This window comes from Geotrypetes seraphini, chromosome 11 (genome assembly GCF_902459505.1).
Source record: "Geotrypetes seraphini chromosome 11, aGeoSer1.1, whole genome shotgun sequence".
In the NCBI taxonomy this organism is placed as follows: domain Eukaryota; kingdom Metazoa; phylum Chordata; class Amphibia; order Gymnophiona; family Dermophiidae; genus Geotrypetes; species Geotrypetes seraphini.
The window spans coordinates 108242817-108298734 of NC_047094.1; the positions used below are offsets into that span (position 1 = coordinate 108242817).

At 44.8% G+C, this 55918-nt stretch overlaps 1 protein-coding gene across 1 annotated transcript; it reads left to right on the forward strand.

Annotated features, from left to right (window-relative positions):
- The first annotated feature begins 8429 nt into the window (after window positions 1-8429).
- Window positions 8430-38914, forward strand: DPM1 (dolichyl-phosphate mannosyltransferase subunit 1, catalytic). Its single transcript, XM_033914992.1, has 9 exons — window positions 8430-8650; window positions 11961-12060; window positions 18573-18606; window positions 22266-22342; window positions 22427-22452; window positions 23870-23965; window positions 27033-27101; window positions 33309-33423; window positions 38440-38914. The coding sequence occupies exons 1-9, from the start codon at window positions 8514-8516 to the stop codon at window positions 38542-38544; spliced, it is 759 nt and encodes a 252-aa protein (XP_033770883.1). The 5' UTR covers window positions 8430-8513; the 3' UTR covers window positions 38545-38914.
- Window positions 38915-55918: the final 17004 nt, after the last annotated feature.

Here is a 55918-nt window from a genome sequence, read left to right on the forward strand (position 1 = left end):
TTATCATCACCATAAACAATTAATTTGCATTCACAAATCGGCTGTGCGCACCAATTTGCACACGCAACCTATGGCACTATATACAGAATTGGGGGGTCAGTGCACAGGAAACTCCTGCATTAGAATGCTCTAAGACCATCTACTAGGGCAGCTTAGTAAAAGGGCCCCTATAATAGCCAAGTTCATGCTGTGAAGCCCTTGATAAAGACGCTACTATTTGCAAGTGTCAAACTTGCGCTAATTTAATTATTTTTCTGTGCACCACTCAGTTCCCAGGGCAAGATACACTAAAGAGGATCGGAAAGACCGTGTGGGTCTCTCCGGTCCGATTTTTTGGCTGTTTAAAAAAGAGTTATTGCTGCACTAAAACGTTTGCATGCAAATGATTCACACAAATGTTCATTGTAATCCCTGACTCAGCCTCCGACTGAGCGCTATGAGAGCGACTCTCACACATGCACAGAGCCAATAAGGAAAGCCCAAACAGCTGAGAGGCAGGGGAAGCACCAAGAGCAGCCTCTTTCCACTCAGCTGTTTGGGGCAGGAAACTTTTTTTTTAACACTTGCACATCTGCCCCATTAAAAAAGCACCCCCTCCCCACCAATGATGGCCCTCCCCACAAATCGGCACCATGAACCAACCCCCCTACCCCACCCCACCCCCCTCCGTGGCAGGGAAAACGTCAGGAGGAATGCCCACTTCCTTCTACCGTGCTGACCCCACCCCCGCAAAAGAAAATTGGCAGGAGCCTTAGGCAGGTGGAGGGGCCTTAGGCATCTGAGCCAATAAGGCTGCCCCCCCCCCCCCGCCAATGAAAACAGCAGGAGGAATGCCCACTTCCTCCTGCCATGTCGAATTCCTCCCCACTACCACCACCATGAAAGAAAATTGGCAGGAGGGCTGTCCATTCCCTCCTGCCAATGCGACTCTCCCCCACCCAACCTCTCCGCGGCAGCAATACGGGAAGGCCCACTCCCATGCCAAGAGCTCCCCCTCCAAACATCCCCTACCCTTCCACTTTCCACCTGAAAAAAGGCAGGAGGAATGCCCACTCCCTCCCGCCACCAGATGCTCCCCTTCCTCCCGGTACCTTTTAGCATTGGAAGGAGGAGGGAAGCACGGTGTCTCCTCCTTCAAGCTCCGCCAATCCTAAATGATGGATCTTCCCTCTTCAGTGGGAGGGGGCCTTAAGCATCTGATCCAATTAGGGCCTTGGGCTCATCCCTGTGCTAATTACCAGTTTGTTACTTAGTTAATGGCATGCACAAATTGGGCATGTGCCCAGATTTGTATGTGCAGTTTTGAGCACCATATATAAAATGTGAGAAATATTATTTATTTTGATTGCAATTTATCACCCTTCATTTAGCACAAGGTAATTTACAATTGGTATGGGAGAATACATTTTAGTTTGGACTACTTCATTTCTGTTAAAATTAAGACAAGAGATTAGGTTCTCTGCCAGTAAGAATCTAATATGAGGAGTTCCCAAAGGCTCACCTCTTCTTTTTAATATTTTCCTGCCACCCTTGGGAGAGATAATTTGATTATTCAGACAACATTCAGATTGTTACTTCCTTGGGTCATTGAGGATTCAGTGGTAAAGTCTGTTTAAACTTGGTTGTCATCTATATGAGTCCTAGTCATCTGATTTTAAAAACTTTAAAAATGAAAATTATGGTCTGGGGGAGTATGATTCATGTTCACTTCCAACTACTTCATAACTGATGATGATGTGACTCTCTCATCCCCACCCCCTACCAAGGACTCAGTAAAAGACCTTGGGGTTATTTTTGACTCTATGATGTCATTTTAATCGCAGATTGCTGTGACCTTCTGCAGTGTTTATTACAAGTTATAGCTGGGTAGACAATTATGCTTGTTCATGAACAGATCCATGCTGTGCTACATAAGAACATAAGAATTACCGCTGCTGGGTCAGACTAGTGATCCATTGTGCCTGGCAGCCCTTAGGTCAAAGACCAGTGCCCTAACTGAGACTAGCATTACCTGCGTACGTTCTGGTTCAGCAGGAACTTGTCTAACTTTGTCTTGAATCCCTGGAGGGTGTTTTTCCCTATGACAGACTCCGGAAGAGCGTTCCAGTTTTCTACCACTCTCTGGGTGAAGAAGAACTTCCTTACGTTTGTACGGAATCTATCCCCTTTTAACTTTAGAGAGTGCCTTCTTGTTCTCTCTACCTTGGAGAGGGTGAACAACCTGTCTTTTTCTACTAAGTCTATTCCTTTCATTATCTTGAATGTCTCGATCATGTCCCCTCTCTGTTATTCAAGCCTTTCTTGTAAGTGTATTTGACTATTGTAATCTCCTTTAAGTCAGTTTTCCAGCCAAGCTGTTGATGAGAGGACAAGTGGCTCAAAATGCTGAAACTCCTGTCATTATAGGCTGTGACAGAAAGGAGAGGGTTCAGCCAGCTTTGGCACAGTTCCATTGACTTGCTGTTCAGAAAGGGGTTTCATTTAAATTGCTGGTGCTGATTATTATGGTGTTGACTCGTTATCCTCGATACTAGATAGAGACTAAGAGTTTCCTAATCGAAATGGAAATACGTCTAAAAACCCACCTAAGTGGCACAAGTTGTCCAAGTGCCAATAATCCTAACGGCTTTAGACGTATCTAAAGCAGCTTAGGCCTTTTCACTACCGCTGTGCGCCCAGAGTGAAAAAGGGCATTTTTGAAGAAGTGGTTAGGGCGGGAGGTAGGAGGGATGTGGGCTGACCTAGACTTAGGGGTCCTTTTATCAAGCCGCGCTAGCGGGGTTAGCGCGTCGGACATTTCATCACACGCTAACCCCTGCGGCCGGCTAAAAAACTAATGCCTGCTCAATGCAGGCATTAGCGGCTGGCGCAGCAGGCGGTTTAACGCACGGTATTATGCGCGTTAAACCCCTACCGCAGCTTGATAAAAGGACCCCTTAGTCATCCTGCAGCAATAATTGAAAGTTTAATGAGACTGCCCAGATGGAACTTTTACGTTGTGACTTAGGCAATCTAAAAACAGGTCTAAGTGCCCAGAAGGTATCCAAAATCTACTGCAGGGACAAAGTACAGACCCCCAAACACTCCCCTAGTGATCACTGACCCTCCCCCACCATAAAAATTGATACATACCTGCCTCCAGAACATTGGTATCTGGCATAGGAAAGCCTAGTAGAGCTGCACAGAGGTGACTTAAGTAGTCTGGGGGGTGGGCTAGTGAACCATAGATAGGAAGACCCAGGCCCATAAGCCACTCTAACCACTGCATTCATGGTGAAAAATGTGCACCCAACAAAACCCCCCAAAAGCCTACTGTACTGCCATAAAAGTGCCATCTGCAGCCAAAAGGGTTATTGGGGTGTTAGACTGGTAGGTATAGTAGGTTTGGGGGGCTCACCATGACCTATAAGGGAGTTATGAGATGTTTATGTGGCACCCTTTTTGTGAAGTTTTCAGCAGTGCCCTGTAAATTGCTCCACTACTCTGTTGTCATGTCTGGGTGTCCAGTCCATCACTTTGCTGACCCTGCCTGCGTCTAATAGGTCTTGTTCTAGGCGTTTTTGACTTGGACAAATTTTTGGACGAGAATGGGGTATAAAGATAGATGACTTAGCGGTATGGACGATCAAACGACTGGATGTAGAAGTAGATAATTCTCAAAAAAAAATATTTTGGACATATTTTTCGAAAATGGACTTTGGACGTTGCCAACTTTGGACGACTAGCACCTTAGGCCCACAACGGACTTAGACATGTTTTTTTATTATGCCGCTCCACGCTGATATCAAATGTTAACACATTTAAGAACAAGCCAAAGCAGTCTTCTTGTGCTCATGTGCACTTATAGGGCTGGAGATCGAGGGCATTCTCAGCAATTACCCCAGTAATGAACCTACTCCTGCTGGATTTAAGGTGTGAACTTAGGGCTCCTTTTACAATGCCACGGTAGCGGTTTAACACACATAATAGCACGCGCTAAACCGCCGGACGCGCTAGCCACTACCGCCTTCTCTTGAGCAGGCGGTAGTTTTTCGGCTAGCGCGGGGGTTAGCGCATGATTAAAAGTCGCGCACGTTAAAGCCGCTACCGCGGCTTCATAAAAGGAGCCCTTAATTTGATGACTTTCCATAAGAAATTGAAAGTCTTCTTGTTTCCCGTATAGTCTGAATTATATTTTACATTGAGAGTTACAGAAATGGCAGTCCATGTAGAGTAGTAGATTCTCTGTTAACTGGAACTCAAGCAACTAGAACTCTCAAGCAACCAGAAAAAAAATAAAAAAAATACTGTAATAGTTTAAATAAAAATGAAAATAAAATCAATTTCTGGAGGCAATTTAAATGTAAACTTGGCATGCCACACCTGAGTACGCCCATGCTTTGCCTACCACATGTCCAGCAGTTTATCTGGAACAGTTCATAGTATGGCATAGTATGGGGTATAGTTAGTTAGGCCTATTTTTAACAGTAACTCTCAAGCAACCAGAAACCACATTTATCCAGCATCTATCAATCCTCATGGGTGCCGTTTAACTGAGTCTACTGTAGTCTTAATATTTTTATGCTTTTAGTCCATACGGTCTCTTTGGGGGGGGGGAATATAGTTCGGATGCTATTTTATTTGTAATTTGTGTTTCGTCAAATTGATAGTGGAGAACTGGTGGATATTGTATACTTGGACTTTCAGAAAGCGTTCGACAAGGTTCCACATGTAAGACTTCTCAGGAAATTACAAGGCCATGGAATAGAGGGAGATATACTAAGATGGATAGGCAAATGGCTAGAGAACAGAAAACATAGAGTGGGCATAAATGGGAAGTTCTCAGAATGGGAAAAAGTGACTAGCGGTGTACCCCAGGGCTCTTCTTATTTAATGTTTTCATAAATGACCTGGAAGAAGGAACATCCAGTGAAATCATCAAGTTTGCAGATGACACAAAGCTATGCCAGGCAATCAGATCGCAGAAGGACAGCGAGGAACTCCAGAGTGACTTGAATCAACTGGAGAAGTGGGCAGATAAATGGCAGATGAATTTTAATGTGAAAAAATGCAAAGTGATGCATTTAGGCAGTAAAAATAAAGATCACAAGTATAGTATGTCAGGTGTAACTCTGGGAAAGACCGAACAGGAAAAGGACCTGGATGTACTGATAGATAGGACCCTGAAACCATCGGCACAATGTGCGGTGGTGGCGAAGAAAGCAAATAGAATGCTAGGCATGATAAAGAAGGGAATTACGAGTAGATCAGAGAAAGTTACAATACCGCTCTACAGAGCCATGGGCAGACGGCACCTGGAATACTGCGTCCAGCATTGGTCTCCATACCTAAAGAAGGATATAAAACTGCTAGAGAGGGTGCAGAGACGAGCAACGAAGCTAGTGAAAGGTATGGAGAACCTGGACTACGAGGAACGACTTAGGAGACTGGGGTTGTTCTCCCTTGAGAAGAGGAGACTGTGAGGGGATCTGATTGAGACTTTCAAAATACTGATTCGACAAAATGGAGCAGGAAAAGCAGTTATTTACAATGTCCAATGTGACACGGACATGAGGACATAGACTGAAGCTGAGGGGGACAGGTCCAGGACGAATATCAGAAAGTTCTATTTCACGCAAGTGGTGGACACCTGGTATGCTCTCCCAGAGGAAGTAATTGCAGAATCCACCGTTCTAGGATTTAAGGGTAAACTAGATGCACATCTCCTTAAGAGTGGCATAGAGTGATACGGGTAAGGGTAAATTAGATGCACATCTCCCTTGAGAAGCATACAGTGATATGGGGGACTAAAACTATGCCAGGGTACACCTGGCGGGGCCTCCGCGTGTGCGGATCACTGGAGTTGATGGACCCAGGGTCTGATCCGGAGATGACAATTCTTATGTTCTTATGTCATATGTATGCATAATGTTTACATATGTGTTTTTATAGTGAATTACTGTACATTGAATGTTACTCAGATACTGTGATATAGAAAAATGTGTAAATATGTAGACAAATCCTAAATGTCAAACACTCAGGGCTGAATGTAAAAGCTGCTATGTGAAACCCATTATCTTTATAGCCTCAGCAAACAGTAACATCTGTGTATGTATGGTAACAAACAGTGGCACTATGCTTTAGATTATATACAAGTCTAATCTAATCTAATCTTCAGTTTATATACCAGATCATCTCCCGATGGAGCTCGACCGTGAAGACCGGGACCGTGAACCGCGAATTCGCAGGGGAGCACTGTACAGTAAAACCTTGGATTGCAAGTAACTTGGTTTGCAAGTGTTTTGCAAGACAAGCAAAACATTTTATTAAATTTTAACTTGATATACAAGCAAGGTCTTGCAACACAAGTACATACAGCAGGGGTGCCCAAATGGTCGATTGCAACTTCCCTCCTTATAGCTTTCAATGTTTTTAATTCTGTAGGTCAGTGTTTTTCAACCGCTGTTCCGCGGCACACTAGTGTGCCGCGAGATGTTGCCTGGTGTGCCGTACGGTGCAGACACTGATTAGGCCTCAGGCCGGGTCCCGCACGCGCTCCCATGAGACTCCCCCGGTCCCCGCTGCTGTTCAGTTTCGATCTTCTGCTCTGACGCAACCGGAAACAGGAAGTTGCAGCAGAGCAGAAGATTGAACACTGAGCAGCCGCGCGTGCGCGGCTCTTTGGGAAAGCGTGCATGTCGCCGAAAAACAAAACCTACAAACTAAGGTGAGGCGAAGGGAGAGAGCTGGCTAAACAGTAGGATCGATTGGGCAGGCGAGTGGTGGCTGCGGGGACCGTGCGATCGCTCGTGTTCCCGGCTCAAATTGGAAGGAGGGAGTGAAAGGGAAAAGGATTCTGGGCCAAGGGGATGAAGACGGAAAGAAAAACCCACAGCAGGAAAGAAAGGGAAGGACAGGCAGGTGAGCCAGATGCTAGAAGCAGGGGGGGGAAGAAAGAGGGAAAAAAGCTAGATGGGGTTGAAAAGAAGAGACACACTGGTATGGAAGAGGAAGATAGGGGAAATCTGGACACAGGAAGGTAACAGAAAGAGGGGAAATTATGTGCAAGGGGCATAGGGACAGAGACATAAAGGGGACATGCCATGGGGATGGTATATGGACACAGGGGGGGGGCAATGACAGATACATAGGGAGATATTAGAAATGGAGAAAATAGGAGCACAGAAGCGAGATGGTTTGTGGGGATGGGACAGGGACCGAGCTCGCAGGCTCCAGTGGCTTGCACAAATTACATTGTAACGTGCCATGAAAATAAGAGGGAGGAAGGTAGATAGATAAGCCACGTGAGAGGAGCTGAAGGGTAGTAGAAAGGAACAGATGGTAAAGGAGGGAGGGAAGGGTGGTGGTGGAAAGGAATAGGACAGACATTGAAGGAGGGTGGAGAGGAACAGACCCCGAAGGGAAATGTGGAAGACAGAGTGGGAAGAAGACAGATGCCAGACTATGGGGGAGCGGAGGGAAGAAGATGGGTGCTAGACCAATTGGGGGGGGGGTGAAGGGAGAGGCACAGTAACAGCAAATGGAAGATGTAGAGAGAAGACACACAGTAGATGGAAGGAATTGAATGAGAAGATGTGGAAAGCAGAAACCAGACAACAAAGGTAGAAAAAAAAATTATATTTATTTATTTATTTTTTTGCTTTAGGATAAAATAGTATATTAGTTGTGTTGATAAAAATTTATAAACAAAGCCCTGCCAGCTGAACATCTCTTTCTCTAGTTCAGCAGCAGGAACTTTGATTTATAAGAAAAGAATAAGCTAAATATTACAGTACTAAGGCTTATATGGATGCAGCGGGGACGGTGACGGGGCGGTGAATGGGATGGCAGTGGCGGTGACGGGGCGGTGAAAGGGATGGCGGTGACGGTGACGGGGCGGTGAAGGGAACGGCTGTTGACGAAGAGCTACGTGTGTGCCTTTCTTCGATTCCAGCCAGAATATCAGCTTTGTGTTCAGCCAAACAGGCCCAGGTTTCGCACTGAATAAAGTATTTTATAATTTTTCACTATTCTGTTTACTTAATATTTCATAATAAAGTAATTATAAAATACTTTCTTTGTGTTTATTTGATTCCTATTCAAGAGAATTACTTTATATATAGTCAATATAGGCACAGAGTTAAATTTTTTAACATTTTCTAATGGTGGTGTGCCTCGTGATTTTTTTCATGAAACAAGTGTGCCTTTGTCCAAAAAAGGTTGAAAAACACTGCTGTAGGTTACTGAAAGCCAATGAGACTCTACCATCCGAACAGAAAAGCGTCCACCAATCCCCGGACACTTCGAAGGTCTCTTGGCAGCCCCGCCTACTTCCTACAGAGTTCCCATCCAAAAATACCGCCTATCGCCGTTGCTATGGGGATGACTCATACCCCGCCTCCTTGCTGCCGACTATTAGAGCCAATCAGGATGCGGGCGCGGGGCTGTGCGTGCATTGTTTCCGGTTCCTGCCGACGCCGCTCGCGTCTTGCGGCCACGCTGGAGCTGTTTCCGGTTTAGTCATCCGCTGAGGGATGGCGAGCCGCCGCGGAGCCGGTCTGGGCCAGGCTGGGGACAGCCTGGAGAAGTATTCGGTGCTGCTGCCCACGTACAACGAGCGCGAGAACCTGCCGATCATCGTGTGGCTCCTCATCAAGTACCTGGGCGAGAGGTAGAGTCCGGTGACCCCCCCCCCCCCCCGATCTAGCAACATCACGTGTTTTAGAAGATCGTGATCACGTTTTAAAAATAAATCTTCACGTTTCCCTTTATTTTCTCAAAAGTGATGAAAGCCTGCATGACGAACTGTAAATCTAATAAGTGTAGAGCATTTTGGATACTTGAAGGGCCAACAGAAAAAGGGGGGGGGTAGAGGTCACGCATTTTCTGGGTTTCTCGTAGATCCCTTCTTCAGACGTCATGATACATGCGAGACAGTGTTTAAAATCATTGAGGATTCCTAATAATTATAACTGATTTAGGAGCGTAAGAGTTGACATTCTGGGACAGACCAAAGGTTCATCAAGTATCCTGTTTCCAACAGTGACCAATACAGGTCACAGGTACCTGGCAAGATCTTGGAGTTTTCGCAGAGCCCACCACCTTTTACAAAACCATAGTGCGGTGTTTAGTGCCAGTCACGGCGGTGACAGCTCCGACGCTCATAGGAATTCTATGAGGGTCTGAGCTGTTATTGCTGCAGCCAGCACTACAAACCACGCTACAGTTTATTAAAAGAAGGGGTGGGGACTAAATACTATGTGATGGTGGGTGGGTGTTTTTGTTATATTGGTTTTACATGCTTAGATTTGTACTGATAGTAAACAGTTTCTGTAAATGCTGCCTTGGTGGGTGATATAGAGATTCATTCCACCCTTAATGCACAGAGAAACACCTTTTCCAAGATGCTTTAATGGAAATTGCTCTGGGATGTTACCCGTAAGGTTCTGTTCTTGGGCCTGTTCTTTTTAACATTTTTATAAGCAATATTGCTTAAGGACTGACTTCATTTATATTAATCGATGCCAGAGGGGCCTTATATAACAACTGAAGCCAGTATAAAAAATTTCCAGCTATCCCCACCTTTTCTAAAACTTGAAACAGATAGGGCCAGTAAACCCTATCAAATGCCTTCTCGGCATCGATACCCAGAATAACAGTCGAATCATGCCCACCAGCAGCTTGCCATATTAAATGACGAATGTTATCAAAAGTCTGGCGGCCTCGTACAAACCCAGATTGATCAACTGTTAAATGTGGCATATACATTTGTAGACGTTTAGCTAAAATCTTAGTAAACAATTTGTAATCCACATCCAACACTGAAATAGGTCTATAAGAGGAGCAGGATGTCGGATCTTTGCCTGGTTTTAATATCAAAGTTATACCAGCTAAACGCCAAGAATAGGGCAATTCCTGTCTATCTACCAATGTATTAAGAAAACGTAATAAAGGGAATCAAGATCATTTGAAATGTCTTTTAAAATTTGGCAGTAAAACCATCTAATCCTGTGGATTTTCCCACCGGCATGTCTTTAATAGCCCATGTTAATTCTTCCACTGTAATGGGTAGGGAAAGTTCCGTAGCTTCCCCAGGTGTAAGACATTACATTACCTTACATTACATTAGAGATTTCTATTCCGCCATTACCTTGCGGTTCAAGGCAGATTACAAAAGATAATGGTGGGTTACAATGTAAGATCATTGTTGATTTCTAGGGAGGTTAAGGAGTAGAACAGGTAGTATCTGTGAGGCAGGAAGAAGGTGGAAGGAAGGAAGGTATTTGTGATGTGAAGACTGTTTCAGGGATTTCTTGAAGAGTATAGTTTTTATTTCTTTTCTGAACTTCTTGTAGTCTTGGGTGGTTATCAGTAGATTGGAGATTTGGTTATCTAGTTTTGCTGCTTGAGTGGCTAGGAGGCCATCTTAGTTTTTTCCATTTGACTTCTTTGATTGGAGGGTGTGTGAATGGTGTGTGTGTGTTTTTCTATGTCTGATTGAGGTAGTTTGGTTGAGACGGTTGTTCAGGCAGATTGGGCCATTTCCATTTAAGGATTTAAATAGCATGCAGTATAATTTAAATAATATTCTTTCATGAATTGGTAGCCAGTGTGAGTTGATGTATGCTTCAGTAATATGGTCGTGTTTCCAGAAGCATACATCAACTCACACTGGCTACCAATTCATGAAAGAATACTATTTAAATTCTACTGCATACTATTTAAATCCTTAAACGGAAATGGCCCAATCTACCTCAACAACCGTTTCAACCAAACTACCTCAACCAGACATAGAAAAACACACACACCCTCCAATAAAAGAAGTCAAACGGAAAAAAAACTGTACGATGGCCTCCTAGCCACTCAAGCAGCAAAACTAGGTTCTAGGTAGGAACGGATATCTGCTTCCTTCAATATATGCTCAGGTTGATATAATTGACAATAATAATTAATAAAAGCCTGCTGAATATGGTCTGATGTAGTACAATTCCCAGTCGGGCCTTGTACTGACATAATAACATTGCGAAGTTGTCTTTTTCTTAACTTATGGGCCAGTATTCTACCCGCTGTATTATTTGTTTCAAAATATTCCTGGCGTAACCATTGGAGTTTGGCACTAATTATCTCCAAATCTAATGCCTGGAGATCTAATTTAAGTTGTTGTAATTTTGCTTCATTCCCAGGGTGTAAACTCCCACCCTTACGTTCCCATTCTAATGCATACATCTGATCTCGCAATTCCCCAGTCTTAAGCATACGTACCCTCCGAACATGGGACCCCAAACCAATAATTTTACCACGCATAACTGATTTTAGACATTCCCAAAGGGTCTCTGGAGAAATATCTCCAGTATCATTAAATTGCAAATATTCCCCCAGGTCTTTACCCAGTTGTTGCACATGTATAGGGTCTAATAAAAGACTATCATCTAGTCGCCAATATTTCCTGCCCAATAGGGCACATTGCATCACCAGGTTAAGCAAATTGGAGCATGATCAGACCATATCCTAGTTTCTATAGTAGAGGAACTAACTACCTCCATCAGATCTTTCCCCACCAGCCAGAGATCGATTCTAGAATAAGAGGAATGAACATCAGAATAAAAAGTATAGTCAATCTCTGTCAGGTGTTGATATCTCCATAAATTAATGAGAAACCGTGTCTGAATTCAAGAAAGCATGGGATAGGCACGTGGGATCTCTTAGAGAGAGGAAGAGATAATGGTTACTGCCGATGGGCAGACTGGATGGGCCATTTGACCTTTATCTGCCATCATGTTTCTGTTTCTAATTTCATTGGTCTGGATCTCCTAGTGCCATCTCTTTGAACTTCAACTCCATTCCTAGGATCATCAAAGTAATTGTTTTTTTAGTATATCATCTTGATTAATTTTTAATATGAAGTTTACATTTGTTAGTAAATGATGTTATACATCATGGCCAAGGTGCACTTTACATTGGTGTTATTTTTCTCTTCTCAGTGAATACAATTATGAAATTATTATTATAGATGATGGAAGTCCAGATGGAACACTGGAAGTTGCTAAACAGTTGCAAAACATTTATGGAAAAGATACAATTGTAAGTTGCATTTCTTTTGTTTTTTTATTTTTGCTTAAGTTTTATAAATGCATCAAGTTTGATTTTTTTTAAACATGGATTTGTCGTGCCAATAATAGACAAAAATCTGCTGTTTGATATTGTGCGTTCACTGTACGCTGTGGGTTAGGGTCCTAGAAAACCCCACGAATACTGAAAATATGAATAGAGAACCATTGATCCTAAGGGGGTGGGGTTAGGTTCTTGTGTGGCCCTGCTTATTGTACTTGTCTGTTACCTAACACCATAAAGTTATTTTGTGTACCCTCCTTGTAAAGAACATGTTACTTACTATATTCTGCATTTTATAAATGTATTTTATACACACTTTGGCCCTGATTCTCCAAAAGTGCGTCCCGATTTTAGGCAACTGTAGGCGTCCTACAGCTGTCTAATCAGCCAATCGGGATGCACGTTTTTTAAACAAATGCTCCCCAGGCAGGCCGCCTATATTGAACCAGGGTGGATTTGGTTTAAATCAAATTGATTTAAATAACTAGTCAGAAAGACTTGATTTAAATCAGTTTTCTAAAGAAAGACTTTTTTTTTTTCTTTGAAGAAGCAGTATGTTATATCTGCAGACACAATTTCACAGTTTTTAAGAAATGCAAAACCAAGCATCTGTGATAATATCTTCTAGATAGAAAAATTGCCTATGACATTATGAATAGATTAATAGAATTCATTTCCCAAAAAATTTACTCCCCTCCTTTTTTTTTTTTTTTTTTTAACAAAAACGTGATAGTGGTTTTTAGCGCAGTTCAGCGCATTGAACACTCTGCGCTGCTCCCAACGCTCATGGAGTTCCTATAAGTGGGAGCAGCAAAGAGCATTCAACGCGCTGGCCTGCGCTAAAAACCACGATCATGGTTTTGAAAAAGGGGGGAGTTTTAAACATTGCATGAATATACAGCCCCATGTTACATAATTAAAAACTACCGTATTTTCACGCATATAACGCGCGCGTTATACGCATTTTTACCTACCGCGCATACCCCTCGCGCGTTATATGCGTGAGCGCGGTATACGAAAGTTTTCAAACATAGTTCCCACCCCGCCCGACGCCCGATTCACCCCCCCAGCAGGACCACTCGCACCCCCACCCCGAACGACCACTCGCACGCGCTCCCACCCGCACCCGCATCCACGATCGGAGCAAGAGGGAGCCCAAGCCCTCTTGCCCGGCCGACTCCCCGACGTCCGATACATCCCCCCCCCCCGGCAGGACCACTCGCACCCCCACCCCGAAGGACCGCCGACTTCCCGACAATATCGGGCCAGAAGGGAGCCCAAACCCTCCTGGCCACGGCGACCCCCTAACCCCACCCCGCACTACATTACGGGCAGGAGGGATCCCAGGCCCTCCTGCCCTCGACGCAAACCCCCCTCCCCCCCAACGACCGTCCCCCCCCCAAGAACCTCCGACCGCCCCCCCAGCCGACCCGCGATCCCCCTGGCCGACCCCCACGACCCCCCCACCCCCCTTCCCCGTACCTTTGGAAGTTGGCCGGACAGACGGGAGCCAAACCCGCCTGTCCGGCAGGCAGCCAACGAAGGAATGAGGCCGGATTGGCCCATCCGTCCTAAAGCTCCGCCTACTGGTGGGGCCTAAGGCGCGTGGGCCAATCAGAATAGGCCCTGGAGCCTTAGGTCCCACCTGGGGGCGCGGCCTGAGGCACATGGGCCCAACCCGACCATGTGCCTCAGGCCGCGCCCCCAGGTGGGACCTAAGGCTCCAGGGCCTATTCTGATTGGCCCACGCGCCTTAGGCCCCACCAGTAGGCGGAGCTTTAGGACGGATGGGCCAATCCGGCCTCATTCCTTCGTTGGCTGCCTGCCGGACAGGCGGGTTTGGCTCCCGTCTGTCCGGCCAACTACCAAAGGTACGGGGAAGGGGGGTGGGGGGGTCGTGGGGGTCGCCAGGGGGGTCGCGGGTCGGCTGGGGGAGCGGTCGGAGGTTCTTGGGGGGGGCGGTCGTTGGGGGGGAGGGGGGTTTGCGTCGAGGGCAGGAGGGCCTGGGATCCCTCCTGCCCGTAATGTAGTGCGGGGTGGGGTTAGGGGGTCGCCGTGGCCAGGAGGGTTTGGGCTCCCTTCTGGCCCAACTACCAAAGGTACGGGGAAGGGGGGTGGGGAGGTCGTGGGGGTCGCCAGGGGGGGTCGCGGGTCGGCTGGGGGGGCGGTCGGAGGTTCTTGGGGTGGGCGGTCGTTGGGGGGAGGGGGGTTTGCGTCGAGGGCAGGAGGGCCTGGGATCCCTCCTGCCCGTAATGTAGTGCGGGGTGGGGTTAGGGGGTCGCCGTGGCCAGGAGGATTTGGGCTCCCTCCTGGCCCGATATTGTTGGGGAGTCGGCGGTCCTTCGGGGGGAGGGATGTATCGGACGTCGGGGGGGGGGGCATCAGGCTTTCAGGATGGGGACAGACCTTCAAGGGGGGACAGTGCACGGAAGTCAGGGGGGGGTGAACGGAGAGTCGGGACAGCGCACGGAGAGGCGGGGCAGTGCACGGAAGTCAGGGGGGGGTGAACGGAGAGTCGGGACAGCGCACGGAGAGGCGGGGCAGTGCACGGAAGTCAGGGGGGGTGAACGGAGAGTCGGGACAGCGCACGGAAATTCAGGGCAGTGCACGGAAGTCAGGGGGGGGGTGAACGGAGAGTCGGGACAGCGCACGGAAAGTCGGGGCAGTGCACGGAAGTCAGGGGGGGTGAACGGAGAGTCGGGACAGCGCACGGAGAGGCGGGGCAGTGCACGGAAGTCAGGGGGGTGAACGGAGAGTCGGGCAGCATGCGCGGTATAATCGTGAGCGCGTTATACCAACGTTTTTGTGCTTATCATAGTGATTTCTGCGCGCTATACACGTGTGCGCGTTTTATACGGGTGCGTGTTATTTGCGTGAAAATACGGTAACCTTATTTCATGATGAATAACTTTTGGACTATAATGTATCTTAAATAGAAAACTTATCTTTAGATTGATTCCCCCCCTCAAAAAAGCATTTTATTTAAAACAATCCCATTTAAATTTTTAAAAATCTGATTTTATTTATTTATTTATTTTTAAAAAATTCTTTATTCATTTTTGCATGTTACAACAAGTGTAGCAGTTAAACTCATATGAACTTAAAGATACACACTTGATTAACTCTTATATATGCATTAAGTATAACATTTCATTACAAATTAATATTCTGTAATATTTTAAATATTATATAAGAAATCTAATATATAAATTATTCTTATTGAATAGAATAACCTCCCCTCCCTCCCTACTCAATAATACATAGAAGTATCATTATTTTTTTTTTTCATTAATCATTGAGTTTTATCCACCCTGCGTGGAACCCAGGTACAGTGGTGCCTCACACAACGAACTTAATCCGTTCCAGGAGCAAGTTTGTTATGTGAAACGTTCGTTGTGTGAAACGCGTTTTCCCATAAGAATACATGTAAAACAAAATAATTCGTTCTGCAGCATAAAATATACTAAGATGACATAAAAAAAGATAAATTTTTGGTTATTATTTTTATTTAGATACATCTAAAAACATAATTGTTTTTTAAAACAACACACATTTTTTAAATTTAAAGACAGACTAAGTAGAGTCTAATTTTACAGTGAGAGGGCAGAGTCTCAGCGGCAAAAACTGGGACTTAACTGTTCATTTTTTTTTTTTTTTCTACCGTGTTTCCCCGATGATAAGGCAGGGCCATCAAATAAGACAGCCCCCCCCTTTTTAGAAAAAAATGTAAAATAAGGCACCCCCCCGCAAATAAGCCACCCACCGATACCTGCGCTTACCCGAATCGGGTGGTACGGTGGGTGACTCCGTGTGGTCCCTGGCACCCCCGACACGATCGGGGCAAGAGGGAGCTCAAGCCCTCTGGCCCCCCCGCCTCCCCGACACGATCGGGGCAAGAGGGAGCTCAAGCCCTCTTGCCCCCCCCGACTCCCCGACACGATCGGGGCAAGAGGGAGCTCAAGCCCTCTTGCCCCCCCGACTCCCCGACACGATCGGGGCAAAAGGGAGCTCAAGCCCTCTTGCCCCCCCGACTCCCCGACACGATCGGGGCAAAAGGGAGCCCAAGCCCTCTTGCCCCGCCGATTCCCCAACTCCCCGACAATATCGGGCCAGGAGGGAGCCCAAGTCCTCCTGGCCACGGCGACCCCCTAACCCCACCCTGCACTACATTACGGGCAGGAGGGATCCCAGGCCCTCCTGCCCTCGACGCAAACCCCCCCTCCCCCCAACGACCGCCCCCCCCCAAGAACCTCCGACCGCCCCCCCAGCCGACCCGCGACCCCCCTGGCCGACCCCCACGACACCCCCAACCCCCCTTCCCCGTACCTTTCTGTAGTTGGCCGGACAGACGGGAGCCAAACCCGCCTGTCCGGCAGGCAGCCATCGACGGAATGAGGCCGGATTGGCCCATCCGTCCCAAAGCTCCGCCTACTGGTGGGGCCTAAGGCGCCTGGGCCAATCAGAATAGGCCCGGGAGCCTTAGGTCCCTCCTGGGGGCAGGGCCTGAGGCACATGGTCGGGTTGGGCCCATGTGCCTCAGGCCCCGCCCCCAGGAGGGACCTAAGGCTCCCGGGCCTATTCTGATTGGCCCAGGCGCCTTAGGCCCCACCAGTAGGCGGAGCTATGGGACGGATGGGCCAATCCGGCCTCATTCCGTCGATGGCTGCCTGCCGGACAGGCGGGTTTGGCTCCCGTCTGTCCGGCCAACTACAGAAAGGTAAGGGGAAGGGGGTTGGGTGTGTCGTGGGGGTCGGCCAGGGGGGTCGCGGGTCGGCTGGGGGGGCGGTCGGAGGTTCTTGGGGGGGGGCGGTCGTTGGGGGGAGGGGGGGTTTGCGTCGAGGGCAGGAGGGCCTGGGATCCCTCCTGCCCGTAATGTAGTGCAGGGTGGGGTTAGGGGGTCGCCGTGGCCAGGAGGACTTGGGCTCCCTCCTGGCCCGATATTGTCGGGGAGTTGGGGAATCGGCGGGGCAAGAGGGCTTGGGCTCCCTTTTGCCCCGATCGTGTCGGGGAGTCGGGGGGGCAAGAGGGCTTGAGCTCCCTTTTGCCCCGATCGTGTCGGGGAGTCGGGGGGGCAAGAGGGCTTGAGCTCCCTCTTGCCCCGATCGTGTCGGGGAGTCGGGGGGGCAAGAGGGCTTGAGCTCCCTCTTGCCCCGATCGTGTCGGGGAGTCGGGGGGGGCAAGAGGGCTTGAGCTCCCTCTTGCCCCGATCGTGTCGGGGAGTCGGGGGGGCAAGAGGGAACCAGGCGGAGAGAGGGCAGTTAAGCGCAGTGCCTGCGCGGAAGGATGCAGCTCGGGCGACTTCGTTGTGTGAAACGAAGTTCGTTGTACGGATCAAGACATAAAGTTCGTTGTGCGCAGCGTTCGCTGTGCGAGGCGTCCGTTATGCGAGGCACCACTGTATTGCTGATGTGCTAACGAGATAGTAGGCTACTAAGTCTAATAATAGATTTTTACAGAAAGGGTGGAAGAGGTGATGGAGGCAAAGACTCTGTCTGTATTCAAGAAAGCGTGGGATCTCTTGGGAGAGTAGGAGATAGCGGATGCTGCAGAAGGGCAGATTAGATGGGCCATTTGGCCTTTATCTGCCGTAATGTTTCTGTTTCTAGTACTGCTGCCTCTCCAAATTCTCCCTACTTAACCTGTTGTTAACCTTTGCATGTAGAATTTGTAAACGTAGGTATACTTAAACATATCATGATCGAACAGAGCTGTAAAGAAACTTGCCATTTTGAGGTCAACTTCTCAAACAGCAAGAGTAGTAGTAAAATAATTTCACAGTTAAATGTGTGAACGTGGGCATCTATCGTTCCTGCTGTTTTAAAAATATTCAGTCACCATACTGATTTCTTGGTTTACAAATAATTGTAGACTAATTGTTATGGTTGCTAGGCTTCATAAAGGCAGATGGAAACTCATTCATCTTACTAATTGCACTGTTTCAGATTATCAGCTGTTCAGAACATATAAAAACAGGGAATTCAGCCATTTGGATGCACTGATTTAGAAAATATTTTGGTGCGTCCTGATGGAAGAAATGTTGCCTTTTAAAAGATAATAGTAATGATATTGTTAATCCACTTTAACCTAAATTAGCACTTAGGGCTCCTTTTACTAAGCTGCAATGGCGGTTTTAGCGCGTGCTAGATGCAAACGCCAGTATGGAGCTGGCGTTAATTCTAGCCACGTAGCGAGGGTTTAGCGCGCACTAAAAACGCTATCGCAGCTTAGTAAAAGGAGCCCTTAAATTACAAAATAAACACGATACTGGCACAGTGTTTCTGTAGGATATAACTGTCGAGCAGGGTCAACTCCCACTTTTACATTTATTTTTGCTGTCCTGCTTTTGCAACAATGACATTCAACTTCAGCTAAACTTTTAATGGTTTACTGCTGCAGTTTCTTGGACTGTTAAAATCTTACTGGGGAATGCTAAAGCTGTAATTTTAAACAGAATTGATCAAAAAGTGTTTAATATTTTGCAGCTTTTAAGGCCCAGAGAGAAAAAATTGGGATTAGGTATGTATTGTATTTATTTTATTTTTTCATTTCCTGTAAGCAAATTCTGAATGACTGTACCATTTGTATAACTACCTAACTAGCTCGATACCCGGGAACCGGGAGACTTTAAACTGCATATTGCTTAGGAATCGACTAAATCGGTGTTTACTCATTCTTCCTACTTATTAGCATCTATGATTTTCGGTCATGTAAAGTGATTAATACAAACAACACAGTGGGGTGGTCAACGTCAAGAAAGACGGTCCAGTATCCCACAGCAATGGACCTTGGTACAATACAAATGTTTTCAGCAAAACAATGTGGAACCAGTCCCTGGACTCCCAGAGATTAAAACGATGGATATCTGTTTACAGCAAGTGACTTTATTTATTGAAGCTTTGTTGGCTTTTTATTGTTACACTTCTCCCTCGTTATTCGCGGGGGATAGGGGCAGAGCCGGATCGCGAATGGCGATAAACCGCGAATATCCGGCTCTGACCCACCCCGCCTCCCTTCCGCCTTCCCCTGGCATCCCGGCCTTACCTGGTGGTCTAGCTGGTTTTCGGGGCAGGAGCGATCTTCCTACGCTCCTGCCCCGTGCAGATAGCCATTAAGAAATGGCTGTGGGGAGTTCCCGTAGTCTTTCGAGAGACTATGGGAACTCCCCACAGCCATTTTCTAATGGCTATCTGCACGGGGCAGGAGCGTAGGAAGATCGCTCCTGCCCCGAAAACCAGCTAGACCACCAGGTAAGGCCAGGATGCTGGGGGGGAAGACAAAAATATGGGGGGAGGGGGTTTCCCTCCACCCCCCCAAAAAAAAATTGCGAATAGGGAAACCGCGAATGGGGAGGGGGAAGTATATTGCATTTTATTGTTGTATTAATAAACATCATCGTTTTAATCTCTGGGAGTCCAGGGACTGGTTATTGTTTTGCCGAAGTGATTACACAGAGCCCCCAGGTTTACTAAAAGGTGCACTTTTACGAAGGTGCACTAGCGTTTTTAGCGCACGCACCGGATTAGTGCGCGCTAGCTGAAGATCTACTGCCTGCTCAAAAGGAGGCGGTAGCGGCTAGCACGAGTATTAGCATGCTGTACCCGTTAGCACAGACCTAAGCTAAATAGGCTGTTGCCTACTAAAATCTCGTGCAAGCTTCTTAGCACAGGTAGGGCCGTGATCTGGGAGGCTCGTGAGCAGAGATGGAGTGTGGCTGGGATATTGCATCACATTAGTTGAAACAACTGCCAATTTCAGCTTGCTGCTCCAGTAGCTGTTGGGGATCTGAATGGCATCTATCACCTCTACTACTACTATTAATTATTTCTAGAGCGCTACCAGACGTACGCAGCGCTATACAGAGTCATGAAGAAGACAGTCTCTGCTTGAAAGAGCTTACAATCTAAGCCAGGGGTGCCCAAAATGTCGATCGCGATCTACCAGTCGATCGCAAAGGCAATGCCGGTAGATCGCTGAGCCAGTCTTTAGCATCTTTTAGCCGGGCACTCTGCTAATTTAGGTGAGCGCCCAGCTGTCTTACTCAGATGACATGCTTCCCCCTCAGCGCCCTCCGTTCTTCCCTCTGGACCTATCACAGATGAAAGTTAATTACGGCAGCCTGCAGAGCAAACGTAGCAGGCTGCAGTTGGTCTCTGTAGCACGTTCCCTCTGCCGCGGTCCCGCCCCTGACATTACAGGAGGTGCAGGACCGCGGCAGAGAGAACATGCTACAGAGGCCGACGGCAGCCTGCTACGTTTGCTCTGCAGGCTGCTGTAATTAACTTTCAGCTGTGGTAGTTAGGCCCAGAGGGAAGAATGGAGACGAGGACAGTTTGAAGATAAACTGAGAGAGTAAGTCTGTACCCTCATCCATCCTCTTGTTGAAACATAGCATTTAGGGAAGTACTCCTCCCAGTAAGGCCCCTAGAGTGCCTTCCCGGCTGCCTGTGGCCTCCGTTTGCTGAGCACTTTAAAATGTATTCATTTTATGTTTGCTACTGTTTTGTCTAGTTTCAGAGGCATAAAGGGAAATTAGCTCAAGTTGCAATCAAGAGATAAGCTGTGCCCATAGCGAGGGCCCCAGTGGGATAGGGGTTGCCTTAGAGATGCTGGATCAGGGGGGGGGAGACAATAGGACCTTAAGGAGGGGAGGGGAAAGCAGCTTTGAACCAAAATGGAGGGGGAAGACAGATCCTGGACTAGTAGAGTGGTTAGAGAGGGGAAACACCCCGAACCGAGGAAAGAGAGGTGCCAGGCCCTGGGGAGGGGGAAGACAGAGTGAGAGAGACAAAGACCTTGACCAAAGGTGGGAGGACTCAAAATGTTAGCAGAAGAAAGATAGAGAGAAGGAGAAACCTGAAACAAAGGGGAGGCAGAAGAGAGGGGGGCAGATGTTGGGGTATGAAAGGTGCAGACAGAGGAGGAGAGACCCTGAGGAAGAACAGAGAGATGCATGATCATAACAGAGGAGAGAGAGGGAGACATGTTGGGGCTAGGACTAGAGAGGAATGCGAAGATCTACAAAGGGACCTGAACATACTAGGACAGTGGGCGACGAGATGGCAGATAAAGTTCAATGTAGAGAAATGTAAAGTCTTGCATGTAGGAAACAGAAACCCGAAGTACAACTATACGATGGGAGGGCTGTTATTGGGTGAGAGTACTCAAGAAAGGGACTTGGGGGTAATAGTGGACAAGACAATGAAGCTGTTGGCACAGTGCACAGTGGCCGCTAAGAAGGCAAATAGAATGCTAGGTATTATCAAGAAAGGTATTACAACCAGAATGAAAGAAGTTATCCTGCTGTTGTATTGGGCGATGGTATGCCCGCACCTGGAATACTGCGGAGGAGAGAGGAAGAAAAGTTGGACTCCCGGATGGACAGAGAGAGATGTTGGTTAGGGAATGGAACGAGGTCTGGAGGACAGAAGAGGTGCACACAGTATATATAATACATAAATATGGGGGGTCTTTTATTAAGGTGCGTTAGCCGATTTAGCTCGTGCTAAATGCTAATGCGTCCAAAGAATATAATGGGCGCATTGGCACTTAGCGCTCGCTAAATCGGCTAGCGCACCTTAGTAAAAGAGGGGATTTATGTTTAGTGTTTTTATTGTTGGTAGATCATTTTGACTTGGTCATTTTAAAAGTAGCTCGCAAGCCCAAAAAGTGTGGGCACCCCTGATCTAAGCAGACAAGACAGACAAACAGGATGTCATGGATACAGTTAAGGGGAACGGTTAATCTGCTGGCTGGGTTGATGGGCAGAGGGGAGTACAGGACAATCAAGCCATTGTGACATCACTGATGAGGTTGGCTCTTATTGGTGGAATGAGGCTTTGTGACATCACAAGTTCAGCTCTGCTTCCCAAAGACTGAAACTCTTCACACTTCTACTACTATGAATTATTTCTTTAGCGCTATTAGACGTACGCAGCACGGGACGGTGGATGGCCTTGTCCCTGTGCCCGCAGTGAGCACTTCCCCCCCCCCACTGTTTTGGCGGGTTACCCATGGGTAACTGCCACCGTGTCATTCTCTACTGACTTCGACATGAATTTTGCTCTTTTAGTTTCTTACCACAAGCGAGGGACTAATTCTGAAGTGATTTGTTAACCAATAGTCTTTAATAAGTATAACTGCAATGACACTAACTGCTTTTATTGCCTTCATTATAGGAACAGCCTACGTTCATGGCATGCAGCACGCAACAGGAAACTTTATCGTCATAATGGACGCTGATCTTTCCCATCACGTGAGCACCGCTGACAGCGTCTGCTTTATTTTCCCTATGTGCCTTAATGGCTTGGCTTTTAATTTTTCTCTGTTTTTGTTGTAGCCAAAGTTTATTCCAGAGTTCATCAGGTATGTATAATTCATAGCATCAAAGCTGTTAATTAGATGGTGCCAGCTGGAGTAGGCAAAAGAAATGACACTTAGGTCTCCTTTTACAAAGCCGCGCTAGGGCCTTAAATCACAGAATAGCGCACGCTAAATTGCCACACGTGCTAGCCGCTACCGCCTCCTTTGGAGCAGGCGGTAGATTTCCGGCTAGCACGCGCTAATCCGGTGCGTGCGTTAAAACCACTAGTGCGGCTTTGTAAAAGGAGCCCTTAATATCAGGGGTTGGTTATCTCCCATTCTCAAAAACAAACAGCCTATAATTAAAATATTCAGATTGTCTGTATTGATAGACCAATTGTGTGTGATAAATAGACTCCTGGGGGGGGGGCGGTCCTGAAAACCAAACATTTCTGTAGTGTCACAAGGTAAATTCAGTACTCTGCAGATTCAGATGAGAGATGGCGCAAATGTGTGGAAAACTGCCCGAAGGTGAAGCATATTGTACTTTGATACCCCTCCACCCCGGCCTTTTTGGCTGGTAAGAGGGTAGCAACTACTCTTTATTATTTAGGAACATTAAGTTTATACTAATGTCTGATTTTGACTAACCTGTGGGTTTTCTTTGAATTATTAAATGGCCTAGTGGTTAAAGCTGCTGCCTCAGCCTTTAGATTGTGGGTTCAATCCCAGGGCCACTCCTTGTGACCTTGAGCAAGTCACTTAACCCCCCCCCCCCCAATTGCCCCAGGAGTACCTGATTTTAAAACTTGCTATACACCGCCTTGGGTGAATCTCTCTTTATAAAGGCAGTTAATAAATCCCAATAAATAAATCCCTGTGAGCATTGCTTCCTGATTTGTGGGCTATTATGAACTAACGCTGGGTTTTACTAAACAGCGCTAGAAGTTTTTACTGCAGGCCAGTGAAATAAATGTGAGCATCGGAGCATTTACCTTGCCGGCCTGCACTAAAAATTTCTAGTGCCATTTAGTGAAAAGAGCCGTAAGTAAAGAGGAGTTATTTCTTATTTATCTGTTTTGTGGGGGCAACTTTTTTTTTTTTTTTTAAGTGTTTTTGTTTACTATGTATAGGACAAATTTCATAAATAAAAAAAAAATTAAACTTACATAACTGGGCCCTTTGGTTTTGAGACCAGATATTTCATCCTACCTGTCTAGGAATCAAAATGTTAATTTTGGAACCTGCTTTTCTTACATCTTGTTTTTCTATTCTTTAGTTGGTGAAGCAAGTTCCTTTACATTTTTTTGACTTGATTTTAATGAACTTCTGGTCATATTTTCCATCTCCTTAGTTCAGATTACCATCTGAAACCATAAACAGTAGCAAGCCTGTGGCAACTGGACAACCCATTCAGTGCACAGTTTTAAAGAAATAGATTTTAGGGTTTCTTTGTAATGAATGGAGACTTTTCCTGTAGGAAGCAAAAGGAAGGCAACTTTGACATCGTCTCTGGAACACGATATAAAGGAAATGGGGGTGTATATGGTTGGGACTTGAAAAGAAAAATAATCAGGTATGCCTATGGATTTTAATTACTTTATGTAGTTAGTTGATAGTCCATCAGGGGGCAGTATTTTTTATTTGTATTGTTCACTATATTCAGAAAATGGAAGGTCTGATAGGGATTGATATTTTTTTATATATTTTTATGTGTGTTTCCATTATTTGAATGTTTATATATTCGATTATGTAGTTCAACATTGTAAGTGCATTGTATGGTCCTTTGGGGACCAAGAAACCTGAAAGGGGGAAATTCTATAACAGCATAATTTAGGCGGAGAGTATGGCACAGTGATTAAAGCTACAGCCTCAGCACCCTAAGGTTTTTGGTTCAAACCCCCACTGCTCCTTGTGACCCTGGGCAAGCCACTTAATCCCCCCATTGCCCCAGGTTACACTAGATAGATTATGAGCCCACCAAGACAGACAGGGAAAAATGCTTGAGTACCTGAATAAATTCATGTAAACTGTTCTGAACTCCCCTGGGAGAATGGTATAGAAAATTGAATAAATAAATAGTGGGAAAAGTTTCAACCTCTGATAACCAGAGCTGGTATTGTGACATCATAATGCTTCATTCCACCAATGCCTAAGAGCCAACCTCATCAGTGATGTCACAATGGCTATTGTCCTATACAATAAAACCTTGGATTGCGAGTAACTTGGTGTGAGTGTTTTGCAAGACAAGCAAAATGTTTTATTAAATTTTAACTTGATAAACGAGCGATGTCTTGTAAAATTTGTTCCGGAGACATGCTTGAAATCCAAAGCACTTGTATATCAAAGCAAATTTCCCCATACGAATAATGGAAACTCAAGACAATTAGTTCCACAACTTAAAAACTTTAATAGAAAATACTGTACTGTAGTAAGTACTTGTATTGCAAGACCTTGCAGCGTTAGAGAGAAGAACCATCGGCTTAGTTGTGATGCGCGTATTCAGTGCATATCTGTATTGCAAGCCTTGCAGCATCTTCGGCTCAGTTGCGATGATGTGCCATGCGTACTTGTAATGCTCGCAAACCAAGGTTTTACTGTACTTGGCTCACTTTTACTACATTTTGATTTCTAGAGTGGCCCAGTGGTTAGTTACAGCCTCAGCACCCTGAGGTTGTGGGTTCAAACCCAGGCTGCTCCTTGTGACCCTGGGCAAGTCACTTAATTCTACAAGATACAGCAATAGGTTGGTATTAAATAACCTTAAATGGAGGAAAAGATCTCAGATAAACCACTAAGGGAACACATAAGTGTTCTCTCCTTAAATCTGTGGCTGTAGGTTTCTTTCATCGATCTAAAAACCTCCAATATATTTTTTAAGTTTTTTTATAATGCATTGTTCCTTTAATTGTTATTAAATTACTATCTCACAAAAGACTAAAAAGTGTATTACTTATCTTTAGCTGAGAACAGGTTAAAGTGCTCGAGTGCTCCAGTCAAAAAGTGCAGATAGCTAGGAAAAAACGGCACATAAGAAATTATTAAAGTGCTCAGTGTACATCTGAATAGCACCATGTAGTTAAAGTGCAAAAAGTACTTATCTGCAAATATTGAAGCAATAAAGTGCGGTAGTTAAAGTGCTATGTGATAGAATAAAGATATTGCACTTAAATTTATTGCACTACCCCGTCTCAGATTCTTAAATCTTTAAGCATAGCTTTCTTAGCTCTCTTTAGCAACAAGCTCTCTTTGCTTTCAACGGGTCCCGTTTCACCCTATCAAGGTGATATCATGAATAGCATGGGTCTATCGCGTTAAAGCACTTTTTTCCTGATGAAAAAGTGAAGTTTTCAGTATAATGTGATCTCTATTAAGTAAAGTGGGGGTTCCCCCCTACACCCCCAGTCGGAGCCCTTTAAAATACTGTTTTTCTTCGGCGCGCTTCCGCCATGCGCTCAGTTGTCTGCGCTGGGTTGTCGTCGCGCGCTTTTGACCTGTCACCCTCGGCACAGGTGTTGGCATCTCTCCTCTCTGCTCTCTCCCCCCCACCCCCGCAATGGAGTGATTTCCAAAACTCAGCAGTTTGTCCAGGTTTTGGAAAGCCCCCGAGCACGGAGCCGCGTGTGGAGGGCCTCTAAGCATGCTCTGATGTCAATGTGATGACGTTGCACGCATCCATTGATGTCCGCGCTTGCTCGGAGGCCCTCTAGACGCAGCCTCATGTTTGGTGTGTCGTGGTGAAAAAAAGTTTGCGAAACACTGACATAGCATAACATAAGTGCCCTGTAAACTTAAGCATTTCAATTAGTGCTTAAGTTGTGATAAATTGTTTTTACACTAACCATCTAATTCTGTAAAAAGCACTGCAACTTGCACATGCAAATTTAGGCATGTACTCAATTTTCATGGCTGGGAGTGTGTAGATCAGGGGTGTCAAAGTCCCTCCTTGAGGGCCGTAATCCAGTCAGGTTTTTAGGATTTCCCCAATGAATATGCATGAGATCTATTAGCATACAATGAAAGCAGTGCATGCAGATAAATCTCATGCATATTCATTTGGGAAATCCTGAAAACCCGACTGGATTGCGGCCCTCGAGGAAGGACTTTGACACCCCTGGTGTAGATGGACTGGAGTGAGCTTTGACAGAGGCTTCAATAGCTGGAACCTAAGAACAGTACTGGGCAGAGCTTTGGATTCTTGCCCAGAAATAGTTAAGAAGAAGAAAAAAAACCAACAAATTTTTAGATTGAATCAGGTTGGGCAGACTAGATGGACCATTTGGGTCTTTATCTGCCATCATCTACTTTAGCACCAATAATTGGAGTTTTAACAAGCAGTTATTGGTTCTAATTAGAATAAATTGCAAGTTAAGCGTGTACATTTTCAATGCAAATCAACGGGGGTGCAGTCATGGGTCATGGTTGGCTCAGGGGCGTTCTTTTAAGTAATACAAACAATTGTAAAATAATGAAATCCTTGCCTAAAGTTAGGCATAGTTCCCAGGCATAAGTGCTATTCTATAAAATGCACCTAACTGCAAACGTGGCTTATAAAACAGTGCCATATTTAGAATTTAGTCTTATGTGGCTATGGCATACAAGAACTAGCAAATATAATGTATGGTTTTTTTTTTCTTTGACAGCCGTGGAGCCAACTTCCTCACTCAGATATTGCTGAGACCAGGTGCATCTGATTTAACAGGAAGCTTCAGGTATGCTTATTGCATCACAAATTGCTAAGCAAACGTGTACTAGGATATGCCTCTTTGAGGTTTCATTCTTTGCATTTAAATATTTTTAATACACAATCTAGATTAGAACAAGACAAAAATGATCAGGAGTTTAAATTCAGTAAAGGTAGCTGATTCATTGGATAATGTGAGAGATAATATTGAGACGAGCAGTCATCGTTATGATCATCTTTTTGGTGTCTTTGGTTAATGTATCTGAAAGGCGTCGCCTTTCGAGAATATATTTTTGGCTTGAGATAACTTGTTTAACCCTTTCAGGACCATAAGGATCGTAGGCCAATTTTTGTGGTTTTGACGACATTTTTATGGTAAAAAGGGCTTGCAGATGCCAAAAAATTGATTTTTTTTTGTGAAATATCATTATTTTTATTTAAAAAATCACACTTCTGGCTTATGGACAGTGTGGCAAGTGAATCTTCTCGTCAATCTGGCAACGACGCTAGTTTGTTTACATAAAGGCAGTATCATATGGAATCCGTACATATCAAATTTAGAACTGTAGACTATCCCAATCAAAATTTATAGGATTTTAAAGTTATGGGACAAATATGTCCCTTGGTCCTGAAAGGGTTAAGGGGAGGAAAATTTTAATTTTTCCAGTTATGAAGCCACATTAGGCTTTTTCATTGCCGGCCGTGGTGGAATTACCCTTATGCTCATAGAATTCCTATGAGCGTTGGAGCTAATACCACCGCGGCCGACGATATAAAAGTGTAACGCAGCTTTGTAAAAGGGGAGGTTAATCGAGTATTGTTCAATTGGGAGCAACATTTTATTTAACATTCCTATATAAATGTTACTCTGTGAAATATATTTTGGAATCCTTCCCACCTACCTACCTTCCTGGCTACTAAGAGGGGGAGGGGTCTCTGGCCCTCTAGGACAGGGGTGTCAAAGTCCCTCCTCGAGGGCTGCAATCCAGTCAGGTGTTCAGGATTTCCCCAGTGAATATGCATGAGATCTAGTTGCATGCACTGCTAATAGATCTCATGCATATTCATTGGGGAAATCCTGAAAACCCGACTGGATTGTGGCCCTTGAGGAGGGACTTTGACACCCCTTCTCTAGGAAGTTCTAGTATGTGAAGGGATATTTTTTGGAAAATATTACTGACACTCATGTGTGTTCTCTTTTTTTTTTTTTTTCTTTGTTTATTGCTCCTAGGGTTTTTTTCGCCTGATGGATTTCTTTTCATTTTTAAATCCTCCATTTGATGTGTATTAGGAACCCCCCCGCCCCTTTTTATTTTAGGACTAGAGTTTGAAACATGCATATTTTTCCCCCTTTCTATGTCATGAATGAAGGAAGTTGTTTTTGTTTTTTTTTAATTTAAACTTTATTGCTTTTCCAAACTTTGACAGTGCATTATAAATAATATAACATTAAAAGATTGCATAAAATGCACCATAATACACAAATAAACAGAAAACATCCATTTCCCCACCCGCCTCCCAATTATAAATACATTAAATCATATAATTTTTTACAATACTATACTTAAATATTTAACTCCTCAAAATATCCTCCCTTCCCCTCCCCCCACCCTGGATGTGTAAAGAATCTTAAAAAAAAGAAAAGAAAAATTACCATTATTTTGTGTTAACAAATACAGTCAATGGGCTCCATACTTTATTAAATGCCTTACTAAAACCTAAACATTCCGCATTCATTCTTTCACATTTATATGTGTTACATACATTTGTCCACCAGAATGTGTAATTAAGTCTGTCATGACATTTTCCAGTTTCTCATGATCATTTGGACGGCTATTGATGTCAAGATTAATAAAAGATGACTTTTGTATTTATCTAATACAGGCTTTACCTGTAACAACGTAAAAATTATGACTTCATACGATAAAGGAATAGATGATTCTAATATGAGATTAATTTGTCTCCAAATTGATCTCCAGAAATTAAGTATCATTGGGCAAAAATACAACAGATGGTCTAACGTCCCTATATTAATATGACAATGCCAGCTTCTATTAGATTTTGAATTATCAAGTTTTTGTAATCGAACTGGGGTCCAAAAAATCCTATGTAACAAAAATAACCATGTTTGTCTCATAGATGCTGACGCTGTACATTTCAGTCTTCAAGACCAAATTCGTGGCCATTGAGATGCAGAAATAAATTGTTTTATCTCGATACTCCAAATGTCTCTAAGGCTATTTTTTGTTTTTTTATTCCGAAATTCCGAAATTAATTTGTACCACTGGGCGGCCTGGTGTCCTACTAAATCTGTCTGGTAGCAAAGGATCTGCAAGATATAATAAGTTTTTAAATTTTTCCATTCAAGGAACCCACTCTGAATAGCCTGCTTCAACTGCAACCACCTATAATTTTTATTTTTGAGATTTGCTTGATTTATCATTTTGAAATTTGATTTTAAACCATTTGAAAAAAATGTACACCCCTCCCCCCCCCTTTTTTACTAAGCCATGGTACAGGTTTCTACTGCAGCCCAGAGTGCTAAATGCTCCGACACTGCTCCAACACTCGTAGAATTCATATGAGTATCGGAGCAGTATTGGCGCATTTATCACTCCAGGCTGTGGAAAAAGTCTCTTCTGCAGCTTAGTAACAAGGAGGGTTAATGTAGTTAAGGATAGGAAAAACAAACAAACCTCAAACTGAACTAGTTTGGTAGTGAATGAAATTTGGTCAAGTGTATGAAGATGCTAATTTTAGCTTTCTTTTAGGGCCGGGATGGGCAACTCCGGTCCTCGAGGGCCTGAATCCAGTCGGGTTTTCAGGATTTCCCCAATGAATATGCATTGAAAGCAGTGCATGCAAATTGATCTCATGCATATTCGTTGGGGAAATCCTGAATACCCTACTGGATTCTGGCCCTCGAGGACCAGAGTTGCTCACCCATGTTTTAGGATGTACTTTTTTATTGGGGGCGGGTACCTTGCACACTACAATAAAGGTACTTTTTTGTCTTGAATATATGTAAAAATTAAATAAATGAAATTCCCTCTCTTCCTACATGCTCCTACTGGGCATTTGGTTTAGCTTGTTCAAGTAGTCTGAAATTGCCAGTCTATCGCCAAGTCTCTTTAACCCCCCTTGAAAATTATTCATTCTTGCTAGATTTATCAACTCGCCTTTCATTCCCTGTTTGGTTAGTGCTAGAGAAGAGTTGAAAAAGGAGCCTTTATGCATCTGTTTTATGGAACCTTCTGAAATTTGTTTCACCAGTGAAATTCCTCCATCCATGAAACACCTCAGAAAATGCTGGTGCTTAGAATGTTCAGGGCCCATTTACAAAAATATTTGCAGCATGATCCCTTACAAGTAGTAAATTTTTGTACACATGAAAGTTTATAAAATTATATGCTAATGAACTGCTGCAAGGTAATTTCAAACAGAGCAGGTTTTTAATTCTGTGTAAACTGCACGTGATATCTTCAAGGACAGTTTTATAAAAACAAACATTCGTTTTTGGCAGCCCCCAAGCAAATGTTTTCACAAGTTTGCTATAGAGGCTCATTTGTTTACGTATTAATCTTTTGGTACATGGTTGAGTATGACCAGCTGCCTAGCTCTGACATCAGGGACACAGGGCTCCTTTTGCTAAGCTGCGATTGTGGTTTTAGCGCGCACGCTAGACCTTAACGCCAGCATTGAGCTGGTGTTAGTTCTAGCCACGTAGCACAGGTTTAGCGCGCGCTAAAATCCTGCGTGCGCTAAAAACGTTATCTCAGCTTAGTAAAAGGAGCCCATAGTCAACGAACAAATGCAAGTGTCATGCACAGACTTTGTGGATGTATAAGGTGGGATGTCAGCACGTTGCCAATATAGCAACCGTGGCTGTCATGGGGAAAAGTGTGATTTATCAGACATTGAAAAAGGCTTGATCATTGGCTACTGGGCCATGGGGTGGCAGCATTTCAGAAACGGCAGAGTTTGAACTGTTCACGTGCTGCTGTGGTTAAAGTGTACCTTGAGTGGACGAATAGAACCTTTTCAACAACCTGACATGGTAGCTGTAGGGCAGCATGAGCCATCAATGAAAGAGGTGAATGTCGGCTGCGCAGGTTGGTATGGGATGATCGGCACACTACCGTGGAGCAACTCGCCATCCAAACAAACCAGGGGGCTTCCAGATGTGTGTCCAAAATAACTGTGCATCAAACCCTGTTGCAAATGGGGCTCTGGAGCAGACAGCTGATGACTGCACCCATGCTCATGAGGGTTCATCGCAAGAAAAGGCTGCAGTTGGCACAGGAGTATCCACGTTGGACTTGAACTGACTGGCAGAGGGTTGCCTTCTCCGAGTTGCATTTTGAGCTCCATCGAACAAATGGACGTTGGCGTGTCAGGCGTGAAACCACTGAGAACAAACACCCTGCAACCATTGTTGGACGTACACAAGCTGGTGACGGCAGCAATATGGTCTAGGTCCCTTGATACCTGTGGTAGGCACTCCTAACCAATATGGGTATCTCTCCATCCTTGCCGATCCAGTATACCCATACATATTGACTGTCTTTCCTGTGGCCGATGGAATCTTTCAACAGGACAATGCGATATGTCATATCACCAGAATTGGTGGTTCACACAGCATGAACATAAGAACATAAGCAATGCCTCCGCTGGATCAGACCTGAGGTCCATCGTGCCCAGCAGCCCGCTCATGCGGTGGCCCAACTGGTTCAGGACCTGTGTAGTAATCCTCTATCTATATCCTTCTATCCCCTTTTTCAGCAGGAAATTGTCTAATCCTTTCTTAAACCCCGGTACCGTACTCTGTCCTATTACATCTTCTGGAAGTGCATTCCAGGTGTCCACTACACGTTGGGTAAAGAAGAACTTCCTAGCATTTGTTTTGAATCTGTCCCCTTTCAATTTTTCTGAATGCCCTCTTGTACTTTTATTATTTGAAAGTTTGAAGAATCTGTCCCTCTCTACTCTCTCTATGCCATTCATGATTTTATAAGTCTCTATCATATCCCCTCTAAGTCTCCTCTTCTCTAGGGAAAAGAGACCCAGTTTCTCCAATCTCTCAGGGTATGAAAGGTTTTCCATCCCTTTAATCAGACGTGTCTGAACTCCTCTGAACTCTCTCGAGTAACGCCATGTCCTTCTTAAGGTACGGCGACCAATATTGGACGCAGTACTCCAAATGTGGACGCACCATCGCCCGATACAACAGCAGGATGACTTCTTTCGTCCTGGTTGTAATACCCTTCTTGATTATACCTAGCATTCTATTCGCCCTCTTAGCATCCGCTGCGCACTGTGCCGTCGCCTTCATTGTCATGTCCACCATTACCCCCAAGTCCCTTTCTTGGGTACTCATTCAATAACATCCCTCCCATCATGTAATTGAACCTCGGGTTTCTGCTTCCTACATGCAGTACTTTACACTTCTCAACGTTGAACTTCATCTGCCATCTCGTCGCCCATTCCCCTAGTTTGTCCAAATCCCTTTGCAATTCTTCGCAGTCCTCCTTTGTCCGAGCTCCATTAAATAGTTTAGTGTCATCTGCAAATTTTATTCTCACACTTCGTTCCTGTTTCTAGATCATTTATAAATATATTAAATAGCATCAGCCCGAGCACCGAGCCCTGCGGAACGACCAAGACTTTCAGCTACTTCTCTGGCCTCCGAATTCCCCAGACCTTAACCCAATCGAGTACATTTGGGAACACCTCGATCGACATGTTCAATGACTGGATCCACCACCCTGCACCCGACAGCAACTGTCGGATACCTCTGACAACCACCCAGCATCTTATTGAGTCAGTTCTAAGGTGTATGGCTGCCATCCGTGCTGCCAGAGGTAGCTTTTCTGGATATTAGCAGGTGGTCATATGACTCGACCGTGTATAACGGACCATTTTACTGCAGAAAATACTGTGACTAGTTATTTTCCCTGATTTCAAATTCACATTTTTAATTTAGAATAAGTAGAAAATCAAACTTCTTGAAACTTGAAAAGATTCTAGAAATGAGCACAGGAAAAATTACAAATACTAAAATGCAAAAAACCTAAATTACTGTAAAGCAGAGTGACTTGATAATAGAAGCATTGAAAGTGCCTTAATTCTCCTTACTCTGGTAATTATTTGTGGATAGATAGCTGATTCACTGCCAGGCTATTTTGTTTTCATTTACAGAGCCATAGTTTTATGGGCTTATTTCACTTGTTTGCAGATTGTATAAGAAGGACGTTTTGCAGAAACTAGTGGAAAAATGTGTTTCTAAAGGTTACGTATTCCAAATGGAGATGATCGTACGCGCCAGGCAGCTGAATTATTCCATAGGAGAGGTATGGATAAAATGTCTGGATAAAATGTCAGCTGTACAAACCAAAGAGGTAGGGATGCTCACCCATTGTCTATGCTGGATCCTTTTTTGGTGTTGAAATGTCAGCTGTGGCATGGCAGTTTTGCTGACATACAGGACGTAAAACACCATTTTGATATCTCTTCATTGGCTGCCAGTACACTTCCCCCTCCGTATTCGCGGGGGTTAGGAGCGCAGCCGGCCCGCAAATAATATTTGGGCCAGTTCTGCCCCTAACCTCCGCTTCCCCTGGCTATTTTAAGCCCTGAAAGCCCCCCCTTAAACCATACCTGGTGGTCTAGCGGGTTTTCAGGCAGGAGCGATCGTCCCATGCTCCTGCACCGTGCAGGTCACTCACAGGAAATGGCTGCCTTGAGCTCCCGTAATCTCTTGAGCCATTTCCTGTGAGAAATCTGCACGGGGCAGGAGCGTGGGAAGATCGCTCCTGCCCCGAAAACCCGCTAGACTACCAGATAAGACTTAAGGGGGGGCTTTGAGGGCTTAAAATAGCCCAAAAAATTAAAATGCATTTTTTGGTTTAAAACTGCAAAGAAGCAAATCCGTAGATACAGAATTCGCGAATACAGAGGGGGAAGTGTAGAATACTGTATAAGATATAAGGTACATTTTTTTGGTATTCAAGGCCTTAGTTGGTAGGATGTCTTCAGTACTGGCAGCTTCTTTACATTTGCAATCAGCCTGTTAGAACTTTGTAGTCATCAAGCCCTAATATTCTTGATGTTCCCTCATTTCATGCAGTTTATTTGGAAGAATTGAGATATTCTGGGTTTTGCATAAGAGGTCCTTGGTGGTGGAATTCACTCCCCGAGCAGTTGAGAGGCATGCAGAATTTAAAAAATGTTAGAGTTTTTATTGAAAACACTTTTGTTTAAAGTGGCATTTAAAGTTTATGACATAAAAAATGCTAATTCTATATGTATGTGTGTGTTTTTAATGGAAATATGTATGTTATGTGGTCCTCCTAGAAATGATTGATAGAGCGGAATATAAATTAAATAAATAAAATAAACCAATGAGAAATGACGTACTATAGCCACTGGCATTTCATTAGGGGGTCTTTTACTAAGCTGCACTAAGTAACTAATGCGGTGTTATCATAATGGTGGAGAGTAGCACAGGCTCATGCAGAAACAAGGGACTTTATGGTTTTGGTTTTTAAAAAAAAAAAAAACCCCACTGTGTTGGCTGCCTAACATGGGAATGGGCTAGGTCTGAGTGTGATGGGGAGGGGAGAGGTGCAGCTGGATGATGACAACTAGCGCAAAAGTCTTTTCTATGTGCTAGCTGTCCGACTGCCAATAGTACAGCCAAATATACCACCACCTGCTTTTAAAAAAGGTTTGGATAAGTTCCTGGAGGAAAAGTCCATAGTCTACTATTGAGACAGTAATGGGGTGACCACTGCCTGCCCTGGAATGGTAGCATGAAATGTTGCTACTATTTGGGTTTTTGCCAGGTAGTTGTGACCTGGATTAGCCACCGTGAGGACGGGATACAGGGCTAGATGGACCATTGGTCCGACCCAGTAAGGCTATTCTTATGTTCACCTCAAGAGGACGCAGTAATTGCAGCCTGCTGTCAGAGAAGGTATGGCAGTACTGGTTCCCAATTTCTTCCTTTTCCCTCTCCAGCAACAAACATGTCTCTCTCTCCTCCCCCCCCCCCCAATCTGAATCCCCATCTTCCTACCCTTTTCCGGGGCTTACCCAAGGGTCAGAATTGGTGGTGCATTGAGACCAGGCAGAAGTGGTCCTCCTCTGGTGCCGCCAAGATCGGCCATTGTCTTATAGTACTGCCAGTAGGTCATTAGCACTATTTTGGGATCTGGTTTCAACCTGGATGGCAGTGAAAGAGGATCAGTGCTCCCCGGCTCCATTTCACACCAATTCTAGCCCCCAGAGAGGATTTGTTGGGGGGGAGGTGACAGGTTTGCTTTTTCACGGGGAGCAGGGCTATTAGTTCATTGAGGGTTAGGGTGGGGTCATATGGAGAAGTGGGGAAATAGGAGACTAGAATGTGAATCAGGAACCAGTGGCGCCATCCCAGCTGTCATTGTCCAATTAGCAATAGGATAGGGTTACATGGCAAGGCCAGTAGCACATAGACGTTGTGATATCAGCCGTACCATGTAAAGCGGTGTCCCTGCATGAACTGTCTGCTCTGTGTGGTAAATAGAGGGCATGCTGCACTTAATCCTCCACTGCATCAGATAGGGAAAATGCTTGAGTACCTGTACGTAATCTGCTTTGGCAAAAAATCTCAAGTACAAAAGAATCTTCCAGTCCATGTTCACCTTCCTCGGAGTCAAAATCTGGAATGATCTCGCAGAGACTTTATCCTATTCCGAAAGAAACTGAAAACTTCACCCTTCGACAATTTAATTCTTCTAAGATCTTCATAAGCACCTGACCTTTGCTTAATTTGTCTAAATTTTTATGTTTCCTGTCCCCTTTCCGCTCCTTCCCCCCACCCTCTCCCTTTCCTTAAGTCGTCTAGAGCCTGTTTAGGTGTGCGCGACACACAAATATTAGATTAGGTTAGAATATTGTATAACTGCACAAAGGCGGTATACAAGTCCCTATCCATAACACTTAACATTTTGATTTTAACCATGCAATAAGTGCAAAGATTACTTCACTTTAGTAAACGAGCCACTTAGGGCCAGATTCTCAAATTGGCACCTAAAAAGACAGGTGCCTAAAGTTAGGCGCTCGTTGCACGTCAGCCACACCTAGTTGCTCATTACGTAATCGTGCTGAACGGTACCTAACTTAAAATTTGGATGGATGGATCATGCCGCCGAGTCGGCCACTGTCTCACGGCAACACGGACAGTGAGGAATTCACCCTATGATGTTTCACGGCAGGGTACAGGAGTGGTTTTGCCATTGCCCTCTCCCACACAGCTCCACTATGTTGCTGCTGCCTAACACAGGGACCTTCGGCCTACAGTACCTGGTATTCCCCCAGTAGTATGAGCGGGCCTACCCGGGGCAACCAGGCCGTAAGCATAACTTTAAAACTTAGGCTCCTGTAATGTAGGCCAGGGTTTTAAGGTTGAAATCTGTTTTTATTAAGCAACAAACCATAACAAATGCAAACAGCAGACAAAAATATTTAGCAGTTTGACCCCAACTAAAGAAAACAGGGCTCCCCACCCCCCAAGAGGACCGGACTGGCGCCTAAGTACTTTAGAGCAGTGGTTCCCAACCTTGTCCTGGAGGTTTTCCGGATAGTCCTAATGAATATACATGGAGCAGATTTGCATGCCTGGCACCTCCATTATATGCAGATCTCTCTCATGCATATTTATTAGGGCTATCCAGAAAACCTGTTTGGCCTGGTAGTCCTCCAGGACCAGGGTTGGGAACCACTGCTTTAGAGAATTGGGCCTAGCGGCACCTGTCTTTCTCCACCCCTAAACATGCCTACTTTGGAGTTGGACACCAGTAGGTACCATGCAATAAGCACCTATCTTTTGTAGAATCATGCCTATCTCCCAATTAAATTTCATTTATTTTCAATTATGAGAGCTCATTATTGAAGCCAATTTACTAATTAAGTTTGGTGCCTAAAATTAGGCGCCTATTTATTTAGGCCCCTTTTATAGAATTTCCCCCTTAGTGTTAACTGCACAGGGTAGTCCTTCTAAAAATGCAGAGAATGCCTATTTATTTATTTTTATTTATGCTTATTCCTAGGATAAGCAGCATAAAATCTGTTTTACTACTTGGGATCTAGCTAGGTACTTGGGACCTGTGTTGGCCACTGTTGGAAACAGGTCTGTCCCAGCATGGCAATTCTTATGTTCTTTTGTGAGCCATTGTGACATCACTGATGAGGTTGGCTGTTAGGCATCAGTGGAATGAGGCATTATGACATCACAATCTCAGTTCTGGAATGTTGCTACTCTTTGGGTTTCCACCAGGTACTTGGGACCTGGGTTGGCCACTGTTGGAAACAGGATACAGTGGTACCTCGGTTTACGAGTGCACCGGTTTGCGAGTGTTTTGCAAGACGAGCAAAACATTCGCAAACTTGGTGCCTCGTAAACCGAGCTTGCCTCGCTGTATGAGCGCCCCCCCCCCCGCGATCCGGCACCCCCCTCCCCGCCGCCATCGGGCACCCCCCCCCCCGCCGCAACCTGATATCCCCCAACCCACCCGAACTCTCTTCTTACTTCCAGTGTAGCCTCCGCATCGGCTGATGCAGAGGCTACACTGGAAGTAAGAAGAGGGGTTGGGGGATCTCAGGTCGCGGCGGGGGGGTGCCCGATGGCGGCGGGGGGGTGCCGGATCACGGGGGGGAGGGTGCCGGTTCGCGAGGGGGGCCTTCGGGGGGAGCAATGCCAGTTCTCGTGGGGGGGAAGCAGCGCTGCTGGCCTCGGGGGGGGGGGGGGGAAGGTGGGGGATGGGAACATATCAAAGCAAGTTTCCCTTACTTCCTATGGGGAAACTTGCTTTGATATACGAGCATTTTGGATTACGAGCATGCTCCTGGAACGGATTATGCTCATAATCCAAGGTACCACTGTACTGGACTTGATGGACTTTCGGTCTGTCCCAGAATGGCAATTCTTATGTTCTTAGATATTTGTATACCGCCTATCATGTTATCTAAGTGGTTTGCAATCAAGTACTCAGTCATTTGTCCCTATCTGTCCTGATGGGTTCACGACTTATCTAACATACCGGGGGCAATGGAGGATTGAGTGACTTGTCCAGGGTCACAAAGAGCGGTGCGGGATTTGAACCTACAACCTCAGGGTGCTGAGGCTATAGCTCTAACCACTAGGCCACTCCTTCCTTCTTCCTAATATGTATCTAGTTTTTGCAATTAATGAACATTAGCTATAACATTTTACTCACCTTAGGAAATAGGAGCCCGTTACGGGCTATTAAATCTTTTCTTAATTATTACCAATGTATTGTTACAATGTTAGAACTATGAGAAATTGGTTATTTTTTTTTTCTTCGCAGGTTCCTATATCCTTTGTTGATCGTGTCTATGGAGAATCCAAATTGGGAGGAAGTGAAATCATTTCTTTTGCTAAAGGACTGCTGACCTTGTTTGCCACTACATGATCCGTTTTAGTCCTCAATAAATCTGAAGGACTAACTTTGGGACCAAGAAATTGCTATCTCAGTTTTTTTTTGTACAATTTACATTTCTTCAAAAGATATTCTAAATGATTTTTTTTTTTTTTTTAAATCTTAGATTAAAAAAAAAAAAAACAACAACCCAGGGATCCCCTTACATGCAACCCTGATTGTGTTCACATATTGCATAGGTCCTTTAAGGGAGGGGTGGGCAAAAGCCTCAATATCACATCAGATGCAAATTGATTCTTCCCATGACATTTTTGGAGTGGCATTGCTTTGTCATTTATGATAACTGAACTTCTTTTCTATGAAATTTGGAGATATGTAAATAAACAGAATTTAGAAAAAAAAACAGTGCCTAAGAGTATTTTTGTATGGAGAAGAGATAAATATCTTTGGACAAGGCTCAGATTCTCTCTGAAGATCAATGCAGCAAGTGGCCACTGCTGCCCATAGATTGCAGGTAAATAATGTTGCCTTGAGCAATATGAGAAAATGCCAGGGCTGGAATATTTTAATATATTTGTGTAGGGAGGTCTTAGAAACTCCATGGTGATTTCCATTCAGGTTGGGGCGGTAGCCAGACTTTTAGGTGGGAAGCCTAATTGGTGGTGGGAGTTATTGATGGCTCCTCCATGGTGCCTTATGCGGTTTCAATCCGAGTTGGAGTGCCATGCTGTCCTTTTACAGTTCTGCATGTACAAACCACGTTTTGGTTTGACTCTGACTGGCGGTCTGCCCTTTGGCGAATCACCTCCCTCTATCGCTCTCTTGATCTGCCGGTTTTCATCAGAGCCTTTTGAAAGAACCCGCTAGCCGAAGTGAACCCAGATCTCTTTTCTCCTGCCGCATCGGGAGTGTTCTGAATGGTGGTCTGCCCTTCGATGGATCACCTCTGTCTCTCTTGACCTGCCAGTCTGCAGTACTGCCTTCTGACTGCGACATTGATCACGGAGAATCCGCTATGCAAAGTCGACTACTGACCCTGGACCTCTTTTCTCCCGCAGCATCAGGAGTGTTCTGAATGGCGGTTTGCCCTTCGGCAGATCGCATCTCTCTCTCTTGCTCTGCCTGCCAGTCTGCATTAGGGCCTTTCGCTGAAGGAGGGAATCCTGCTCCCAGGCCTCTTTTTCTCCCGCAGCATCAGGAGTGTATTTTGGGTGGAAACCATCCTAGTTGAATTTGGCAGGAACTGTGTTTGGACCGCCGCCATGTTTGACTTTGGCGGAAACTGGGCCACCACCATGTCCTTGTCACGAGGGCAGAGTTTCTGAGACCCGAATCATCCAGCTTCAGGGAGTCAACTGTGGAACATCAATTTAATTAAGATTCCGGGTGTACCTGTGAACCACCTCACTGCCTAGATCTCTCGGAGGGGTAGGTTCAGTTACTGCTTCCTCTTTGTGCCCATTGCATCTCCTTCCTGGGTAGCGCTGCCCTTCTACTCCTGCACCCTTCTGTGCAGTCATCCTGATGTCGGTCGGTTCCTAGCCCAGTGAGCTGTGCTCCCAGGAGCCACAGTGTGGCTCAGCTGCTGTCTTTGGATTTGTTTCCTCCAATCTCAGTTTCCTCTTAGATGGTTTCTTCCATTGGCCGGAGCTAGTCCAAACATCTACTCCCTGGTCCATTTGCTGACAGACTTTGTTTGGTTAACTCTGTGGTTTAGTGGTAGAGCTGCACACTACCCTATAGAAAATCCTTGGTTCACTTCCTGGATCAAGTTTTCTGCGCTCTGAGCCAGCTGAGGCTGGAGATGATATGGAGGGTCTTGTCAAAGCTCCTGCAAGGGATGGAGGAACAGCCATGGGCATCTTGTGTCTGTACTTAAAATCCCACAGATCCAGAGTTAGAAAGGAGCCCTAATACGTTTGCTCTTAGCCTCAGGGCCTATGTTACAATAATCAGACTAGAAACGGAGGCTGAAATTGTTAATAAGGAAAACAAATCTCCAGGTAGTTGTAAAAGAAGGATCATAGCCCGTGAATTACAGCACTGTATCTGACTATAAAAGAAGATGGGACTATTGAATTTAAAAAAAAAAAATCATAATGGCTCTTATCCCCCTTTCCCTTCATTCAAGAACCACCTACATAACACTACCATGTTTCCCTGAAAATAAGCCCTAGTAGGATTTTCAGGGTAGGTCTTAATATAATCCCTACCCCTAAAATAAGCCCTAGTCCTGGGATTCGCCGGCAGTTTCCCTTCCCTCTCTCCCATCCCATGTGCAGCAGAAGCTTTGAGCGAGCACCCCTATCCCCCAAGCACCCGCAACACAGCTGAATTCCCATCCTTCCCTCCCATCGGAACCTCGCCACGAGCCTTACTTATCTCCCTAAGCAGCGTCGGGCTGGCAGCACTCAGGCTGCTTCAGCCTTGTCCGCCCATGAATTCACTGCTGCATAACTTTTGACATCATCAGTAACGCGGCAGAGTGAATTCATGGGCGGAAAGGCCGAAGCAGCCTGTTAGAGTGCTGCTGACCCAATGCTGCTTAGGGAGGTAAGTAAGGCTCGTGGCGGGATTCCGACGGGAGGGTGGGAAGGATGGGGATTCGGCTTCGCGGCGGGTGCTGGGGGAGGGGCGCTGCTCGCTCAAGGGTTCTGCTGCACGAGGGAGGGGAGGAAAGATGCTGCACATGTGGGGAGAGAAAGGAAAGAAGAATTGGGGTGAAGGAGAAGAAGGGAGAAATGATCATGTGCATACCCCGAAAATAAGACCTAATGCCTTTTTTGGGCCTAAAATTAATATAAGACACTGTCTTATTTTCAGGGAAACGCGGTAGATGTTTGAGAGGGAGAAAACCCCAGTTTGAAAAAATGATTCCTATATCACATCCTTTTACTCCTAGTTGAAACTTGTAACACTGTTAAAAGATTCCAAATGGACTGTTTCTGCCATGTCAAAACTCAGAATCTAGAACAGAAAAACAAAAAAAGGGAAGATACATTAGTAGAAGCTGAAGCAGGGAGTGATGTACCAAGCACCACTGGAGTATACGGACAAAATCAAATACACCCAAATTTGCAGTTTTTTATAATGTAATTGAGCTTGGACCTTGAAAGAAAAGCTATCAATTATTTTTTTATTTGCCAACTGGTATTTTACCATTTTGTAATTTTTAGTTTAAGGCAGACATGTAAAACTATGGCCCACGGGCCAAATTTAGCCCGCGGGGTGATTAAATTTGGCTCGCAATCTGGGCTGAGATTTGGCTCGCCGTTCCTTTTTGCGGCAGAGAGGACGCGTGAATGGCTGGGGTTGGCACTCTTCCTCATTGGCCCTCGTGCTTGTCCATCACCGTGCAACAGACGCCCAATTTGGTGGGAGTGAGCGTGCTCCATTTTCCTCCCTCCAGCGTCCTGGACTGATGACGTGGTATGTCGGGTGGGAGGAGGTGGCGACTTTTACTAAAGTTCGCTAGCAGTTTTTCTCGCCAGGAGCCGCACGCAGCATTCAGCGTGGCTCCTGGCGCTAAAAACCTCTATCACAGTTTAATAAACAGGGGCACTGTGAAAAGAGAAAATGGCATCGGACAGCAAAAGTTTTCATGAATGGTGACTTTAGTTTCAAGGACAAGACAACTGTTTGAAAATACTGTGGTAAGGATTTTAAATACCATTGAAACCTCATTACAGTGGTTGGGGGTGCTAGTATTTGGGGGGGACTGGGGAGGAGAGGTGGAGGTAAAAGGAAGTTTTCTCTGTAGAGAAGACAGTGGGAGTGATCTGGATAGAGGAGAATTGAATGAGGGAGGGGGAAGAAGGAAGGAGAGGACAAATGATTGAGCTGTTTGTAGAGTGATGAGTTGGAGAGAGTCAAGAATAGGGGGACAGATGAGTAAACAGAGCTTGACAGTTGTTGCAGTTACTATGTCTAGGTATGGTGAGCTGGAACAGGAGCAAGAGCAGGATGTGACATCACTAAGTGTAACAAAAGGAAGACAGCATGAAAGAAAGAGGGAGGGAAGAGAAACATGATTTGAATAATGACCAGGTTGCAACCCTAAACTTCTACTACCTAGACTAAAGGGTCCTTTTATTAAGGTGCGCATTTAGCATGTGCTAAATCAGTTAGCGTACCTTAATAAAAGGACCCCTAAGTATCTTAATTAAAAATTCAGCCCACAACTTAGCATATGTTTTAGATTTCGGCCCCTTATGAAATTGGGTTTGACACCCCTGGTTTAAGGCCTGATACCAAAGGGTTTTCTGCATCTTAAGGTCCTTTTAAGTTTCAAGTTTATTAGGATTTTATATACCGCCTATCAAGGTTATCTAAGCGTTTTTTACAATCAGGTACTCAAGCATTTTTCCCTCTCTGTCCCGGTGGGCTCACAATCTATCTAACGTACCAAAATGCACTGAAATATGACTTAATGCATTCTAAAGCGGGGCTTTCCTGCATACTAAAGCCCATATTTAACACAGCACGTAATAGGGCTTTTTATTATCTGCAGGTCCTGTACAAAACATTAGTATAGGAGCACTTACCAAAATGATTAATGGAGGAAAACAAAGAAATTACAGCAAAACACTTTAATGCTTTTTTTATTTTTTTTTTGGTGCGCTAACCACGTTATGATTTTACACCCTTTAGTAAAAGGGCCTTTCGTGTCTGTGTGAAAAATGCTTAGGCTCCCTTTTATAAAGCCGCGTTAAGCCTTTTTATTGCCGTATTAGCTCTGACACTTATAGGAAGTCTATGAGCATCAGCGCTTATACTGTCATTGCCGTCAATAAAAGAAAGCCTAAAGTGGCTTCCTAAAAGGGGGGGCTAATTAGTTCATATACCTGCAAAACACTAAGGGCTCCTTTTACTCAGCCGCGTTAGGGCTTTAACACGCAGAATAGCGCACGCTACATTGCCCCAAGCGCTAGACCTTAACGCCAGCATTGAGCTGGCGTTAGTTCTAGAAGCGTAGCACGCGGTAATTTCCTGCGTGCGCTAAAAACACTAGCGCACCTTAGTAAAAGGAGCCCTAAAGGGTCTAAGCCCGGTACTTAGCTGTTTAAAATTAGCATGAGTTGGCCATGAGGATTAACAATATTCACTTGGTGCCAGACCCCTCGGATGCTTTTCTGGCTAGACCCTATCAAAGCTATGGCCTTTCTGCTATGTTACCCTAAGGCTAGCTCTGGGTATAAAACTTTCCTTTTTCAATCAGAACAACAATAAGTGTATGTCTAACAAGTTCTAACACATGCTTTTAATTTTAATTGTATACACTGTATATTTTGTAAGCAAATAGTTTTTAAAATATTACTGTGGACAGTTTTGTGGATTGTACAATCGTCGCATATTTAAACTGAGCTTTCGTAACGTGTGTTTTGTCAGTTCTGAAATTATATTGTTTATAATAAAGCTTAGTATTTAAAACACCAGCAGGATCACTGCGCTGAAAAGTTGTCTGTTAGAGCAAGTATCTTGTTCAGTTGTTCAAAGTAACAGCTTGCCTGGTTCGTAGCCTTCTTTTCCAGTTTCGAACAAAAATCTTAAGTCTATAAAAGGCAGTTGTGTCCCTTGAGTGCTTCAGTAGCCTGAAATGAGCATGTGTGGACCACATGTATACTGTACTATCTGTCTCAACAGCTGCCCCACATGAATTGTCTGGAGTCAGCACAGTGGGAAACTGCATTCTCTCTAGATTCTGGAGTCATGTGACAGGAAGGAAGTCGGGGCCCCGCCAGCTAACAATATGCTGCTGAAGCCAGGGCTGGGACTATTCATTTATGGCTATTATAGATATAACATGGGCTACCGTTAAAACATGTTATTTGACTACTAAGTTGCAGAGCTGCCAAGGGGACCTCATCTTTGCGAGGGAGATGTTAAGCTAGAGGTCTGCACGGGAACGGGGTTTGCGGGAATCCCACGGGGTCCCCCCTAGGTCTACGGGACTCCTGTGAGGATCCCTCCAGGTCTACGGGTTCTCAAGGCCTGGAAAGAGAATTAGTAGAAGATAGGCAAAAGCAGAAACTGAGACCAAGGTGATGGAAAAACAAAATGTCCCACCAGCTACAGCAAGGGAGATGTCCATTTTGAGGGGAGCTAAGCTCAAAGTGGGAGGCCCAGCCCCCTCTCATGGTTTTGCCAATTGTCTTTAGTATAAAATGAAGTACTTGCTGAGTTTGTTTTGGGGTTTCCAGTTCAGTTTTGACATATTTTTTCTTATGCAACCATTGTCCTGAAAAGTGCCTCTCAATTCTGCTTTAAATTATTTTGATGCTGTATTGTTTGATTCTTTACTCATTGCTGCATTAAAAACCATTTGTGGATCTTGGAAGGACGTCTCATACATTACCTGTGCCAGTTGGTGGAACCAGATTTGTTTGCTCTACAGATATGAGCTTTATATTGCCCAAAAATCCAACTCTTTTATTTCTTTTAACAAGAAATGATTGCCCCTACGGTCACATGACCTAATGTCTATTCTAATTCTTTCCGGTGATGTATGCATCTCTTATTTCTGTTCACTGTTATTTGTTTATACAGTGGTGCCTCGCATAACGGACGCCTCGTACAGCGAACGCTGCGCATAACGAACTTTTTGTCTTGCTCCCTATAACGAACTTCGTTTCACACAACGAAGTCGCCCGAGGGGCCCGGGGGGGGGCGGAACTACTCTCGCCGCTTTCTAATGTGAGCCGGGAACAGCAGCACCCTCCTGTCTGAATGCAGTGTTCCATCATCTCCCTCCACCTTACCTTAAAAACCGAGTTTTCCGGCTTTCTTTTTCGGCCAGCCACACATTTTCAAAGAGCAGCACATGCGCACATGCTCTGTTGTTCAATCTTCTCCTCTGACGCAACCGGAAACCGGAAGTTGCAGGAGAGGAGAACATTGATCAACTCCAGCAGCTGCGCGTGCACAGCTTTTTGAGATCGTGCGGCTGGGTGAGGGAGAAGGCTGGCAGGCTCTGCATGTGAGGTGAGGTGGAGGGAGGGAAATGTAGGGCTGCAGAACGAATTATTTTGTTTTACAGGTATTCTTATGGGACAACAGGGCTGCAGAACAAATTATTTTGTTTTACAGGTATTCTTATGGGAAAACGCGTTTCACACAACGAACGTTTCACATAACAAACTTGCTCCTGGAACGGATTAAGTTCGTTGTGTGAGGCACCACTGTATTGTATTTTATTGTTGGTTTGAATAAACTAAGATTTAAAAAAAAAAAATCAAAACTGTCAAAAGTATTTGCTGCTTTTAATGGGGACAAGTAACTTTTATGGGGGGGACGGGCGGGAACAGAAGAGATTCCTCACGGGAACAGAGGGGATTCCTCGTGGGGTTGGGCAGAGATGGTGGTGATTGCTCACAGGGTCTGGTGGGGATGGATTCTTCGCAGGGATGGAGGGGATTCTAGCGGGGATGGGCGGAATTTCTGTCCCTGCGCAACTCTTTAATCCCTAGTCCTGTATGCTCTCTTATACACACAGAGCGCTGCCTTGTGTCCACTTATCTGCAAGTGTGTCCACCTCCCCCTTCTATCAGTCTTTTCCCCAACCAAACTGGCCTTGATCCCTAGTCAATCTGTCTCTGGCTATGCTCTCCACATCAGCTAGCCCTGCTTGCTAGTCCCCCCACCAGCCTCCAGCATGCCACTTCTACCATCAACCCACTACAAGCTGTGCTCCAAAATGAGCCGCGTTCTTGCATTGATCTCACAAGACAGACTACAAGACCAGCATGCGAATGCAGGCATCCAAACAGCTCAGATTCAGAGAGCTGCACTGTGCCCTGCTGGTATCAGCTGTCTTAGAATAACACGAATTACAGCAGTGAAGGTGATGAAGCCAGAGTCCAGGTGGCCCACCCCATTCCAACTTCTGTAGATCTTGGGGGGGGGGGGGGGGGGCGCATCATACCTAGGTTCTTCCACACAGTCCTAAGCACTACCATTGAAACAGCCCTATCATTGTATTCTTTAATAAAGCTAACAGTTTAGTTTCAAGGCAGTGAGATATTTTATGTTAATCTATGTATATGTCTCCAAGGTGGTCTGCTTTCAAAACAGTTGCCTGCACATGCACACCCTGGTATGAAGACTCAGCAGATGCAAAATGGTACAGTATATGGAAATGCAGGCTGGAAGGAGGTGCAGGGCTGTGAGCCAGAGGGCCCACTGGTAGAAGGAAGAGAGGAGTTTGGTTATGGGGGAGGGGAAAGGGAATGCCTGGGACTGATCCGCTGGGGTCTGGTTTGGGGATAAGGGTCCTATTGAAACTCCGTGTCAGCAACTTAAAGTGAATTCTACAGGGTGCCCACACAATCACTCCTTGATTTTAACTGGCTACAAAATCAAAACTTATTGGAATATCTTTATAAATAAGATGACAGCAAAGACAAGTCCCAAAAAGCACGGTTAGCGAGATCTTACACAATTGCTTGCACTTTCACCCTTATAAGCTGCAATTGGTGCAGAAGTTACAACCTTCAGACAATGCAACACGACAAAATGACCAGGTGTTCCTCAAGTTGCCCCCGAGATCACCGGACATGACTGCTTGTACCTTTTCCCTTTGGGGGTACGTGAAAGACAAAGAGTGTACGTACCTCCACTACCCGTAACTAGGGATGAACTGCAGGAACGTATCGCTGAAGCTATAAACGCGATCACGCTAGATATGTTTCGGAGAGTCTGGTCCGACCTCGATTATCGCATCGATGTTTGCCGAGTAACGGCGCACATGTATGTAAAGTTATAAAGATATTCTTGCTCATACTTTTATAAACAGCTAGGTGATATTTCTTCGCTGGAGTAAAGCAAGGTTCGGTCTTTCTAAAGGCAGCTGACAGAAGAAAGAAAGGCGTTTGTGATGAATTTGCTCTCATACATGAATAAAAATTTTTAAAAAAGTGATTGGAACATGTATATTTCAAGAGACCATTTTAATTTTTGGCTTGTTCTGGTAAATTGTATTATTAAAACGAGTCTTGCTCATCGGTTAAACGGTTTGATTTTTCACAATCCTGTAAAAGTTTATTAATAAATGGAAGGTGTGTTTAATTTTGATTTTTGAAATATTGTTTTTCTTAGGCTTATATCTGTGAAGACAAAAAACAAAGAGGATACATGACCCTGTCCACAGTCCACCCACATTTCACCCATCTCCTTAGCCCCCTTCCCATCCTTTCTACCCTTTTAAACTAAAACTTAACCTTATATACAGGGTCTTCAACCAAAGGAAGCTCGAAGCGGTTAACAGTAAATTTGAAAAAATAAAGTAAACTGAAATACAAGAGAGTTAGTTTTCAAAATGTTTAGCAAATAAAACTTTTAGAAGTTTATGGAAGAGTTGGAAGGAACTGGGACACCTTCAATCCTCCACCCCCATGAGTGCTTCTCTCTCTCCTTCCAACCTCCCCTCTCATCCAGCACTACTCTACTCCATACTCTTTTCTCCAGCCCTTTATCCTTTCCATAATGTTTCTCCAGCCCTCCCTCCACACTGTATCTCCAGCGCCCCCTCCCAGCCCCTTAAGCCACCTCTCTGCAGGTCCCGCCTACGTGGGAAGTTGCTGCAGCAAGAAAGCTTCCAGGGCAGGCCAGCGGCAGCAGGTACACCTCGCTGCCGTCAGCTGCCTGAAGATTGAATTACAGCGGCTGGGGACGAGGTAGGTGGGGGAGTCGGGAGAGCCAGCAAAACCCGGGCAGACTCCCCAATTGTTAAAAAAAAAAAAAAAAAACAGTCCTCTAAAAAGAGAACATGTCCGGGTTTTACCTATGTCGCGTGACATTTTTACTCCAGGCAGCTACCATTTTTTGTAGCTTTTCAGCATAACTGGAACCTGACTCAGCTGGCACAAGGAGCTTACTTTCACACTACCTCTTCCCTATTTCACCCCTAAAATAATATTAATATATTTTCAACCGATCCTCGGCAGGCTCTGTAGTCATGTACTCTAGAGTGTTTCTAGCATGAGCCAATATCGTCACTGGATCAATGACATTTTTTTAATTATTATTTTAATTTAATAATATTGCACTTATCTTTTAGTTATCAATTTTTTACTGCCTCATCCTAAAATTTATAACTAAAATATAAGTGCAATATTATTGAATTAAAATAATAAAAAATGTCGTTGATCCGAGCCAGCAGTCCGAGCAAGTCACTACAGCAATAGAGAAACTAAAAAGTCGACATCAAAAAGTTAATATGGTTCAACCATCGATAATACTCTGACCCTGAAGAAAGCCCTTGAAATGCGTTGGAAGGGGTAATATCTGCCTGCTGCAATATGTTTTATGTTAAACTAATTAAATTAAAAAGAACATTATCTAATATAATAAATCCCTAAGCGCGCATGCGCACTCCCACCTGCGTGCTCCCATTTTCCGTGAGCTGTAGGGACCCGCAGGTAGGAGTGCGCATGCGCGCGGCGGAGCGGAGCCTGTCAGACGTGGCGGCTCTTGCAGTCTGAACTTAAGGATGTGAACTGGCCAGGGCGACATCAGCGGGGGCCGGAACGGACTTTAATTGCTGCCTCTCAGGCTTCTCCTCCTGCTCCGGCTGGGCCCGCGTAAAAAAAGACCCCAAACCCAGAGCTCGCTTCAGGTCCGGCAAGGTCTGCGGGTCCTGAAACCTTCCGATTCAAGCAGCGTCTGCAGCACTCTGCACACGCTGCTTCGGGGTCTTCAAATGAAGGCCCCAAAGCAGCAGTGTGTAGAGTGCTACAGACGCTGCTGGAATCGGAAGGTTAGTCGGGACCACGGGAAGGGAAAGGGGGGGGGCGGTAAGGGACTAAGGGAGCCGGCCAGACTGCGGGAAGGGAAAGGGGGGTAGGGGAAATGCTGCTGCACAGGGAAGTGGTGTGGGGGGAGGGAAATGGAGGGAGAGGGAATCCTGCTGTGGCTTCTGCACAGGGAAGTGGTGGGAGAGAAATGCTGCTGCATAGGAGGCAGGGAGAGAGACAGATAGATAGAAAGAAAAGAAGAAAGACACAGGGGCAGGGAGAGACACAGAAAGACAGACAGATAAAGGGGGCCAGGGAGAGAGACAGACAGCGGGAGGGAGAAAGAGACAGAAATAATATTCTAGCACCCATTAATGTAATGGGCTAAAATACTAGTTATGAATATAAGAGAAACATAAGAGAAAATATATATGGCTAATTGCACTTATAACAAAGGAACCTGTGAGGATGTGAGCCGATGTGTGGTATGCTACCACACGGCTTTGTAATCTGAGGTTCGAAGAGCTAACTACAGATTTTACCACTGGATTGTTACACTTTGGGCTCCTTTTACTAAGGTGCGCTAGCGTTTTTAGTGCACGCAGGAAATTACGTGCTACACGGCTAGAACTTACGTCAGCTCAATGCTGGCGTTAAGGTCTAGCGCACGCGGCAATGTAGTGCATGCTATTCCACGCATTAAAGCCCTAATGCAGCTTAGTAAAAGGAGCCCTTTAACTTGCTGTGATATATGCTGTGTATTATTGATACAGCAGCACATATAGCATGCAAATCACCTGACACTATTTGCACCAAGTATCCCAGTGTTCTGTGCCTGGCACCTGCACACAAAACTGAGTGGTTGGTACAGCTCTTGTGTGCAGGCCCAATACAGTTCCTGTGATCACCAAAGCTCTCGAGCAAGTTCATTTTGTCTTTTTTTTTTTTTTTGTTTCACACGTGATATGGACACAGCTGTTATGCATGTTTTGTGCGAGTGTGTGCCTGGCGCCTAACGGTTGTATTCTGACCATAAGCATAGGACACACACACAAAGCATGCACAGCTACCGGCAGCTCCGGACCAGCAGGAAAATTTAGGAGGTGGGTGTTCCAAAGTTCTCCACATCAGAAACACTTTATCTGTCCTCGAAGGTTGGGATAGATTCCCTGGCGAGTGGGGTCCTCCCCACATCATCCCTTTGGTTTCGACCTTAGCCTATTTTTGGGTTCATGGGACCTTCCTTTGGTTCCCTCTGGGCTTTTATGTATCCCAAAAAAGAAGTGGGGAATGGACACAGTCAATCAATTTCAATTTATTAAAACTATACATGTATAATTAACTGATACATATATAACATCTACATAAAACAATGCAGGCATAACAAGGAATCTTTCAATCCTTTTTCGTGCTGGACTCCAACATGGTCCATGTTTCGGCTAAAGAAGCCTTCTTCAGGGGTGTTTAAATGAAGTCCAGGAGATGGTGCCAGAATACAGCTAATAAAACCAAAAAGGAATACTCTTGATATCCTGTTAGGGACCTGCTGCCCAACGCAATACCTTAAAACACAAATTTGTAGAACATTTCAGGCTTCCGCCTAAGCTGAAAGATGTCCCTTTTTTTAGCAACGTCTTTCAGCTTAGGCGGAAGCCTGCAACATTCTACAAATTTGCTGTGATGGGTCTCTCTTCCCTTTCTATTCCAATCTCTTGACTTTGAGTAACATAACATACTTTGATAATTAATTAATTTTATTTTGGTTAATTTTGATGCTAATGCAATTTTTATATTGGCTTGTTTGTGATATACACTTCTCCCTCTGTATTCGCTGTGATAGAGGATTAACAGAACCGCAAATACAGAAAAACCGCGAATAACTTTTTCATATGTTATTCGCTGTTTTCTATTAAAAACCATTGTGAATATGGTGAAACCGCGAATATCATGGTGGGAGACCTGGCCTGTTCCTAAAGGAGAGGCAAAACACAGTGATGAAAGTGCTGGGAATCAGCGATTTTCTCTGTAAACGCTTGGAATCGGCGATTTCTCTATGCAAGCTGATGTAATTTTGGGGAGGAGCCAGCAAGCTAAAAACCATGAATAATCGAAACCGCGAATGCTGAAACCGCAAATACGGAGGGAGAAGTGTACCTTCAAAAATCAAATCCAAACAATTCAGAACACAGCAGTGCACCTGATCTTCAGTCTAAGGAAAACCAACTATGTTACCCTTACTACAAGCAACTGCACTGGCTCCCCATCGAAACCCGCTTATTGTTCAAACTGGACTGCTTCATGGGTCCTTTTACTAAGGTGCAAAAGCCATTTTAACGTGCTTTAGTAAAAAGACCCCTGTATGGCCTCAACTACATGATGGAAGTATTTGAGTTCACCTCTCCAGCCTGCCTTTTGCATTCCAACTCCATTTTCTTTTACCGCCTCCCTGCCTATAAGAGCTCATTTAAGACAGGAGCTAAGACAAAAGTTTAAAAACATACCTGATCATGAAGGGCTCCTTTTACGAAGGTGCACTAGCATTTTTAACGCACACACCAGATTAGAGCACACTATATCGTGCACTAGCCGAAAAACTACCGCCTGCTCAAGAGGTAGAGGCTAGCGCATGCGGCATTTTAGCGTGCGCTATTCCGCATGTTAAGGTCCTAACACACCTTCGTAAAAGGAGCCCTAAATTTCTAGTAGAGCATTAAACCCTGTGCTCTCTCCCAGTCTCATGCATGCTCTTCTCCACAAACGACTGTAAATGCTCCATGCACAGATGCATCTAATTCCATGTGTTATTTGACCATGATTGTATCTGGCGCTGATCCTGTCTTGCTCCCAGGTTGTTTATGCTTATGTACGGTCTTGTTAACTGCATCGAACTTCATGGTGTATCATGGTATACAAATAAAATTGTATATATTATGTTTGTTATTTTGAATATTTTTTTTTCATAAAAAGAATGAATCACATGGTAGAATGTGCTGTAACGACACTAACTTTCACTTTTCCACTTGAGCATTACAATTTATATCCCCCAGGTGAAGCCATGAATGAATCATTAAGACCTTGATGTCAAGTTTCATAAGAACATAAGAAGTGCCTCTGCTGGGTCAGACCAGAGGTCCATCGTGCTCAGCAGTCCGCTCGCATGGCGGCCCAATAGGTCCAGGACCTGTGTAGAAGTCCTCTATCTATACCCCTCTATTCCCTTTTCCTTCAGAAAATTGTCCAATCCCTTCTTGAACCCTAATACTGTACTCTGTCCTATCATGTCCTCTGGAAGCGCATTCCAGGTGTCCACCACCTGTTGGGTGAAGAAAAACTTCCTAGCATTGGTTTTGAGTCTGTTCCCTTTCAACTTTTGCGAATGCCCTCTCGTTCTTGTAGTTTTCGAAAGTTTGAAGAATCTGTCCCTCTCCACTTTCTCTATGCCCTTCATGATCTTGTAAGTCTCTATCATATCCCCTCTAAATCTACTCTTCTCCAGGGAAAAGAGCCCTAGTTTCTCCAGTCTCTCAGTGTATGTAAGGTTTTCCATATCTTTTATCAAACGTGTCGCTCTCCTCTGAACCCTCTCGAGAATCGCCATATCCTTCTTAAGGTACAGCAACCAATATTGGACACAGTACTCCAGGTGCAGACGCACCATCACTCGATACAATGGCAGGATAACTTCTTTCGTTCTGGTTGTAATACCCTTCTTGATTATATCTAGCATTCTCTTCACTCTCTTAGTGGCCATTGCGCACTGTGCTGTCAGCTTCATTATTTTGTCCACAATTACCCCCAAGTCCTTTTCTTGGGTACTCTCACTCAATAACATCCCTCCCATCGTATAGCTGTACCTCGGGTTTCTGCTTCCTACATGCAATACTTAACATTTCTCTACATTGAACTTCATCTGCCATCTCATCACCCACTCCCCCAGTTTGTTCAGGTCCCTTTGTAATTCTTTGAAGTCCTCTTTAGTCCGAGCACCACTAAATAGTTTGGTGTCGTCTGCAAATTTTATTATTTTGCACTTCGTCCCTGTTTCTATATCATTTATAAATATATTGAATAGCAGCGGTCTGAGCACCGACTCCTGCGGAACACCACTCGTGACCCTCCTCCAGTTCTAGTAGTGGCCCTTCACTCCTACCCTCTGCTTCCTACCTGCCAACCAATTCCTGATCCGTCTATCTACGTCTCCTTCCACCCCATGGTTCTTCAGTTTCCAAAGTAGGCATTCATGGGTACCTTGTCAAAGGTTTTTTTGGGAAATCTATGTATACGATGTCTATGGGGTCCCCTTTGTCCATCCGTTTGTTAATTCCTTCGAAGAAATGCAGTAAGTTCGTTAGGCACGATCTCTCCTTGCAGAAGCCATGTTGGCTTGTGGTTAGAAGTTTGTTTCTTTCAAAATGCTCATCGATGCTGTCTTTTATCAGCGCTTCCCCCATTTTCCCCGGAACTGAGGTCAGACTCACCAGGCTGTAGTTCCCCGGGTCACTTCTTGATCCCTTTTTAAAGATGGGCGTAACATTGGCTATCTTCCAATCCTCCGGGATCACGCCTGTTTTCAGGGATAGATTGCAAACTTGCTGTAGTAGTTCTGCTATTTCTTCCTTTAGTTCTTTCAGAACCCTTGGGTGAATTTTGTCCGGGCCCGGCAATTTGTCAGTTTTTAATTTTTCTAACTGCCTGCGTACATCTTCAAGGCTTACTTCCATGGATGTTAATTTATCTGTTTAGTCTCCTTTGAAGATTTGCTCAGGTTCTGGTATGTTGGATGTGTCCTCTTTTGTAAATACAGACGAAAAGAACATGTTTAGTCTTTCCGCCACTTCTTTCTCCTCCTTCACCATTCCCTTTCTGTCTCTGTCATCCAGTGGTCCACCCCCTCCCTAGCCGGCTGCTTCCCTTTAACATATCTGAAGAACGGTTTGAAATTTCGTGCTTCCTTGGCTATCCTTTCTTCATATTCTCTTTTGGCTTTTCTAACCACACGGTGACATTCTTTATGATACTTCCTGTGCTCTTTCCAGTCTTTTCAGTTTTGCCCTTTTTCCATTTTCTGAATGAATTCTTATCACCTATCACTTTCTTCACTTCTTTCGTTATCCACGTCGGGTCTTTTGTTCGATTCTTTTTGCACCCTTTTCTAAATCTTGGGATATGCAGATTTTGCGCCTTGATCACCGTGTCCTTGAATAAAGACCAGGCTTGCTCTACAGTCTGACATTTCTTTGAGGTGTTCCTAAGTTTCTTCCTTACCATTACTCTCATCGCTTCGTAGTTTCCTTTCTTGAAGTTAAAAGTTGTCACTGTGGTTCTCTTTCCCTTCGGTATTCCTACTTCAACTTTGAACTTGATCATATTGTGATCACTGTTACCCAATGGTCCCACTACTTCCACCTCCTTCACAGGTCCTCTTAGCCCATTTAGGATTAGATCCAGAGTGGCATTCTCTCTCGTCGGTTCTCTGACAAGCTGATCCATGAAGCAATCCTGTATAGCCTCCAGGAATCCGGTCTCTCTAGTGCATTTTGAGCTTCCAAGACTCCAGCCTATCCCAGGATAGTTGAAGTCCCCCATAATAATTGTGTTACCGCTTTTGCATTCTCATTTCATCTCGGCTTCCATTTCTTCATCGATAGCTTCAGTTTGCCCAGGTGGATGATAGTACAGGCCCATCTTTATCTCGGGCCCTTTCCTTCCCGGTATTTTAACCCATAGCGATTCCAAATTGTTGGTCTTCGCTGCTGTGTCCACTCTGGTCAAGTGTATGCCTTCTTTTATGTATAGGGCTATTCCTCCTCCTTTCTGACCTGATCTGTCCTGGCGATAGAGTTTGTACCCCGGCAGTGCTGTATCCCATTTGTTTTCTTCATTCCACCATGTTTCGGAGACCCCAATGATGTCTATGTTCTCAGTTTTGGCCATGACTTCTAATTCCCCCATTTTGTTCCTTAGGCTCCTTGCAGTATATATGCAACTTAAGTCCTGGTATTTTTTTGTCTTCGTTTCCTTTCCCTGTGCTTCGAACTTTATTTTCTACTCTTGTGCTGCAATCCTTTTATCCTCCTCTTCTGGGTTAGTCAACTCCTGTGTTTTGCCCGTTGTTTCTTCCCAGCATTTTTCTCCCTTAGTATCTTCACGGGATACCTTCTTCATCTCATAACAACACATTATATATCTTCTTTTACAATTGTGAGCATTTCTAAGATGGAATAAAGATTGTCAGAACACTGCACTGAGCTGAATTACAAGCCATAATGCTAGCTGGTAAGAGGGTCAGGAAAAACATGACATGCCCCCAAACCTAATGCAAGGGTAGTGGGCACTCTAGGAAAACCTTCAGCATTACCCCCCCCCCCCCAATTAACTTTCATGATCCTAGCCTGCAGCTCCTGAATTTTTTGACAAACACAACAATCATGATCATCGCACAAAAATGCAAATTAACCCCCCCCCTTTATCAAGCTACACTAGAGATTTTTAGCGCAGACCAGTGATGTAAGTGCTCTGACGCTCATAGGAAGTCTGTGAGCATCGTAGCATTTATTGCGCCAACTAAAAATTTCAAGCGCAGTTTGATAAAAGGAATGGTTCTTTGAGTCTGTGTGGTTGTAATATACTTGGACTTCCAGAAAGCGTTCGACAAAGTTCCACATGAAAGACTTCTC

Coding starts and splice junctions, on each gene's coding strand:
- DPM1 (XM_033914992.1), top strand. CDS start 8,514: ATGGCGAGCCGCCGCGGAGCCGGTCTGGGCCAGGCTGGGGACAGCCTG. Junction 12,061..18,572: donor TTTATGGAAAAGATACAATT/GTAAGTTGCATT, acceptor AATATTTTGCAG/CTTTTAAGGCCCAGAGAGAA. Junction 23,966..27,032: donor TTGAAAAGAAAAATAATCAG/GTATGCCTATGG, acceptor TTTCTTTGACAG/CCGTGGAGCCAACTTCCTCA.